At 43.9% G+C, this 72,089-nt stretch overlaps 1 long non-coding RNA gene across 1 annotated transcript; it reads left to right on the top strand.

Moving 5' to 3' along the window:
• Positions 1–32,438: 32,438 nt before the first annotated feature.
• Positions 32,439–56,256, top strand: LOC121009266. The gene is made up of 3 exons (XR_005780727.1): positions 32,439–32,449; positions 33,099–33,103; positions 56,124–56,256. It is a non-coding gene; the product is annotated as an uncharacterized LOC121009266 (long non-coding RNA).
• Positions 56,257–72,089: the final 15,833 nt, after the last annotated feature.

The raw sequence follows: 72,089 nt of genomic DNA, 5'->3' as shown, positions 1-72,089 counted from the left end.
TTCCACAGGAACCCACTCACCCATACAGGGTGGGAGATGAGGTAGTGATCAAAACACTGAAGAAAGGAAAATCCCAAGGTGACTTCGTATATGGCCCACCCACTACCGTGGTCTCAGTAACCAGAACAGCTGCGCTGACTGAACAGTCTCCAACTTGTATCCACGCCACCCGAGTGAAGCTTGTGAGAGCAAGAGAGGAGGCAGGAACGGAGGCAGACAGCCTTGGCCTTGAAGAAGGACGAGAGGTACTAACGGGGGCAGACAGCCCTGACCTCCACCATGATGAGCTCCTCACTCTTTTCTGGGAGATGGTTGAATGTACTGACTAAAATTGCTTCAATAATCTTGTTGATTTTACCAATTAGTAGTATGGGAGAAGTAGCCGCAACTAGTAAAGGCGACGTCATCACCTTTTGGTATAATTTATCTAACACTCACGTAGCTACCTACACCTTTTGTCTTTGTGATATATTGAAAACATGTTCATATTATAACTACTGTTCCAACGACTATGTAGAAGGACAGGCCTATATATGCGTAACAGACTCATACTGGGGATCAGTGGGATAGAATACAGGGACTGAATGGGGATACAAGCCAGAAAGCGCCCTCAAAAGGAGGGATAAAAATTCTAAGTCCCTTTTGACTAGAATGACACTCCTTGAGAGAGGGACGTGTTATGTGGACACCTCCTCATTGAATTATTGCAAAAAAAAGGTCAGCGGAAATGAAAATTGTATTGACAATAGAAAATCCTGGTAAATATGATGAAGGAGATTACATACTAGGATGGTACTTCCATAAAATGTGGGGAGCTGCGACTTCCCGGGTAACACAAATGTTCAGACTTAGAGATATGTATAAGTCTAAGGAATACCAACCCATCACAGGTGTCCCCAAAAACCCACTAGCCCCACATATAGTTTCTCTAAAAAAAACTAAGGGCCATATCTGATCCCACATATGAGGATACTTTAGCCATGGAGATGGGTTTTTCTGATGCCAATTTGTGGCTGGAGTGGATGAAGTATAGTGCAGCCTCTATGAATAAAAGTAACTGTTACATATGCGGTGCTGCCAAGCCACACCTAGGTACCGTACCCCTAGTGTTACCAGAAAGTGTTGAAGAATGTTTTTTTGACTCTTTTTGTTAATATGTCTTATAACCACAGTGCATGTACAGAATGGAAATCAAAATACCCTCTGTTGTTAAAAAATCCTCGCCCAGGGGCAGGTATCCAGGTATATCCAGGTAACTACACATGTTACAAAGGGAGTACACATGGGAAGAATGTACAGAATTTCACCAAAGGTTATTGTCACAAATACAGCAATCTGAACATATCCCTCACTCAGAACCAAGTATACTCCATAGGAGATGTGTACTGGATCTGTGGAGATGTAAAAATAAGATCCAGACTGGAAGGTGCCTGGAAAGGTGAATGTGCGCTTGCCAAAGCTATAATGAACATGCACATTTTTACTGAATCAGATATTACAGACAAAGGGGTGCTAAAGATAAACAAAAGAAGCAGCCCCCTTTCAAGCTTTGATCCCCATGTGTATATAGATGCAATAGGTGTTCCAAGAGGGGTCCCAGATGAGTTCAAAGATGGAGATCAAGTAGCTGCCGGATTTGAATCAATATTTCCCATCATTACTGTGAATAAAAATGTGGATTGGATAAATTACATATACTACAATCAGCAAAGGTTTGTAAACTATACCAGAGATGCATTACAAGGGGTAGCAGAAGAACTACAAGCAGACTCAATCATGACATTCCAGAATCGAATGGTGTTGGATATGATTCTTGCAGAGAAGGGCGGAGTGTGCCGAGTATTGACTGATCCAACCTCCTGTTGCACATACATACCAAATAATACTGGCCCCACTGGTAAGGTCACAATAGCTATGAAAAAAGCTTGAAGATCTGTCAATAGAACTGAAAAAGAACTCGGGTATAAATAATCCATGGGATCAATACTTTGGGTGGTTCACAATTTGGAAACAAGGTCTCATGCAACTAGGGATTGTCATACTAATAGTAATTGTAGTAATAGGTGTAGTAGCATTATGTGTTATTCCTTGTGTGAGACGAATGCTAGAAAAAGGTCTCTCTAATATGTCATTATATCAGACTACTCTACCCCAGGAGGATCGAAGCCCAGATGGGTATAAGAATTACCTAATATCATATAGAGAGAAAAGGGACAAGAAAGAAAAGAACCATGTAGTGTGATACACTAAAGGTTCTTAAGAGGGGATTTGAAAGGAATCCATGTTTTTATATGTTAAAACTAAATCTGCTTTCTGTTAAAGTTTCATTTCTTTGTTAGAAACTAACTCTGATTGCTGTTAAGAAATACGTTTCTTTTCTCTGTAACCCTAAATTTTATCTCTTTGGCACTACTCCCGGACAACATTCCTAATATGGAAGTTCCGTTTTTGTTTCTCTTTTGACTGTCTGTAGAATAGAACGTGTTAATATGATAGGTTGAACAAACAACTTACGTTGATATGCTAATAAAGGGGGTAAAACCCCCTCTATATAACCTGTATGCAGTAAAAATAAACTTCAGAGCGTTCATTCAGTACACCATTGTTGTGTCTGTTATTCCCTACTGAGTGAAGCTCTCTCCTGACGTCAGAACAAGACTCAAACCAAGCCGATACTAGAAGTTTGGTACCAGAGGGACGTTAGATTTCCTATCAACTGTCAGAACCAAGAAAGAAGCAAATGCAGAGCAATATACCAAGCAGAGTCAAAACCAGGAGGTAACATCAGAATCAACAGTCGGAGGCAGATTCACTAACCGGCAAAGGTCAGAAGTCCAGGAATTCACATGAAACACAAACTAACTTGGTGAGACAATAAGACCAAATCACATGCAACCATTGCCAGCAGTTGCCTGTTTAAATATCCCGCCTTCAGGAACCACATGATGCCAGTGCCAATCTTGATTGGACCGCCATCCTTGCTATCTGATAGGCCGACCAGCAACCCTGTCAGCAGGGATGGTTGCTACAGATACCAGTGGCACAGTGACAGCATGGCCAGACTAGTCGCAGGAGCATGGGCAGATAAGTAAATTGCAATATCTAATAATAAGGGATGTTAGGGGTGTTTATTATCTATCTACTTCAAATTGACTTCTGCAACGATTATGCCTCATTGATTGATTGGACCGCCCCACACATCTGTTTTGGTCATTTATTTCAATCAATGATTGTGAGCCAAAACCAGGAGTGGAGCTACACAGACATAATGTATAAAGTAAAGATCTGCACTGTTCTTTGTTTAGAGGCACACCTGGTTTTGGTTTAAAAATCACTGATGGAAATCACTGACCAAAACACTCACCTCTTTTAATGTCAGAGGATGCAACTCTCCTACTAAGAGAAGCCACATCTTCATACTGATGAAGGAGAGAATAGATATAATTATGCTACCAGAGACCCACTTTAGAACGTGCCAAGTACCAAAACTCACAAATCCATCCTATAACAGTTGGTTCCATGTCTGCAACACAGGCTCAACTTCAACGGGAGTCAGTATTGGCTTCTCTAGACACACAGGGGGTCATTTATTAAGCTGACATACACCAATATTAGGCATATTTCAGACGCAGATTGTGGCACAACAGCTAGTTGCTCTACAATTTGTGACTTCTCCGTGCTCACGCCAGGTCTAAAATTGTGGGTGTGGTGTGGTCTGGCAGGCCCGTTTCATTAACCATAAGGTCTAAATGTTGGCCGGCGCCTCTTCATAACTCCGGCGGATCCACCACCAGCTTAGGGCTTTATTAAGACCGGATTTTAAAACACAAGTCTTAATAAACATGCCCCACATTCTTCTCACATATCTCTCATACTGCAGATCCTAGGGGGAGATACCTCTCTATTTATAAACTTTCTAAATAGGATTGAACATGCCAGCTTGATGAAACTTTGTTAGACTCCAAAGGCACCACTGAGTCTCTAGTAAGATTAAGACTAGAGATTTTTAAAAAAATTCGATTCGCCTAATCTTTCGGGAACAATTTGGTTCGATCCGAATACAGTATATTCGCTTCAAATTACGTTAAAACACAGCTATTTCCTGGCTTCTGAGAACCTTTATAGTGCTGTAGAACACTGTGTTTTGTAGAAACACACATAGGGAGTCTGCTTTAGTAGTGAAATAATACTGTGAGTCCGTATGACATGCAGATGACAGGCGTCGCTCTAAAAATCACTGCACACTTCACTTATTAGGGCAGTCACGGGGCCAAAACTGACCAAATAACTCAAGTATGAACTCAGCCTTACAGGTCGATGTTAGCGTCAAGAAGAAGTGCACTCCTTTTACACTGATGCCAGCTGATTCCATATAGATGTTATAGATGTCTACAGAACCTGTTCTATTAAACGGGTATATAAGTAGAGCCCCCGCCCCCCGCCCCGGACAGAGTGGAGAGGATGTCAGCAGTAAGTTTGTGTTGACATCACCGATTAATTTGCCCTTCCTCTGATCCGTCAGAAAAATAACCCACAAAAAAAGGATCCTGTCTGTGGAGCATACGCTTTCACTTGGTCAGCATTTGCTCAAATAATCCATCAATATTGCTAATGCCAGAAAAAACAGGAGTGGATGTAAAAGAGAGATGACACGTGAATGGAATATTTGCACATCTTCTGTGCTTTGTACCCACTCCTGCTTTTGGCTACCAAATCATAAGCCAATTCTGATAGGACCATACAGGCCTTACAGCTGCTACATAGGCAGGATCCTTTGTGCGTCTCATTTTTCCTTTCTTCTGACAGATCAGAAGAAAGGTCAAATAAATCATGTCAGCCAGGCCGAAAGCCAAAATAGTGGCCCAGTCATGAAGTGGGGAGGGTGGGAACAGCATGAGAAGCTCCAGAGTGGACCTATGACATATTGATGAAAGGGAAGCAGCATCAGGATACCACAGAGTGGCAAGGTGACATAGTGTGGAGATGGCAGCATCAGCAGCATCAGGGTACCACATAATGGCAAGGTGACAAAGTGTGGAGATGGCAGCAGCAGCAGCATCAAGATACCACAGAGTGGCAAGGTAACACAGTGTGAATATGGCAGCAGCAGGAGGATACCACAGAGTGGCAAGGTGACATAGTGTGGAGATGGCAGCAGCATCAGGAGACCACAGAGTGGCAAGGCGACATAGTGTGAAGATGGCAGCAGCAGCAGCATAAAGATACCACAGAGTGGCAAGGTAACACAGTGTGAATATGGCAGCAGCAGGAGGATACCACAGAGTGGCAAGGTGACATAGTGTGAATATGGCAGCAGCAGGAGGATACCACAGAGTGGCAAGGTGACATAGTGTGGAGACGGCAGCAGCAGGAGGATACCACAAAGTGGTACGGTGACATAGTGTGAAGATGGCAGCAACAGCAGGAGAAGACCACAGAGTGGCAAGGTGACAGTGTGAAGATGGCAGTAGCAGCAGCAGCATCAGGATACCACAGAGTGGCAAGGTGACATAGTGTGGAGATTGCAGCAGCAGCAGCAGCAGGAGGATACCACAGAGTGGCAAAGTGACATAGTATGGAGATAGCGGCAGCAGCAGCATCGGGATAACACAGAGTGGTAAGGTGACATAGTGTGGATATTGCAGCAGGAGGATACCACACAGTGGCAAGGTGACATAGTGTGGAGATGGCAGCAGCAGCAGGAGGATACCCCAGAGTGGCAAGGTGACATAGTGTGGAGATGGCGGCAGCATTAGGAAACCACAGAGTGGCAAGGTGACATAGTGTGGAGATGGCAGCAGCATCAGGAGACCACAGAGTGGCAAGGCGATATAGTGTGGAGATGGCAGCAGCATCAAGATACCACAGAGTGGCAAGGTAACACAGTGTGAATATGGCAGCAGCAGGATACCACAGAGTGGCAAGGTGGCATAGTGTGAATATGGCATCAGCAGGAGGATACCACAGAGTGGCAAGGTGACAGTGTGGAGATGGCAGCAGGAGGATACTACAGAGTGGCAATGTGACAAATTGTGGAGATGGCAGTAGCAGCAGCAGTATCAGGATACCACAGAGTGGCAAGGTGACATTGTGGTATCCTCCTGCTGCCATATTCACACTATGTCACCTTGCCACTCTGTGGTATCCTGCTGCTGCTACTGCCATCTCCACACTTTCTCACCTTGCCACTCTGTAGTATCCTCCTGCTGCCATCTCCACACTGTCACCTTGCCACTCTGTGGTATCCTCCTGCTGCTGCCATATTCACACTATGCCACCTTGCCACTCTGTGGTATCCTGCTGCTGCCATATTCACACTATGTTACCTTGCCACTGTGTGGTATCTTGATGCTGCTGCTGCCATCTCCACACTATATCGCCTTGCTACTCTGTGGTCTCCTGATGCTGCTGCCATCTCCACACTATGTCACCTTGACACTCTGTGGTTTCCTAATGCTGCCGCCATCTCCACACTATGTCACCTTGCCACTCTGTGGTATCCTGCTGCTGCCATCTCCAAACTATGTCACCTTGCCACTCTGTGGTCTCCTGATGCTGCTGCCATCTCAACACTATGTCACCTTGCCACTCTGTGGTATCCTGATGCTGCTGCTGCTACTGCCATCTCCACACTTTGTCACCTTGCCACTCTGTGGTTATCCTCATGCTGCCATCTTCACACTGTCACCTTGCCACTCTGTGGTATCCTCCTGCTGGTACTGCCATCTCCACACTTTGTCACCTTGCCACTCTGTGGTGTCCTCCTGCTGCTGCTGCTGCCATATTCATACTGTGTTGCCTTGCCACTATGTGGTATCTTGATGCTGCTGCCATCTCCACACTATGTCGCCTTGCCACTCTGTGGTATCCTAATGCTGCTGCTGCCGCCATCTCTACACTATGTCACCTTACTACTCTGTGGTATCCTCCTGCTGCCATATTCACACTGAGTAGTAAGGTGACATAGTGTGAATATGGCAGCAGCAGGAGGATACCACAAAGTGGCTAGGTGACATAGTGTGGAGATTTCAGCAGCAGCAGGATCAGGATACCACTGAGTGTCAAGGTGACATAATGTGGAGATGGCAGCAGCAGGAGGATACCACAGAGTGGCATGGTGACATAGTATGGAGATAGTGGCAGCAGCAGCATCAGGATAACACAGAGTGGTAAGGAGACATAGTGTGGATATTGCAGCAGGAGGATACCACAGAGTGGTAAGGTGACATAGTGTGGATATGGCAGTAGCAGCAGCAGTATCAGGATACCACAGAATGTCAAGGTGATATAGTGTGGAGATGGCAGCAGCAGCAGGAGGATACCACAGAGTGGCAAGGTGACATAGTGTGGAGATGGCGGCAGCAGCAGCATTAGGATACCACAGAGTCGCAAGGTGACATAGTGTGGAGATGGCATCAGCATCAGGAGACCACAGAGTGGCAAGGCGACATAGTGTGGAGATGGCAGCAGCATCAAGATACCACATAGTGGCAAGGTAACACAGTATGAATATGGCAGCAGCAGCAGGAGGACACCACAGAGTGGCAAGGTGACATAGTGTGAATATGGCAGCAGCACGAGAATACCACAGAGTGGCAAGGTGACAGTGTGGAGATGGCAGCAGGAGGATACCACAGAGTGGCAAGGTGACAAAGTGTGGAGATGGCAGTACCAGCAGGAGGATACCACAGAGTGGCAAGGTGACATAGTGTGGAGATGGCGGCAGCAGCAGCATTAGGATACCACAGAGTCGCAAGGTGACATAGTGTGGAGATGGCAACAGCATCAGGAGACCACAGAGTGGCAAGGCGACATAGTGTGGAGATGGCAGCAGCATCAAGATACCACATAGTGGCAAGGTAACACAGTATGAATATGGCAGCAGCAGCAGCAGGAAGACACCACAGAGTGGCAAGGTGACAAAGTGTGGAGATGGCAGTACCAGCAGGAGGATACCACAGAGTGGCAAGGTGACAGTGTGAAGATGGCAGCATGAGGATAACCACAGAGTGGCAAGGTGACAAAGTGTGGAGATGGCAGTAGCAGCAGCAGCATCAGGATACCACAAAGTGGCAAGGTGACATAGTGTTGAGATGGCAGCAGCATCAGGAGACCACAGAGTGGCAAGGTGAGATAGTGTGGAGGTGGCAGCAGCAGGATACCACAGAGTAGCAAGGTGACATAGTGTGAATATGGCAGCAGAAGGAGGATACCACAGAGTGGCAAGGTGACATAGTATGGAAATGGCAGCAGCAGGAGGAGATCACAGAGTGGCAAGATGACATAGTGTGGAGATGGCAGCAGGAGGATACCACAGAGTGGCAAGGTGACATAGTGTGGAGATGGCAGTAGCAGCAGCAGTATCAGGATACCACAGAATGTCAAGGTGATATAGTGTGGAGATGGCAGCAGCAGCAGGAGGATACCACAGAGTGGCAAGGTGACATAGTGTGGAGATGGCGGCAGCAGCAGCATTAGGATACCACAGAGTCGCAAGGTGACATAGTGTGGAGATGGCAGCAGCATCAGGAGACCACAGAGTGGCAAGGCGACATAGTGTGGAGATGGCAGCAGCATCAAGATACCACATAGTGGCAAGGTAACACAGTATGAATATGGCAGCAGCAGCAGGAGGACACCACAGAGTGGCAAGGTGACATAGTGTGAATATGGCAGCAGCACGAGAATACCACAGAGTGGCAAGGTGACAGTGTGGAGATGGCAGCAGGAGGATACCACAGAGTGGCAAGGTGACAAAGTGTGGAGATGGCAGTACCAGCAGGAGGATACCACAGAGTGGCAAGGTGACATAGTGTGGAGATGGCGGCAGCAGCAGCATTAGGATACCACAGAGTCGCAAGGTGACATAGTGTGGAGATGGCAGCAGCATCAGGAGACCACAGAGTGGCAAGGCGACATAGTGTGGAGATGGCAGCAGCATCAAGATACCACATAGTGGCAAGGTAACACAGTATGAATATGGCAGCAGCAGCAGCAGGAAGACACCACAGAGTGGCAAGGTGACAAAGTGTGGAGATGGCAGTACCAGCAGGAGGATACCACAGAGTGGCAAGGTGACAGTGTGAAGATGGCAGCATGAGGATAACCACAGAGTGGCAAGGTGACAAAGTGTGGAGATGGCAGTACCAGCAGGAGGATACCACAGAGTGGCAAGGTGACATAGTGTTGAGATGGCAGCAGCATCAGGAGACCACAGAGTGGCAAGGTGACATAGTGTGGAGGTGGCAGCAGCAGGATACCACAGAGTAGCAAGGTGACATAGTGTGAATATGGCAGCAGAAGGAGGATACCACAGAGTGGCAAGGTGACATAGTATGGAAATGGCAGCAGCAGGAGGAGATCACAGAGTGGCAAGATGACATAGTGTGGAGATGGCAGCAGCAGGAGGGTACCACAGAGTGGCAAGGTGACAAGTGTAGAGATGGCAGTAGCAGCAGCAGCAGCATCAGGAAACCACAGAGTGGCAAGGTGACATAGTGTGGAGAAGGCAGCAGCAGGAGGATACCACAGAGTGGCAAGGTGACATAGTGTGGAGATGGCAGCTGCCTCAGGAGACCACAAAGTGACCCGGTGACAAAGTGGGCCAGTGGGTGGCAATACCAGTACCCACTGATGAAGGTAGCTGAAAGAAGGAGCACTTCATAGAATCATAGAATGTGTCGGCAGATAAGAACCATTTGGCCCATCTAGTCCCTTGGCATCAGATGTGTGGCATCAGGCAGGTGGCAGCAACAGAGTAGTAGCTGAGGCAGGTAGTCAGAAGAAACCGGTCTCTTGTATCAAAGTGTTGGTTTGTCACCATGGATGATCTAGTCTGATGCATCAGGAATTGGTGGTTTGAAATCCTGACTGATTCACACCTGATTCATCTTGACAAAGGTCAGTCTCTCCACATTTTGGGTGGACAGGTGAGTTCTCCTTGGGGGGCAACTATGGCCCCCGCCACACTAAACACCCGCTCTGATGCGACACTACTGGCTGGGCTGGACAGCTTTTCCAGGGAAAATTCTGCTAGTTGCAGCCACAAATACAGTTTAGCTGCCCAGTAGTCCAGCAGATCTTTAATGTGTGTTGGCAGGGTGCTGTCCAAGTATGCCACTACCTGCTGGTTCAGGTCCTGCTCCAGGTCTCCCTGCTGCTGGTGAGTAGTTTCTTCACTATGTGGGTGAAGAAAGCTACTCATCTGCGACTGTAGACTCAGGCTGCTGCTGATGGAGCTGGTACTGTGCTTTGTGGTGTGGCTGAAGCTTTGCTTTGTGGTGTGGCTGAAGTGCATGCAAATTTTTCTGGCAATTTTTAGGCTCTTGCAGATGGGTGGAAGACTTCAGGAACCGCTTGACAACGTGTGCCATGCAGGGCGCATGGCTCAGCCCTCCTTGACGCAGTGCCAACACAACGTTCTTCCCGTTGTCGGTCACCAGGGTTCTAACTTTGAGTTGTCGGGGAAAAAGCGAGGATTCGATTTCTTGTCGAATGACACGGAGCAGTTCCTCCCCTGTGTGACTTTGTTTGCCCAGGAAAATAAGGTGCAGAATAGCATGACACCACTGTGCCCAGCACATGTGGTATGCTGGAGGGGCACTGTGACTTGTCCCTGCAGACGAGGCACTGTGACTTGTCCCTGCAGACGAGGCTGAGGACCTGGTGGAGGAAGAAGAGGCAGAGGCGGACTTTGTTGCAGGACCAACGGCGTAACAACATGGAGGCGGAAGCAGCGTGACCTGGCCAAGTTGAGGTGTGGCTGTGCAGGAACCACATTCACCCAGTGGGCCATAAAGGACAGGTACTGTGCCTGACCGTAGTTACAGCTCCACACGTCAGCGCTGCCATGCACTTTGGCAGACACCGACAGGGTCAAGGACTGGCCCACCCTCTGTTCTACATATTTGTGCAGGGCTGTTACTGCCTTTTTCGCAAAGAAATGACGGCTTGGGACTCTCCACCTCAGCTCGGCACAAGCCGAGCAGTTCTCTGAAAGGAGTCCACTACTTGGAAAGGGGGGGCTGCAGCACCAGCAACTTGGACAGGAGCACATTCAGCTTCTGCGCCGTTGTATGTGTGCACGCATACTGCTGTCTGTTGGCAATCGCTTCGGTGATCGATTGCTGATGGAATGACTGATGAGGAGCATCTGGACCAGCAGAAGAAGGGAATGACAGACAGCTCCCTTCAGCTGAGGTGGTGGAGCCTTGACTGGCTGAAACCTGGTGCGTACCACTGGGTGATGCAGTGGTAGCTGAGGCAGGTTGGACCACCACATCGGAGCCACAGTTCTCCCAGGCCACTGCATGGTGACGCTTCATATTATGACGCAGGGCTACTTCAACTACTGCCCACATATTCTACATATAGCCACGTTCACCTCCTCTGGCAGCTTAATAAAAAAAAGGAGTAGGTAATTTCCCCCCCCCAATAGTCCGTACTGACTGACTGCTACCGCCGCTGCCTCCATGAACACCTGCACCACTACTTCCCGGGCAGGTAGGCTGCTGCGAAGAAGGTGGTCTACCATGGGCACGTTTGGTCCTAACCTCCCACTGCTGCCACCCTGCTGACTCCCAGCCATGCTGCCACCTTGCTGGCTCTGCCGCTGCCTCTGGAGAAAACTGCCACCCTCTTTTCCTGATGATGATGAAGCCCCTTCTGCACCCGGCTCCCAAGTGCAATTGGCTTCATCATCATTGAGTAGTGTCTGCATGTCACTTATGTCCTCCTCAACAGTCTCTGGGTCAGGAGCCTGACCGCTTGCAACACCACCTCCCACGCCACTCTCCTCATCACTACTTGCCCACCTAGTGAAGGTAGCGGCGGATGTCTCCTTCAGATCTTGGCTGGGCAGTAGCTGCTGACTGTCCTCAAGTAGCTCATCCTCGCTGTATAGTGGAGCTGAGCTCATAGCATACATAATTTCTGGCTGAGGGAACAGAAAAGGACAGAGGCAGGTTGAGGACAGGTGAGGGCACAGGGGCCATGCCAACTAAGTATTGTGCCTGACGAACCCACCGACTATTGGCTGTGTCAGAACTATTGGGTATAAATAAAGTCCATAAGTATAAGGCCTATATAAGATGTATTAGACATGTGCTGAGTCTTGATGATTTTCAGTGTATAGAAAGACTAATCTTTCTTTGGGGTTTTTATATTAAGCGATGTATGAGTAGATTGATTTTTATATCATCAATTTAAATACGTGTGCTGTATATATAAGAGTGTGATCCTTATAGATATATTCAGTTTTAAGGTTAGAAATGAGGTACAGATTGCTCTGTCATTTTTTAGAATTTCTCTCAGTATAAAACACAAATTAATGATTTCTTTCCTGAAGGTTTCTTGAATGGAGAAATGTGGACACAGGTGATCATAAACAAACCCTGTCTTTTCCCAAGACAATGACTTGAGTATGGTCATGTGTATCTTGATTTAATTAGGTTTGGTCAAAAGATTAAGGGATATGCGAGGTATTTGACCAGATACAAAAGTCATTGTCTATTCAAGATCTCCTCAAGGTTTTGTCTGAAACCTTAGTTAAAATGTATCGCTAGTAAATGAATAAGAGAATATATAGAAAATATAAATGGGTGCCTCGATTTTTGTATGGAATACTAGTGCCATCTAGTGTTAGGGTAACATAAAGATCTAGGGCAGTGATGGCTAACCTTGGCACTCCAGCTGTGGTAAAACTACAACTCCCAAGATGCCCCGCTTGCTTGGCTGCTCTCAGAACTCTATAGAAATAAATGGAGCATGCTGGGAGTCGTAGTTTCACCACAGCTGGAGTGCCAAGGTTAGCCATCACTGATCTAGGGTGTATTTTCCCTAGAGGGAGGTTCTATTAATTATAAGTGAGGTCACTAGTTAATGATAAAACTTGGCCAAGCCCTTTCTAAGATAGGATAAAAAGATGGTCTGGGCTGACAGAAAGGATCTATCTATCTCTGGAGCTCTCTCTCTAACTATCATCAAGGAACGATCATCAGGAAACCATCAAAAGGAAAAAGACCAGATCCAGCCCTGACCACCTTTTCAGTCATTGGAGGCAGCCATCTTAGAACCATTGAAATTGATTTCTGCTAGCTGACATTTTGGTATAGTATAACCTTACCTATATTTCATAGGATAATTAAGTAATATAATACATATCTATATATATATATATATATATATATATATATTCAATTAACCACACCTTGTATCTGTTTTGGAATAAGATTGGGGTGTACCTGCAGCATCATCCTGAAAATTAATCCAATACAGGGAGATTAAAAATATACTGGTGAAAACACTGTATTATCTCCAAGGAATTGAATTCAGTTCTAGACCGGTACGGTTGATTATATATATATAAATATCTGTATAGATAAAAGATAAACCAAATTTGGGTTTAATCGGACATTTGTCGGCTGAGAGAAATCAAGTATTAAATTAATTTAAAATATAATTGAGGGGTATTATTATAAGAAGGCAAAATTGTGTAGATATATATTCTCAATTATTTTTGACTTTCTCACTATTTTGCATATCATTGATTGAATTTCAATTGTCACCAATTTTATTATATATTATTTTGTACTAAAAAATTGTATTAATAAATTACATATATATTTTGTCTGTAACTGGGTTTTGTCTTTAATTCAACGCAGATCACGAGCTTGTTTTAGCTTGATATTTATGATAATAAATTAGAATCTCCTTCATTATAGATTTTAATTTATTCACATAAATAATATAGACTGTCAATCGGAGACAGCATAAATATTCCGACATAATCTGGAGGTCCGCACCGAGATCTGCTTGTAATAGAAACAAAATTTTGGGGTGCAAAATATATATTTGAAAAAGTTATTGTGGTACTTGTAGTGCAACAAGTAAAAATATGTCTGAGAACAAAAGTGAGGCTGCTGCTGCAGTAGTAAAGACTGATATGCATGATAGAAATACTCAAGAATTAATTGAATATATTGTGATGTGTCATATGCATGACAGGTTGGATATTAAGAGAAAGTTAAAGGATTGGAGGGTTGAATTGGAAAAGAGAGCTGTAGAATATGCAGATGATGTCTGGTCTGATAAATCCCGGTTTGCTGATTATCTCTGTCACATTTCCCAGGCTAAACATAAGAAAGATAAGGATTCATTAATCCTTCAATCTTGGCCTGAATTTGTATATTTAGTTGTTGAAATAGCAAAACAATTAGAAAAAGCAAAATGTAAAAATGTTGAACAGGCATATGAAATTGATAAATTTCAAAAAGACCTATCTGAAATGGAAATTAAGGTGGCCACGGTTTCTGGTGAATTAGCACAATGGTCTGCTAAATTATCAGAATGTAATGACAGAGACAATCAACAGCAAGAGATAATAAGAACTCTGGAATGGAAATTAAGTCAAGCTACTAATGAACTGTCTAAATGTCAATTGTCTATGATGGATATAGATGAGGAATGTAAAAAGTTGTATCAAGACAATAGAAATTTACAAACAGAGTTAGATAACAGGGATCTTGACCCTTTACCATTCAGACAGCCTAAGGATTCTAATAGACTGAAGGTAAAATTTTCCAGGGGGGAATCAGATGCAGAAAGTAAATATGACAACCCCTTTAATGGAGAAGAGCTAATTTCTCTGGGAGAACATTCTCTTCCTAAATTAAAACCAATTTCACCTCCTAGGTCCTCTAAAAATTTAGTACAGAGATCTTCTCAACCCATGATAGACACTACTAAAGTGATCAAGTTTCTCAAGGAAACTGTGGGTCAATTTGCTAAAAAGGATCACCCTCCATAATAAGTCATTTGGAAATATATGAGGAGGCCATGAAAACTTTACATTTAGAACAGGACATACAGAAACTTGAATTTATTACCTGGGTATTCGAACCAAAACACTGGTATTTCTTTAATTCCCTTAGAGATTTGGGTAGGGATTCTTGGTCAGATGTGGTCGCAGAAATAAAAACTGAATTTGGTCCCTATAAGTCCGCTACTGCTGCAAGGAGGGCCTTATTTACCCTGAAATGTAGACCTAATCAAAGTCCCAGGGAACTTTTGTCAGTCCTCAAAAATGCCTATAGTTTGTCCGAAAAAGATCCCAATTTTGAAGGTAGTGACTTTATCCAGTTATTTTATGAAGCTTTGCCCAATAAAATAAAATTTATTTTGGCCAGGGATTACCATCCTAGAAAAACTCTGGATTGGTTACACACCGAGAGTACAACTCTGTGGGCTGCAATACAAAATTGTGATGAGTCTCCTGATAGAAAATTCAAAAGAGCGAGTGAGGAAATAGCAGAAACTCACATAAAAAGAGATCAGGGAAGATTTGAGAGCCCTAAAAGGAGTTATGCTGAAGTGTTGAAAACTCCTAGACCTTCCCAGCCAAATAAAATTCAGCATAGGCCAGATGGGAATCAGGGTCCAAATGTTGCTGAAAAGAACCCAAACCACCAGAAGGAGTTTAGAAATAGACGGTTCCCTCCTTTTCAACGATATCAAAATAATTATTATAGGGGATATCAGCGTAGGCCAGAAAGGGCTCAAAGTGGTTCTGAGTCAGACGGTTCTGGGAGGTCACAATCATATCGGTCCCAGAATCAATCTCCCAAAGATTATGGGAGAAAGAGAAGTAACCTATATGATCGAATCGATCAAATCCAAAATCAGTTTGGTATGTTGATGCAGCGGATGGAGGAATTATCTAAAACCATCAATGCTAACCCTAAAAATCCTTTTTTAGGGGTAACCCCTCCTGTAGAGAGTCCTCCCCAAATATAAAGGGAGAGAAGCAGATAAGTATGTCAAATGTTGCAGAGGTTGTTGACTTAAATGTATGTCAAATGGAGCAATCTAATAAAATTGTCTTTCCCCATAAAAGGAATTTAACCCTTACAAAGCCACATGGCAAGGGGGAGGGGAAACCTGTTTGTTCTGTCTTACAGCACACAAAGTCTTCAGCTGTAGAGTTGAGCGAACACCTGGATGTTCGGGTTCGAGAAGTTCGGCCGAACTTCCCGTAAATGTTCGGGTTCGGGATCCGAACCCGAACCGGACTTCGTCCCGAACCCGAACCCCATTTAAGTCAATGGGGACCCGAACTTTTGGGCACTAAAAAGGCTGTAAAACAGCCCAGGAAAGAGCTAGAGGGCTGCAAAAGGCAGCAACATGTAGGTAAATCCCCTGCAAACAAATGTGGATAGGGAAATGAATTAAAATAAAAATAAAAAAAATAAAAATGAACCAATATCATTTGGACAGAGGTCCCATAGCAGAGAATCTGGCTTCACGTCAGCAGAGAATCAGTCTCTTCATGCCATAGCAAAGAATCTGGCTTCATGTCAGCACAGAATCAGTCTCTTCATGCCATAGCAGAGAATCTGGCTTCATGTCAGCACAGAATCAGTCTTCATCTCATAGCAGAGAATCAGGCTTCACGTCACCCACCACTGGAACAGGCCACTGTCACACATTTAGGCCCCGGCACCCAGACAGAGGAGAGCGGTCCCGTAACAGAGAATCTGGCCTTATGTTAGCGCAGATCTGTCTTCATGTCATAGCAGAGAATCAGGCTTCACGTCGCCCACCACTGGAACAGGCCACTGTCACACATTTAGGCCCCGGCACCCAGACAGAGGAGAGCGGTCCCGTAACAGAGAATCTGGCCTTATGTCAGCGCAGAATCTGTCTTCATGTCATAGCAGAGAATCAGGCTTCATGTCACCCACCACTGGAACAGGCCACTGTCACACATTTAGGCCCCGGCACCCAGACAGAGGAGAGCTGTCCCGTAACAGAGAATCTGGCCTTATGTCAGCGCAGAATCTGTCTTCATGTCATAGCAGAGAATCAGGCTTCACGTCACCCACCACTGGAACAGGCCACTGTCACACATTTAGGCCCCAGAACCCAGACAGAGGAGAGCGGTCCCGTAACAGAGAATCTGGCCTTATGTCAGCGCAGAATCTGTCTTCATGTCATAGCAGAGAATCAGGCTTCACGTCACCCACCACTGGAACAGGCCACTGTCACACATTTAGGCCCAAGCACCCAGACAGAGGAGAGCGGTCCCGTAACAGAGAATCTGGCCTTATGTCAGCGCAGAATCTGTCTTCATGTCATAGCAGAGAATCAGGCTTCACGTCACCCACCACTGGAACAGGCCACTGTCACACATTTAGGCCCAAGCACCCAGACAGAGGAGAGCGGTCCCGTAACAGAGAATCTGGCCTTATGTCAGCGCAGAATCTGTCTTCATGTCATAGCAGAGAATCAGGCTTCACGTCACCCACCACTGGAACAGGCCACTGTCACACATTTAGGCCCAAGCACCCAGACAGAGGAGAGCGGTCCCGTAACAGAGAATCTGGCCTTATGTCAGCGCAGAATCTGTCTTCATGTCATAGCAGAGAATCAGGCTTCACGTCACCCACCACTGGAACAGGCCACTGTCACACATTTAGGCCCAGGCACCCAGGCAGAGGAGAGAGGTCCCGTAACAGAGAATCTGGCCTTATGTCAGCGCAGAATCTGTCTTCATGTCATAGCAGAGAATCAGGCTTCACGTCACCCACCACTGGAACAGGCCACTGTCACACATTTAGGCCCCGGCACCCAGACAGAGGAGAGCGGTCCCGTAACAGAGAATCTGGCCTTATGTCAGCGCAGAATCTGTCTTCATGTCATAGCAGAGAATCAGGCTTCACGTCACCCACCACTGGAACAGGCCACTGTCACACATTTAGGCCCAGGCACCCAGGCAGAGGAGAGAGGTCCCGTAACAGAGAATCTGGCCTTATGTCAGCGCAGAATCTGTCTTCATGTCATAGCAGAGAATCAGGCTTCACGTCACCCACCACTGGAACAGGCCACTGTCACACATTTAGGCCCCGGCACCCAGACAGAGGAGAGCGGTCCCGTAACAGAGAATCTGGCCTTATGTCAGCGCAGAATCTGTCTTCATGTCATAGCAGAGAATCAGGCTTCACGTCACCCACCACTGGAACAGGCCACTGTCACACATTTAGGCCCCGGCACCCAGACAGAGGAGAGCGGTCCCGTAACAGAGAATCTGGCCTTATGTCAGCGCAGAATCTGTCTTCATGTCATAGCAGAGAATCAGGCTTCAAGTCACCCACCACTGGAACAGGCCACTGTCACACATTTAGGCCCTGGCACCCAGACAGAGGAGAGCGGTCCCGTAACAGAGAATCTGGCCTTATGTCAGCGCAGAATCTGTCTTCATGTCATAGCAGAGAATAAGGCTTCACGTCACCCACCACTGGAACAGGCCACTGTCACACATTTAGGCCCAGGCACCCAGGCAGAGGAGAGAGGTCCCGTAACAGAGAATCTGGCCTTATGTCAGCGCAGAATCTGTATTCATGTCATAGCAGAGAATCAGGCTTCACGTCACCCACCACTGGAACAGGCCACTGTCACACATTTAGGCCCCGGCACCCAGACAGAGGAGAGGTTCATTCAACTTTGGGTTGCCCCGCAATATAATGGTAAAATGAAATTAAAAATAGTATTGAATGAGGAAGTGCCCTGGAGTAGAATAATATATTGTTAAGGGGAGGTAGTTAATATCTAATCTGCACAAGGGATGGACAGATCCTGTGGGATCCATGCCTGGTTCATTTTTATGAACGTCAGCTTGTCCACATTGGCTGTAGACAGGCGGCTGCGTTTGTCTGTAATGACGCCCCCTGCCGTGCTGAATACACGTTCAGACAAAACGCTGGTCGCCGGGCAGGCCAGCACCTCCAAGGCATAAAAGGCTAGCTCTGGCCACGTGGACAATTTGGAGACCCAGAAGTTGAATGGGGCCGAACCATCAGTCAGTACGTGGAGGGGTGTGCACAGGTACTGTTCCACCATGTTAGTGAAATGTTGCCTCCTGCTAACATGTTCCGTATCAGGTGGTGGTGCACTTAGCTGTGGCGTGTTGACAAAACTTTTCCACATCTCTGCCATGCTAACCCTGCCCTCAGAGGAGCTGGGCGTGACACAGCTGCGTTGGCGACCTCTTGCTCCTCCTCTGCCTTCGCCTTGGGCTTCCACTGGTTCCCCTGTGACATTTGGGAATGCTCTCAGTAGCGCGTCTACCAACGTGCGCTTGTACTCGCGCATCTTCCTATCACGCTCCAGTGTAGGAAGTAAGGTGGGCACATTGTCTTTGTACCGGGGATCCAGCAGGGTTGCAACCCAGTAGTCCGCACACGTTAAAATGTGGGCAACTCTGCTGTCGTTGCGCAGGCACTGCAGCATGTAGTCGCTCATGTGTGCCAGGCTGCCCAGAGGTAAGGACAAGCTGTCCTCTGTGGGAGGCGTATCGTCATCGTCCTGTGTTTCCCCCCAGCCACGCACCAGTGATGGGCCCGAGCTGCTTTGGGTGCCACCCCGCTGTGAACATGCTTCATCCTCATCCTCCTCCACCTCCTCCTCATCCTCGTCCTCCTCGTCCTCCAGTAGTGGGCCCTGTCTGGCCAAATTTGTACCTGGCCTCTGGTGTTGCAAAAAACCTCCCTCTGAGTCACTTCGAAGAGACTGGCCTGAAAGTGCTAAAAATGACCCCTCTTCCTCCTTTTCCTCCTGGGCCACCTCCTCTTCCATCATCGCCCTAAGTGTTTTCTCAAGGAGTCATAGAAGTGGTATTGTAACGCTGATAACGGCATCATCGCCACTGGCCATGTTGGTGGAGTACTCGAAACAGCGCAACAGGGCACACAGGTCTCGCATGGAGGCCCAGTCATTGGTGGTGAAGTGGGTCTGATCCACAGTGCGACTGACCCGTGCGTGCTGCAGCTGAAACTCCACTATGGCCTGCTGCTGCTCGCACAGTCTGTCCAGCATATGCAAGGTAGAGTTCCACCTGGTGGGCACGTCGCATATGAGGCGGTGAGCGGGAAGGCCGAAGTTACGCTGTAGCGCAGACAGGCGAGCAGCGGCAGGGTGTGAACGCCGGAAGCGCGAACAGACGGCCCGCACTTTATGCAGCAGCTCTGACATGTCGGGGTAGTTGCGAATAAACTTCTGCACCACCAAATTCAGCACATGCGCAAGGCAAGGGATGTGCGTCAAATCGGCTAGTCCCAGAGCTGCAACGAGATTTCGCCCATTATCGCACACCACCAGGCCGGGCTTGAGGCTCACCGGCAGCAACCACTCGTCGGTCTGTTGTTCTATACCCCGCCACAACTCCTGTGCGGTGTGGGGCCTGTCCCCCAAACATATGAGTTTCAGAATGGCCTGCTGACGTTTACCCCGGGCTGTGCTGAAGTTGGTGGTGAAGGTGTGTGGCTGACTGGATGAGCAGGTGGAATAAGAGGAGGAGGAAGCTGAGTAGGAGGAGGAGGCTACAGGAGGCAAAGAATGTTGCCCTGCGATCCTTGGCGGCGGAAGGACGTGCGCCAAACAGCTCTCCGCCTGGGGCCCAGCCGCCACTACATTTACCCAGTGTGCAGTTAGGGAGATATAGCGTCCCTGGCCGTGCTTACTGGTCCACGTATCTGTGGTTAGGTGGACCTTGCCACAGATGGCGTTGCGCAGTGCACACTTGATTTTATCGGACACTTGTTTGTGCAGGGAAGGCACGGCTCTCTTGGAGAAGTAGTGGCGGCTGGGAACAACATACTGTGGGACAGCAAGTGACATGAGCTGTTTGAAGCTGTGTGTGTCCACCAGCCTAAATGACAGCATTTCATAGGCCAGTAGTTTAGAAATGCTGGCATTCAGGGCCAGGGATCGAGGGTGGCTAGGTGGGAATTTACGCTTTCTCTCAAATGTTTGTGAGATGGAGAGCTGAACGCTGCCGTGTGACATGGTTGAGATGCTTGGTGACGCAGGTGGTGGTGTTGGTGGTACATCCCATGTTTGCTGGGCTGCAGGTGCCAACGTTCCTCCAGAGGCGGAGGAAGAGGCCGAGGCGGCGGCAGCAGCAGAAGAGGCCGAGGCGGCAGCAGCAGAAGAGGTAGCAGGGGGAGCCTGAGTGACTTCCTTGTTTTTAAGGTGTTTACTCCACTGCAGTTCATGCTTTGCATGCAGGTGCCTGGTCATGCAGGTTGTGCTAAGGTTCAGAACGTTAATGCCTCGCTTCAGGCTCTGATGGCACAGCGTGCAAACCACTCGGGTATTGTCGTCAGCACATTGTTTGAAGAAGTGCCATGCCAGGGAACTCCTTGAAGCTGCCTTTGGGGTGCTCGGTCCCAGATGGCGGCGGTCAGTAGCAGGCGGAGTCTCTTGGCGGCGGGTGTTCTGATTTTGCCCACTGCTCCCTCTTTTGCTACGCTGTTGGCTCGGTCTCACCACTGCCTCTTCCTCCGAACTGTGAAAGTCAGTGGCACGACCTTCATTCCATGTGGGGTCTAGGACCTCATCGTCCCCTGCATCGTCTTCCACCTAGTCTTGATCCCTGACCTCCTGTTCAGTCTGCACACTGCAGAAAGACGCAGCAGTTGGCACCTGTGTTTCGTCATCATCAGAGACGTGCTGAGGTGGTATTCCCATGTCCTCATCATCAGGAAAAATAAGTGGTTGTGCGTTAGTGCATTCTATCTCTTCCACCCCTGGGGAAGGGCTAGGTGGATGCCCTTGGGAAACCCTGGCAGCAGAGTCTTCAAACAGCATAAGAGACTGCTGCATAACTTGAGGCTCAGACAGTTTCCCTGATATGCATGGGGGTGATGTGACAGACCGATGGGCTTGGTTTTCATGCGCCATCTATGCGCTTTCTGCAGAAGACTGGGTGGGAGATAATGTGAACGTGCTGGATCCACTGTCGGCCATCCAATTGACTAATGCCTGTACCTGCTCAGGCCTTACCATCCTTAGAACGGCATTGGGCCCCACCAAATATCGCTGTAAATTCTGCTGGCTACTGGGACCTGAGGTAGTTGGTTCACTAGGACGTGTGGCTGTGGCAGAACGGCCACGTCCTCTCCCAGCACCAGAGGGTCCACTAACACCACCACGACCATGTCCACGTCCGCGTCCCTTATTAGATGTTTTCCTCATTGTTCCCGTTCACAACAATTTTGAGAATGGCAAATTTGGGAATGCTTTTTCAACCCAGAACAAAAAGTCTGCTTTTACGGTCACTACAAATAACTTGACCAACTAAAACAGTGCAGATTTGGTTGAATAGAGATGTGAGACCTGTTTTTTTTTTGCGCTGTGTGACAGGTATAGGTTTAATCACAGAATGACACTTCTATCAGCACGCTAGCGTGTGTCTTAGGTTTTTCTGAATGACACTATCAATACCTTCAATGTAAGATTTTCTTTTTGGGATAGATTTCAAGTAGGCCTCAAATACCAGAAACTAGTTATTTTGAGAATGGGAAATTTGGGAATGCTTTTTCAACCCAGAACAAAAAGGTCTGCTTTTACGGTCACTACAAATAACTTGACCAGCAAAAACAGTGCAGATTTGGTTGAATAGAGATGTGAGACCTGTTTTTTTTTGCGCTGTGTGACAGGTATAGGTTTAATCACAGAATGACACTTCTATCAGCACGCTAGCGTGTGTCTTAGGTTTTTCTGAATGACACTATCAATACCTTCAATGTAAGATTTTCTTTTTGGGATAGATTTCAAGTAGGCCTCAAATACCAGAAACTAGTTATTTTGAGAATGGGAAATTTGGGAATGCTTTTTCAACCCAGAACAAAAAGTCTGCTTTTACGGTCTTTACAAATAACTTGACCAGCAAAAACAGTGCAGATTTGGTTGAATAGAGATGTGAGACCTGTTTTTTTTTGCGCTGTGTGACAGGTATAGGTTTAATCACAGAATGACACTTCTATCAGCACGCTAGCGTGTGTCTTAGGTTTTTCTGAATGACACTATCAATATCTTCAATGTAAGATTTTCTTTTTGGGATAGATTTCAAGTAGGCCTCAAATACCAGAAACTAGTTATTTTGAGAATGGGAAATTTGGGAATGCTTTTTCAACCCAGAACAAAAAGGTCTGCTTTTACGGTCACTACAAATAACTTGACCAGCAAAAACAGTGCAGATTTGGTTGAATAGAGATGTGAGACCTGTTTTTTTTTGCGCTGTGTGACAGGTATAGGTTTAATCACAGAATGACACTTCTATCAGCACGCTAGCGTGTGTCTTAGGTTTTTCTGAATGACACTATCAATACCTTCAATGTAAGATTTTCTTTTTGGGATAGATTTCAAGTAGGCCTCAAATACCAGAAACTAGTTATTTTGAGAATGGGAAATTTGGGAATGCTTTTTCAACCCAGAACAAAAAGTCTGCTTTTACGGTCACTACAAATAACTTGACCAGCAAAAACAGTGCAGATTTGGTTGAATAGAGATGTGAGACCTGTTTTTTTTTGCGCTGTGTGACAGGTATAGGTTTAATCACAGAATGACACTTCTATCAGCACGCTAGCGTGTGTCTTAGGTTTTTCTGAATGACACTATCAATACCTTCAATGTAAGATTTTCTTTCTGGGATAGATTTCAAGTAGGCCTCAAATACCAGAAACTAGTTATTTTGAGAATGGGAAATTTGGGAATGCTTTTTCAACCCAGAACAAAAAGTCTGCTTTTACGGTCACTACAAATAACTTGACCAGCAAAAACAGTGCAGATTTGGTTGAATAGAGATGTGAGACCTGTTTTTTTTTGCGCTGTGTGACAGGTATAGGTTTAATCACAGAATGACACTTCTATCAGCACGCTAGCGTGTGTCTTAGGTTTTTCTGAATGACACTATCAATACCTTCAATGTAAGATTTTCTTTCTGGGATAGATTTCAAGTAGGCCTCAAATACCAGAAACTAGTTATTTTGAGAATGGGAAATTTGGGAATGCTTTTTCAACCCAGAACAAAAAGTCTGCTTTTACGGTCACTACAAATAACTTGACCAGCAAAAACAGTGCAGATTTGGTTGAATAGAGATGTGAGACCTGTTTTTTTTTGCGCTGTGTGACAGGTATAGGTTTAATCACAGAATGACACTTCTATCAGCACGCTAGCGTGTGGCTTAGGTTTTTCTGAATGACACTATCAATACCTTCAATGTAAGATTTTCTTTTTGGGATAGATTTCAAGTAGGCCTCAAATACCAGAAACTAGTTATTTTGAGAATGGGAAATTTGGGAATGCTTTTTCAACCCAGAAAAAAAAGTGTGCTTTTACGGTCAATACAAATAACTTGACCAGCTAAAACAGTACAGATTTGGTTGAATAGAAATGTCAGGTCTATTTTTTAGGCGCTGGGTGACAGGCTCAACTTGCCCCTGATGTAATATATGGCCAAAAAATAATCAGACTGTTGATTGTTAAATGCACTTGGGTGACACAGGCTCAGCCTGCACCAGATGTAGTATATGGCCAAAAAATAATCAGACTGTTGATGGTTAAATGCACTTGGGTGACACAGGCTCAGCCTGCAGCTGATGTAGGATATAGCACAAAATAACCACACTATCGATGGTTAAATACACTTGGGTGACACAGGCTCAGCCTGCAGCTGATGTAGTATATGGCCAAAAAATAATCAGACTGTTGATGGTTAAATGCACTTGGGTGACACAGGCTCAGCCTGCAGCTGATGTAGTATATGGCCAAAAAATAACCAGACTGTTGATGGTTAAATGCACTTCGGTGACACAGGCTCAGCCTGCAGCTGATGTAGGATATAGCACAAAATAACCACACTATCGATGGTTAAATACACTTGGTGATAGCTCGTGCTGGCGCACCACAAGTCACAAAATGGCCGCCGATCACCCCAGAAAAAAAGTGATCTAAAAACGCTCTGGGCAGCCTCAAAAAAGTGAGCAAGTCAATAATAGCACTTCAATGATCCACAGCTGCAGATCGATCACAGAATGAAGTCTTTTGGAGGAGTTAATCTGCCTAATCTCGCCCTAACGTCGCAGCTGCAACCTCTCCCTATACTGATCATAGCAGAGTGACGTGCGGCGCTATGTGACTCCAGCTTAAATAGAGGCTGGGTCACATGGTGCACTGGCCAATCACAGCCATGCCAATAGTAGGCATGGCTGTGATGGCCTCTTGGGCCAAGTAGTATGACGCTTGTTGATTGGCTGCTTTGCAGCCTTTCAAAAAGCGCCAAGAAAGCGCCGAACACCGAACCCGAACCCGGACTTTTACGAAAATGTTCGGGTTCAGGTCCGTGTCACGGACACCCCAAAATTCGGTACGAACCCGAACTATACAGTTCGGGTTCGCTCATCCCTATTCAGCTGCACAGATGAAGGTATACGATTCTGCTAATAAAGGGAAGGAGGTGGAGTCGAGGACAAGTATAATTGCCAAGCAGGAAAACAATTTCAATAATCATTCCAAATATCTTTGTTCCATACAGGAAATAGAAAATAGATATTATGTGAAAGTTGAATTATTTGATAATTTCTCACCAAAAATAGCCTTGATAGATACAGGTAGCCAAGCAACTTTATTATCTTTAAAGTACTTTCAACAATTGCAGGATGTATCTTCTAATAGGTATAAGTTAAAAAGTTTTAATGCTAACCTGGTAAGTGTCTCAGGCAACGCCCTCAAGGTTTTAGGTAAAGCTTGGCTGGATTTTAAAGTAGGAAACAAAGTAATTAGCCATCCTACATTGATTGTGGATATGCCCATTGATAGATTAATTATTGGCATCGATTTCCTGAAAAGATTAAGCCCAGTTATTGATTTTACAAACGGAAAATGCAAATGTGATCGCACACTACATCCAGCACTCTGCCCTCCATGCTGGATTAGACATTGGTTTATATTTTGGCCAAAGCATAGTAAGCCACTCACCGCGTCAAGGTTGTCTCATGAGTGGTCCCTAACTCTTGTTCCTACCTGTTCATGGGCCATGACAGCCACATAAAATCCAGGGGATGCAGGTCAGCATGCAAGCCAAGTACACTTTGCTTGTAACCCCGTCCGGTGCCATTACGGCTTTCATCGGATCCAGGGATGCAAGTACCAACATGCATGCTGAACCCACCATATACTTCTCCTGGAGCCAGATGGCTAATGGTAGGTTCTATACAAGCAGACTCAGTTTTATACTGACTTTAAAACCAGCCTCAAGGACAGATTAACTGGTCAGGTGTGCAATGACTCCAAGGAGATCGCCACGCCTCCAATATATACTACAAAGAAAAAAATATAAGGGGTTGGGTCAGCACAACCTGCCTGTAGGTGCAGAACACTATGGCGAAATACATATACAAACGGAAAATGCAAATGTGATCGCACACTACATCCAGCACTCTGCCCTCCATGCTGGATGAGACATTGGTTTATATTTTGGCCAAAGCATAGTAAGCCACTCACCGCGTCAAGGTTGTCTCATGAGTGGTCCCTAACTCTTGTTCCTACCTGTTCATGGGCCATGACAGCCACATAAAATCCAGGGGATGCAGGTCAGCATGCATGCCAAGTACACTTTGCTTGTAACCCCGTCCGGTGCCATTACGGCTTTCATCGGATCCAGGGATGCAAGTACCAACATGCATGCTGAACCCACCATATACTTCTCCTGGAGCCAGATGGCTAATGGTAGGTTCTATACAAGCAGACTCAGTTTTATACTGACTTTAAAACCAGCCTCAAGGACAGCTTAACTGGTCAGGTGTGCAATGACTCCAAGGAGATCGCCACGCCTCCAATATATACTACAAAGAAAAAAATATAAGGGGTTGGGTCAGCACAACCTGCCTGTAGGTGCAGAACACTATGGCGAAATACATATACAAACGGAAAATGCAAATGTGATCGCACACTACATCCAGCACTCTGCCCTCCATGCTGGATGAGACATTGGTTTATATTTTGGCCAAAGCATAGTAAGCCACTCACCGCGTCAAGGTTGTCTCATGAGTGGTCCCTAACTCTTGTTCCTACCTGTTCATGGGCCATGACAGCCACATAAAATCCAGGGGTTACAAGCAAAGTGTACTTGGCTTGCATGCTGACCTGCATCCCCTGGAAAAAAAGAGTTAGGGACCACTCATGAGACAACCTTGACGCGGTGAGTGGCTTACTATGCTTTGGCCAAAATATAAACCAATGTCTCATCCAGCATGGAGGGCAGAGTGCTGGATGTAGTGTGCGATCACATTTGCATTTTCCGTTTGTATATGTATTTCGCCATAGTGTTCTGCACCTACAGGCAGGTTGTGCTGACCCAACCCCTTATATTTTTTTCTTTGTAGTATATATTGGAGGCGTGGCGATCTCCTTGGAGTCATTGCACACCTGACCAGTTAATCTGTCCTTGAGGCTGGTTTTAAAGTCAGTATAAAACTGAGTCTGCTTGTATAGAACCTACCATTAGCCATCTGGCTCCAGGAGAAGTATATGGTGGGTTCAGCATGCATGTTGGTACTTGCATCCCTGGATCCGATGAAAGCCGTAATGGCACCGGACGGGGTTACAAGCAAAGTGTACTTGGCTTGCATCCTGACCTGCATCCCCTGGATTTTATGTGGCTGTCATGGCCCATGAACAGGTAGGAACAAGAGTTAGGGACCACTCATGAGACAACCTTGACGCGGTGAGTGGCTTACTATGCTTTGGCCAAAATATAAACCAATGTCTCATCCAGCATGGAGGGCAGAGTGCTGGATGTAGTGTGCGATCACATTTGCATTTTCCGTTTGTATATGTATTTCGCCATAGTGTTCTGCACCTACAGGCAGGTTGTGCTGACCCAACCCCTTATATTTTTTTCTTTGTAGTATATATTGGAGGCGTGGCGATCTCCTTGGAGTCATTGCACACCTGACCAGTTAATCTGTCCTTGAGGCTGGTTTTAAAGTCAGTATAAAACTGAGTCTGCTTGTATAGAACCTACCATTAGCCATCTGGCTCCAGGAGAAGTATATGGTGGGTTCAGCATGCATGTTGGTACTTGCATCCCTGGATCCGATGAAAGCCGTAATGGCACCGGACGGGGTTACAAGCAAAGTGTACTTGGCTTGCATCCTGACCTGCATCCCCTGGATTTTATGTGGCTGTCATGGCCCATGAACAGGTAGGAACAAGAGTTAGGGACCACTCATGAGACAACCTTGACGAGGTGAGTGGCTTAATATGCTTTGGGCCAAAATATAAACCAATGTCTCATCCAGCATGGAGGGCAGAGTGCTGGATGTAGTGTGCGATCACATTTGCATTTTCCGTTTGTATATGTATTTCGCCATAGTGTTCTGCACCTACAGGCAGGTTGTGCTGACCCAACCCCTTATATTTTTTTCTTTGTAGTATATATTGGAGGCGTGGCGATCTCCTTGGAGTCATTGCACACCTGACCAGTTAATCTGTCCTTGAGGCTGGTTTTAAAGTCAGTATAAAACTGAGTCTGCTTGTATAGAACCTACCATTAGCCATCTGGCTCCAGGAGAAGTATATGGTGGGTTCAGCATGCATGTTGGTACTTGCATCCCTGGATCCGATGAAAGCCGTAATGGCACCGGACGGGGTTACAAGCAAAGTGTACTTGGCTTGCATGCTGACCTGCATCCCCTGGATTTTATGTGGCTGTCATGGCCCATGAACAGGTAGGAACAAGAGTTAGGGACCACTCATGAGACAACCTTGACGCGGTGAGTGGCTTACTATGCTTTGGCCAAAATATAAACCAATGTCTCATCCAGCATGGAGGGCAGAGTGCTGGATGTAGTGTGCGATCACATTTGCATTTTCCGTTTGTATATGTATTTCGCCATAGTGTTCTGCACCTACAGGCAGGTTGTGCTGACCCAACCCCTTATATTTTTTTCTTTGTAGTATATATTGGAGGCGTGGCGATCTCCTTGGAGTCATTGCACACCTGACCAGTTAATCTGTCCTTGAGGCTGGTTTTAAAGTCAGTATAAAACTGAGTCTGCTTGTATAGAACCTACCATTAGCCATCTGGCTCCAGGAGAAGTATATGGTGGGTTCAGCATGCATGTTGGTACTTGCATCCCTGGATCCGATGAAAGCCGTAATGGCACCGGACGGGGTTACAAGCAAAGTGTACTTGGCTTGCATGCTGACCTGCATCCCCTGGATTTTATGTGGCTGTCATGGCCCATGAACAGGTAGGAACAAGAGTTAGGGACCACTCATGAGACAACCTTGACGCGGTGAGTGGCTTACTATGCTTTGGCCAAAATATAAACCAATGTCTCATCCAGCATGGAGGGCAGAGTGCTGGATATAGTGTGCGATCACATTTGCATTTTCCGTTTGTATATGTATTTCGCCATAGTGTTCTGCACCTACAGGCAGGTTGTGCTGACCCAACCCCTTATATTTTTTTCTTTGTAGTATATATTGGAGGCGTGGCGATCTCCTTGGAGTCATTGCACACCTGACCAGTTAATCTGTCCTTGAGGCTGGTTTTAAAGTCAGTATAAAACTGAGTCTGCTTGTATAGAACCTACCATTAGCCATCTGGCTCCAGGAGAAGTATATGGTGGGTTCAGCATGCATGTTGGTACTTGCATCCCTGGATCCGATGAAAGCCGTAATGGCACCGGACGGGGTTACAAGCAAAGTGTACTTGGCTTGCATGCTGACCTGCATCCCCTGGATTTTATGTGGCTGTCATGGCCCATGAACAGGTAGGAACAAGAGTTAGGGACCACTCATGAGACAACCTTGACGCGGTGAGTGGCTTACTATGCTTTGGCCAAAATATAAACCAATGTCTCATCCAGCATGGAGGGCAGAGTGCTAGATGTAGTGTGCGATCACATTTGCATTTTCCGTTTGTATATGTATTTCGCCATAGTGTTCTGCACCTACAGGCAGGTTGTGCTGACCCAACCCCTTATATTTTTTTCTTTGCAGTTATTGATTTTGTTAATAAGGTGATATGGTCTCAAGTGAGGATGCCCATTAATTATGAACAATCACAATCCTATCACAATAGGCGTAACTGCCATGTGATAGAGGAAAGGCCGGATTCCATTGACTTACATTTCCGAAATAGCCAAGTCCCTGATGTCTCTTTCCTGCAAACCACTCCAAATTCCACTATAGGTGAACAGGAAGATAACACCATATGTGTGTCTCCTGAACGAGTAAAAGATGTCTGTTTGGAAGGGGATGTTCTTACAATCCACCTACACCCAGAAACTACTGACCCTACTGAGTTTAATGGTCACGAACAATTCCTAGTGGGAATGGAAAAGGTGGATGATGAGATGTTCTTCCCAGTACAGGTGAATGACTTAGGAAGAACTAAGAGGGCTAAATTAGATTTGCGCCATGAAAATAGTTCAATTAGTAGGGATCTACTAAATCAAGTGGCCCATTCTAAAGTGATTCGATATCCAAATCCACAGGATAATTGGATACATGACTTGGATAATGATTCTGATAATCATAATATAATTGCAAAATGTATATTAACCATTTCTATTGCAGGAAAATCAGCTACTCATTTATTCCTGGTGATTGATGAACCCAGATATCCCATGTACATTGGCAACGATATTTTACATCGTTTTGCCATCCATGTGGATATAGTGAATTCCACATTGTGGACAAGATTAAAAGGGAATCCTGATGGTTTTATGGATGAACATGAAGCACCCAAGTCATCCCAGATACTGCCTTATGCAGTCAGTGTATTAGTACCACGAGATATAATAATCCCTCCAGGTACTAATAATTTCCTGTTACCCATTCAGGTGTCAAAAGGCCAAAAATTAAAGAATTGTGATGCATTGATATGCCTATCAAACGGAATGCAACAATAAGGTATTTCAGTAAATCATACCCCTATGGTGAATTTACAGACATTTAAAACCCAAATAATTGTGAATAATGGTATGCCAAATGAAGTCCATTTGTCTAAAGACACTATCATTGGTATGGCATTAGATTCAGATTATTATACGTTTGGGTTTCAGAATGTAATTATTGGCCTAATACCTGAATCGTATCTAACAGAAGAACAATTGGTTCAACAAACATTTTATTCTTCTCCTGAAGTATTGTTCACCATTAGTTCAGTATATCCTTTTAATCTTGAAGAAGGTACCTGAAAGGTAGAGGAATCTTCCCTTACCTTTGATCATACAATCAATGAGCAGGAAGCCCAGGAATATCATGAGTTTGCTGAAAAAGCAGGTAAGTCCAATCATGACCTCACTGACAGGTTGGAGGAAACCTATGAAATAGGTCAACCAGAAGTTTTCCCAGGGTTTATGGAAATGGTCCAGCAACAAATCTCATTAGCTGATGGATGCTCCAATGACCCCGAGCGACAACAACTAAAGGAAGTTTTCTTAGAATTCAAGGATATCTTTGCTAAGGATTCCTTTGATTGTGGTCTGACTGACATACACATTGCCAGGATTCAGACTGATCCTGAGTCACCTCCCGTTTATATCAAGCAATATCGGCTTCCACTAGCTTGTTACGACTCGCTAGCGGAAATAATTCGAAATCTCAAAGAGAGAGGTATTAGAAGACCAGTGCACAGTTCTTATAATAATCCTATTCTTGGAATTCTTAAACCGAATGGTCAATGGCGTTTATGTGCTGACCTTCGTCAGCTAAATAAACGTGTATATATGTCCGGCTGGCCCATGCCATATATAGACCAATGCTTGGTACAAATGCAAGGCGCTAGGATCTTTACCACCTTAGATTGCGCTCAGGGATATTGGACCATCAAAGTGAGTCCTGAAGACCAATACAAATTGGCCTTTACTTTTGGTAAAGAACAGTTTGCCTGGACTAGACTACCGTTTGGGTACATAAATTCAGGTCATGAATTTGCAGTGTTTTTACATAAGGCTATGCCTGATGCCACAGAAAGAGGAAACTTAACTTATGAAGATGACATTTTGATGAAAAGTACTTCATTTGACCAGCATATCCAAGAAATTAGACATGTACTGAATCAACCCCTACAATATCTACAGAGTGATAAAATTAGGGATGGTAACTTGTCTAACAGCAGGATCACTGCTTGGACCTTGTCTTTACAAGGATGGCCGTTGGAGGTTCGGTACAAGCAAAATAAAAAGTGTCCAGTAGCCCAAGGACTTGCTGAACTGCATAATTGCGTCGCTCATTCTCATATAGAAGAGCTGATAGATGATTTTCTAGAGGAACAAAAATCTTCCCCTTACAAAGTGTATGACGAAGACTATTGCTCTCTACTCCCCTGTGCGTACATAGAAGGTTGTGCTTACCACACCACTATAGAGGACGAAAGAAAACTAGTGGCAGGAATTGGCATTACTTGGATAGATGAGTGCCCGAATATTTCAATAGGTTACAGTATTGGTGCTAAGAGTAGCCAGGTAGCCGAATTAGCAGCTGTCTACCAAACTGTTATAATTGCTATAGAGCACAATATAAAGGAATTCGTCATAGTTACTGATTCAAATTATGTGCGGAACAGTTTTGTAGAATATATGCCCACATGGAAGAGGAGTCACATGTTACGGTCCAATAACAAACCAGTGAAACACGCCAAGTTGTTTTGTACCATAGATGAGCTGGTTCGACATAATGATCTAACCATTTATTGGAAAAAGACTAAGGGTCATTCCAAAACCCAAAATAAAGATAAAGAGGGTAATGACCTAGCTGATAAACTAGCCAAACAAGGAGCCATAAATGGGGATCATGTGAATATAGATCATTTACTAGAGATGATTCCCGTTGACGCTATCACTAGACAACAGGCTAAGGCCCAAACTGAAAAATGGGTAGTTCAATGGAGCCAAGAATCTTCTAGTGAGGATCTGATCAAAAGCCAGAAGGAAGATCTTATATTAGGATTCTTCTATAAGCATATTGAGGATCCTAATAATAATCCCATATCGGAGGATAATTATACCCAAAAAGAAGACCTCCGATTACTTATGAAATCCAAATCCCAATTTAGTATTCAGGATGGATTATTAATGAGAACCTCTAAAAATGGTATTCAGCAGTGGGTAGTTCCTACTACATTTAGAGGTTTAATGTTACAGCATGCCCATGATGCCCCTACAGCTGGTCATCGTGGAGAGAAGATTACATATGAGTCACTACGTGATTATGATTTGGATAGAACCGGCACTCAAAACAATTGGAGTATACGTGGAAGTGAATTAAAATTATTTATTAAACAATAAGCGTTAAATAAGCTATATTCTGTGTACATCAGAGTAAAATTCATAAAAATGACATAAAAAACATAAAACATATATGTATACCAAATGGATATATATCACTAATATAGAAAAATCTCAAATGCTGGGCACAGCAGGCTGCATCCGTGTCCCTCCCGATTGGGTAAGGCTATTAGATCGCAGGTGTCTATGCCAAAGCAGAGTGTTTGAGATATATACAGTGGTATATTTGCATAGAATGCTGTGTTTAAGAGGATTCAATGACGGGTACCCCACATAATCCTAATTGCATTAATTGCTCCAACGTATAGGATAGGGGATCAAGGATAGTCAAATGTAGTCTATATTTTGAACCATGAATAAATTGTCCAGCACCTGTGACGGTCTCAGATTCAAAGTCACTTGTCCAGCACGTCTGTGATCACAGTACCTATGCCGTCTCTCATGCAGAAAATCGGTGTAGTTCCACTGAACTCTAGTGTTACTCACTGTGTCTCCGTGTAGGCTCACTCGATTGGATCTGCGGAGGAATTTCTACCGTGGCGTCCCACGCTTCAGCTTTTTCTCCGCTGTGTTTGTGTTGGATCCGGTTGGTAATAGGATCCCGTCTCTACTCTCGCGAGAGACCTATGTTAGACCCGTGTTGGCTGTTTCAGCTATTGCACTTCGGTGAGTCTTACAACACTTGCAGATCTTCTATAGGTGGATATATTCTCTCCGTCCTTTTAGTACATGGCCATGTACTGCTGAGATGATTCTTTCACAGGTAATACGCCCATGGGCGTATTACCTGTGAAAGAATCATCTCAGCAGTACATGGCCATGTACTAAAAGGACGGAGAGAATATATCCACCTATAGAAGATCTGCAAGTGTTGTAAGACTCACCGAAGTGCAATAGCTGAAACAGCCAACACGGGTCTAACATAGGTCTCTCGCGAGAGTAGAGACGGGATCCTATTACCAACCGGATCCAACACAAACACAGCGGAGAAAAAGCTGAAGCGTGGGACGCCACGGTAGAAATTCCTCCGCAGATCCAATCGAGTGAGCCTACACGGAGACACAGTGAGTAACACTAGAGTTCAGTGGAACTACACCGATTTTCTGCATGAGAGACGGCATAGGTACTGTGATCACAGACGTGCTGGACAAGTGACTTTGAATCTGAGACCGTCACAGGTGCTGGACAATTTATTCATGGTTCAAAATATAGACTACATTTGACTATCCTTGATCCCCTATCCTATACGTTGGAGCAATTAATGCAATTAGGATTATGTGGGGTACCCGTCATTGAATCCTCTTAAACACAGCATTCTATGCAAATATACCACTGTATATATCTCAAACACTCTGCTTTGGCATAGACACCTGCGATCTAATAGCCTTACCCAATCGGGAGGGACACGGATGCAGCCTGCTGTGCCCAGCATTTGAGATTTTTCTATATTAGTGATATATATCCATTTGGTATACATATATGTTTTATGTTTTTTATGTCATTTTTATGAATTTTACTCTGATGTACACAGAATATAGCTTATTTAACGCTTATTGTTTAATAAATAATTTTAATTCACTTCCACGTATACTCCAATTGTTTTGAGTGCCGGTTCTATCCAAATCTATATCTATTTACCAGAACCAAGGGGTGTTTTTTGAACCTGTGCACCTGTCGTGACAAATCAGAGTGAGCCACCTACTTAGTACCCTCTGTATATCACTACGTGATTATGCCTACTGGCCTCATATGGTAAAGGATGTACAGAGTTATTGTCAAGGTTGTTTGGTATGTGCGCAATTTCAACCTCAAGGTCCTAAACATCATGCTCCACTTCAGAAGAAAGGTTTTTCATTACCCTGGTCTGTTATCCAAATCGATTTTATTGGTCCTGTTACCCGGTCATCCCGAGGGAATAAATACATGTTAACCGTCACTTGTGTGTTTACAAAATGGGTAGAGTGTCTACCGGCCCGTAATAACACAGCCGAGACCTGCGCATTTTTGTTGATTAACCATGTATTTTCCAGATTTGGGTTACCATTAAGGATTGATTCAGACCGTGGATCACACTTTGTAAGTGAGGTAATGGCGAAAATGTGGAAGATGTTGGGTGTGAAGAGAAAATTACACATTGCTTATCGTCCAGCATCTAGCAGATCTGTTGAGCGCTATAACCAGTCTATTGTCAACATCCTTAAGAAATATGTTAAGGAGTCGGGTAAAGACTGGTATATAAGGTTACCATTAGTACTCATGGCCATTAGAGCTACTCCAAGCAGGGCTACCCAGATGTCACCTTTTGAGCTGATGACGGGGAGAATGGTACTTCCTCAACATCTGTTGTATCGCACATCAGATCATAACCTGATCAATGCAGCCACGACACATCAGTATGTGGAGGACCTTCGTAAGTATCTTCAACACGCGTTTGCTTTCGCGCAGAAGAATCTTGAGAAAGCCGCAGTAAGTAACAAAACTTATTATGACTTGAAAACTACCAAAAAGGAATATGAGGTAGGAGATAGAGTGTATCTCTATAACTTTGCCCGGGATCGGGTAAAAGAAAGAAAATTTCTCCCATCATGGAAAGGTCCGTATGATGTAATTGATAAAATATCACCTGTAGTTTATAAGGTGAAAATTAATACCAAAGATAGTTTCATCGAGAAATGGGTCCATGTAAATCAATTACGAGTATGTCATCCGAGATCACAACTGAGAATCATAGAAGATGACGCTGAATAAGAGAATGAATAAGGATTGCGTTAATCTGATTTCTCTCAGTTCACAGATGTTCCGATTCTGGTGTTTCCTTGCAAAGCATTTTTACATAGCAACGCTAGGGAAACTGTATATCTCGAAAGATTAAAGAATATGTATTCATACTTTCATTTTCTTTTATAGAAAAAGGACGGGCGGAACCAGACGTGATTCCTGGCGATGATGTTGACAACAAAGTTACAGATATCGTGCGGATGGTGTTGATTTGAGAGGTCCAATTGAAGACAGAACTAATCATCAACCCGAATCTACAGCCATGTTTCAGATGTCCCAGGATTGTGAATGATGGCAAAGAAGATTTTACCTCAAGAATCTTTGCGAAATTGGATCCCAGGACATTCATTGGATGAAGATACCGGATATCACCATTTTAGCTTGGGAAAGGAACCAAATTGGTACATTATGCATGGGAACAAAGTCACAGCAATAATGGCATGATTGGTGCCAAGTTTTGCATATTCTTACATGCTAAAACCATTGGACACAGGATCTCTGTGACAATATACTTTTCCGGGATTGACTTTATAATGCGACGGATAAAATATTGATGGACATGAAAATTCTTCTGACCTTCTCCCAGTTAGGTCTTAAGGGGATCCTTGACTAACGTGGGAAGAAGGGGGGGGGGGGATTTGTCAGAACTATTGGGTATAAATAAAGTCCATAAGTATAAGGCCTATATAAGATGTATTAGACATGTGCCGAGTCTTGATGATTTTCAGTGTATAGAAAGACTCTAATCTTTCTTTGGGGTTTTTATATTAAGCGATGTATGAGTAGATTGATTTTTATATCATCAATTTAAATACGTGTGCTGTATATATGAGTGTGATCCTTATAGATATATTCAGTTTTAAGGTTAGAAATGAGGTACAGATTGCTCTGTCATTTTTTAGAATTTCTCTCAGTATAAAACACAAATTAATGATTTCTTTCCTGAAGGTTTCTTGAATGGAGAAATGTGGACACAGGTGATCATAAACAAACCCTGTCTTTTCCCAAGACAATGACTTGAGTATGGTCATGTGTATCTTGATTTAATTAGGTCTGGTCAAAAGATTAAGGGATATGCGAGGTGTTTGACCAGATACAAAAGTCATTGTCTATTCAAGATCTCCTCAAGGTTTTGTCTGAAACCTTAGTTAAAATGTATCGCTAGTAAATGAATAAGAGAATATATAGAAAATATAAATGGGTGCCTCGATTTTTGTATGGAATACTAGTGCCATCTAGTGTTAGGGTAACATAAAGATCTAGGGTGTATTTTCCCTAGAGGGAGGTTCTATTAATTATAAGTGAGGTCACTAGTTAATGATAAAACTTGGCCAAGCCCTTTCTAAGATAGGACAAAAAGATGGTCTGGGCTGACAGAAAGGATCTATCTATCTCTGGAGCTCTCTCTCTCTAACTATCATCAAGGAACGATCATCAGGAAACCATCAAAAGGAAAAAGACCAGATCCAGCCCTGACCACCTTTTCAGTCATTGGAGGCAGCCATCTTAGAACCATTGAAACTGATTTCTGCTAGCTGACATTTTGGTATAGTATAACCTTACCTATATTTCATAGGATAATTAAGTAATATATATATAGATTCAATTAACCACACCTTGTGTATAGTATCTGTTTTGGAATAAGATTGGGGTGTACCTGCAGCATCATCCTGAAAATTAATCCAATACAGGGAGATTAAAAATATACTGGTGAAAACACGGTATTATCTCCAAGGAATTGAATTCAGTTCTAGACCGGTACGGTTGATTATATATATATAAATATCTGTATAGATAAAAGATAAACCAAATTTGGGTTTAATCGGACATTTGTCGGCTGAGAGAAATCAAGTATTAAATTAATTTAAAATATAATTGAGGGGTATTATTATAAGAAGGCAAAATTGTGTAGATATATATTCTCAATTATTTTTGACTTTCTCACTATTTTGCATATCATTGATTGAATTTCAATTGTCACCAATTTTATTATATATTATTTTGTACTAAAAAATTGTATTAATAAATTACATATATATTTTGTCTGTAACTGGGTTTTGTCTTCAATTCAACGCAGATCACGAGCTTGTTTTAGCTTGATATTTATGATAATAAATTAGAATCTCCTTCATTATAGATTTTAATTTATTCACATAAATAATATAGACTGTCAATCGGAGACAGCATAAATATTCCGACAGCTGGAGGTGTCTGATGTCATTTGAGATGAAGTGGATGACTGAATTAACCAATCAAGAACTGCTGGGTACCTGGTCAAGACACGCCCGCAGAATGACACCAGGAGCTCAGGCCTCTCGCTGCAACTCCTGCTGCCACGCCCTCCTACTCAGCTGCGAACTGTGCCTGCGCCAGAAACATTTAGGCATTTTCCCCTCCTCTGTGCATGGCCTGGCACTTCTCTGCCTGACATACTTTTCATTGAGGAAAATAAACTGTCAGATGAAATGCAGAATAAAAAAGTAAATTCCCCATTAAAAGTGCTTTGTCTGACCCAGGAAGAAGTACAACAGCGACTTAAACAGATTAAAATAGACAAATCGCAAGGGCCAGATCGCATACACCCCCGTATCCTAAGATAATTAAGTGATGTCACAGCCAGACCCTTATTTATGATATTTACAGACTCTATACTGACAGGGAGTGTTCCACAGGATTGGCACAAAGCAAATGTGGTGCCAATATTCAAGAAGGGTCCAAAAACAGACCCCGGAAACTATAGGCCGGTAAGTTTAACATCTGTTGGGGGTAAACTGTTTGAAGGTTTTCTAAGAGATGCTATCTTGGAGGATCTCAATGAAAACAAGCAAATAACATCATATCAGCATGGCTTCGTGAGGGATCGGTCATGTCAAACTAATTTAATTAGTTTCTATGAGGAGGTAAGTTCTAGACTTGACAGCCGTGAATCAATGGATGTCGTATATCTGGACTTCTCCAAAGCATTTGACACTGTACCACATAAAAGGTTAGTATATAAAATTAGAATGCTCGGACTGGGAGAAAACATCTGTAAGTGGGTAAGTAACTGGCTCAATAATAGAAAACAGAGGGTGGTTATTAATTATACACACTCAGATTGGGTCACTGTCACTAGCGGAGTACCTCAGGGGTCAGTATTGGGCCCTATTCTCTTCAATATATTTATTAAGGATCTTGTAGAAGGCTTGCACAGTAAAATATCAATTTTTGCAGATGACACTAAACTGTGTAAAGTAATTAACACTGAAGAGGACAGTATACTTGGGCAGAGAAGTGGCAGATGAGGTTTAACACTGACAAATGTAAGGTTATGCACATGGGAAGGAATAATGCAAATCACCCGTACATACTAAATGGTAAAACACTGGGTAAAACTGACATGGAAAAGGACCTAAGAATTTTAATAAACAGCAAACTAAGCAGTAAAAAACAGTGTCAGGCAGCTGCTGCCAAGGCCAATAAGATAATGGGTTGCATCAAAAGGGGGATAGATGCCCGTGATGAGAACATAGTCCTACCACTTTACAAATCACTAGTCAGACCACACATGGAGTACTGTGCATAGTTCTGGGCTTCTGTGAACAAGGCAGACATTGCAGAGCTGGAGAGGGTTCAGAGGAGGGCAACTAAAGTAATAACTGGAATGGGGCAACTACAATACCCTGAAAGATTATCAAAATTAGGGTTATTCACTTTAGAAAAAAGACGACTGATGGGAGATCTAATAACTATGTATAAATATATCAGGGGACAGTACAGAGATCTCTCCCATCATCTATTTATCCCCAGGACTATGACTGTGACGAGAAGACACCCTCTGCTTCTGGAGGAAAGAAGGTTTGTACACAATACTGTACCCGCTATGCCCCCAATACTATACTGCAGAAGCAGTACCCCTGGGAATACTACTACCACACAGATAGTGCCCCCTTAAACAATTATTGGCACACAGTGCTCTAAAAAATAACTGCGCCCAGACACTAATAGTATAAAGATAATGTCCCCCAAAAATAATTGTGCTAAGCTGATACTGTGCCAGGGGTCCCCCCAAATTAACAGTGCTCCCCAAAATCCCACCAATAGAAATAATTCTCTGCCAGAGCACAGTAGTAATAATGCCCCTATAGTGCCAATACTAGTAATCATGTTCCTCATAGCCCCCCAGTAGTAGTAAAGCGCCCCATAATACCCCTAGTAGTAATAATTATCCCTATAATATGACAGTATATGAAATACCCAGCTTAGTGCCCGCAGTTAAGCTAATGTCCCCATAATGTATGCCAGTATAAAATACCCCTGTATAGTGCCCCAGTAAATGCCCTCATAGTGCTCCTCTCCCCCTTCCCCATAGTGTCCCCCATAATATGCCAGTAAAAAAATGCCCCTTCTTAGTGCCCCCAGCAGATGCCCCTATAGTGCTCCTCTCCCCCACAATGTGCCAGTAAAAAATGCCCCTTCTTTGTGCCACCATATGCCCCAATAGTGCTCCACTCCCCCATAGTGCCCCCAAATAATGCCCCATAGTGCCGCTCTCCCCTATAGTGCCTCCCATAATGTGCCAGTAAAAAATACCCCCTTAGTGCCACCAAATGCCATAGTGCTCCCCATAATGTGCCAATAAAAAAGACCCCTTTAGAGCCCCCACTTCCCCATAGTGCCCCCCAAATAATGCCCTATAGTGACACCAGATGCCCCATAGTGCCACTCTCCCCTATAGTGCCCCCCATAATGTGCCAATAATTACTAAAAGCCCCTTTAGAGCCCCCAGATACCCCCATAGTGCTCCTATCGACCATGGTGCCCCCCATAATGTGCCGGTAAGAGATGCCCCCATAGTGCCAGCTCCTCCCATAGTGTCAGCCCACCCCCATAGTGTCAGCTTCCCCAATAGTGCCAGCCCTTCCATAGTGCCAGCTCCCCCCATAGTGCCAGCTCCCCCCCATAGTGCCAGCTCCCCCCCATAGTGCCAGCTTCCCCCATAGTGCCAGTTCTCCCCCCATAGTGCCAGCTCCCCCATAGTGCCAGCCCCCCTATTGTGGCAGTCCCCCCATTGTGGCTGTCCCCCCATAGTGCAAGCCCCCCCCATAGTGCCAGCTCCCCCCCATACTGCCAGCCCCCCTCCATAGTGCCAGCCCCCCCATAGTGCCAGCCCCCTCCCCATAGTGCCAGCCCCCCTCCATAGTGCCAGCCCACCTAATAGTGCCAGCTCCCCCATAGTGCCAGTTCTCCCCCCCATAGTGCCAGTTCCCCCCCCATAGTGCCAGCTCCCCCATAGTGCCAGCCACCCCTATTGTGGCAGTCCCCCCATAGTGCAAGCCCCCCCATAGTGCCAGCTCCCCCCCTTACCATAGTGCCAGCCCCCCAATAGTGTCAGCTCCCCCATAGTGCCAGTTCTCCCCCCCCCCCATAGTGCCAGCTCCCCATAGTGCCAGTTCTCCCCCCCATAGTGCCAGCTCCCCCATAGTGCCAGCCCTCCGATTGTGGCAGTCCCCCCATAGTGCAAGCCCCCCCCATAGTGCCAGCTCCCCCCCATAGCCATAGTGACAGCTCCACCCCATAGTGACAGCCCCCCCAATAGTGCCAGCTCCCCCCATAGTGCCAGTTCTCCCCCCCATAGCGCCAGCCCCCCTATTGTGGCAAGCCCCCCCATAGTGCCAGCCCCCCCAATAGTGCCAGCTCCCCCATAGTGCCAGTTCTCCCCCCCCCATAGTGCCAGTTCCCCCATAGTGCCAGCCCCCACTATTGTGGCAGTCCCCCCACAGTGTTCTAAGGAAGAGAATTGCCTCTGCCAGATCCTCTTTCATAGAGGCTCTTAAATCAGACTTTATTATTTTTAGAGCTGAAAATAATCTTTCAACACTGACTTGGGTGGGTGGCATTGCAGTAACAATTCTGGCCACATCACTAATGATCTCTGGATAAACAAGGATGGCTTCTTCTGCAGTAAGTTTTGATAAGCGATTATACTTTTCAACTTCTTTTAGTACTTTAAAAAACATATTTACTTAATCAGTTATCAGTGAGAGGCTAGGTTAACCATGGGCGTTGCGTTCCCTGTAACAGCGGAACACAACACAATTGCCGCTCCTTAACTGTGCGTTGCGTGACATATAGTGAAGCATATGAAAAGCATGCATTTGCCTTTATTTTTACAGTAGAGAAGTAATTAAATTATAACTTTTTGTGAATTGGGACATTTAAACTTGCCTTTTTTTAATTTTTATTCCAATTAAAATTTAGTAGGAATCGGAGTTGGAGTCGGTTCATTTTTGCCGACTCTGACTCCAGGTACCCAAAATTGCCTCCGACTCCTCGACTCCAACTCCAACTCCACAGCCCTGAATCTAGGCTACGTTTACTTTTTCTTACTGCACAGTTGGTGTTTGCTTAATGTGCTCAACTGCTCAATAAAACACGCGAACAGTACAACTTGTGTCTTAGATAATCAGATTGCATTTGAATAGTAATCAAGGCAGTTTCCATATTTTTCCTTGCAACTGTAGATACAGATGTCAAGTGGATATCACAAACTATGCTATCGACTTTTTGCAGTGAACGCCAATATGAAGCGAAATCGACCCAGCAGATTCCAACAAAGAAGAATGAAGAAGGCAAGAGAAAAGGTGGCTCAGGCAATGTCTGGAGCAATTTTGAAGTGTGTGATGCCTTCAACATCAAGTGCAATAGAAGAAAGTCCTTCAGATATTCACCCTGGTAAATCTGAAGGGGAAATACAAGAAGAACCTTCACAAGAGGATTCAAATCAGAGAGAGCAAAAATTGGAGGATGACAATCCATCTACTGAAAGCACTGAAAATGCAGAAGACCACACCAACAGGAGGAAAACTTTGATAAGGAAGAGGAGATGGATAGACTTTCAGTTTATTTGGATGTTGCTGATTGGCCAATCCCGGTTCCAGAAAACTTGAGGGTTGATCTAATTAAGAGGGGAAGTGAACCTTTCCAAAACACTAAAGGTCCTTTCAGTTTAGTTCAAAGAAAAGGAGAGCAATTCAAAGGGAAAAATCGACAGCTGACTAAAGCATGGTTCTATAAGATTTTGCCAAATGGATATAAAGTTTTAAGAACATGGATGGTTTACTCGCCATCCAAAGAAAGTTTGTTTTGTTTTGCTGCAGGCTGTTTGACTGTTTGCTGTTTGCTGCAGGCTGTTTGACAACTACTGGAACATCCGGCTTTGTAACCGGGTTTCAAGCATGGTGGAAGTTAAATCCAAAGGTGTCTAAGCATGAGGCTTCAGAGAATCATCTCACATGCCTGGAGAAATGGAAGACCCTGGGAGCAGGATTGAAGCTTCAAAGAACAATTGATCAAGTCCATCAGGCAGCAGTGGAGAAAGAGAGAAAAAAATGGAGAGATGTTTTATACCTCCTCTTAGACGTAACCTTGTTTCTTGCTCAACAGAATCTTCCTTTTCGTGGTCACAAAGAGGACATAACATTAAAGATGGCCCGAATAGTTTGCCGGCGAATAGTTCCGGGCGAACATAGCTTGTTCACGTTCGCCGCGGCAGGCAAACATATGCGATGTTCGGTCCGCCCCCTATACATCATCATTGAGTAAACTTTGACCCTGTACCTCACAGTCAGCAGACACATTCCAGACAATCAGCAGCAGACCCTCCCTCCCAGACCCTCCCACCTCCTGGACAGCATCCATTTTAGATTCATTCGGAATCTGCATTCTCAGTGAGAGGAGGGACAGTGCTGCTGCTGCTGCTGATTCAATAGGGAAAGCGTTAGCTAGGGCATTGTTCTGTGTCCACAGACTCATCTGCTGTAAGGACAGCGTCCTGACAGCATCCCAAAAAGCCCTTTTCAGGGCTGGTACATCAGTCTGCTTTTTTCTTTTTTTTTTATATATACATATATTGCAGTTGCCTGCCCGTGTGTGAGAGGAGGGACAGTGCTGCTTGCTGCTGCTGATTCAATAGGGAAAGCGTTAGCTAGGGCAGTGTTCTGTGTCCACAGACTCATCTGCTGTAAGGACAGCATCCTGACAGCATCCCATAAAGCCCTTTTCAGGGCTGGTACATCAGTCTGCTTTTTTTATATTATTTTATATATACATATATTGCAGTTGCCTGCCCGTGTGTGAGAGGCTGCAGGCTCAGTCACAGACAGTACTGTGTGCACACCATTCATACAGGGTGTGACAGAAAATACCTCGCAGATAAAAAAAATTATAAAAAAAATATTTTTCTGTGATCTAATCCCATTTGCAAGCCTGTGTGTGTCAGGCCCACACAGACTGTATTGTGGCCACTGGCTAGTGGCTAGACCTCCACTTATACCGTTACAGGGTGTCATTTACTCACAAATACCTCGCAGATAAATAAAAATTCTATTTAATATTTTTTTGTGATATAATCACAGTTGCAAGCCTGTGTGTGTCAGGCCCACACAGACTGTATTGTGTCCACTGGCTAGTGGCTAGACTTCCACTTATACTGTTACAGGGTGTCATTCACAAATACCTCGCAGATAAATAAAAATTCTATTTAATATTTTTCTGTGATCTAATCACATTTGCAAGCCCGTGTGTGTCAGGCCCACACAGACTGTATTGTGTCCACTGGCTAGTGGCTAGACCTCCACTTATACTGTTACAGGGAGTCACTCACTCACAAATACCTCGCAGATAAATAAAAATTCTATTTAATATTTTTCTGTGATCTAATCACAGTTGCAAGCCCATGTGTGTCAGGCCCACACAGACTGTATTGTGGCCACTGGCTAGTGGCTAGACCTCCACTTATACTGTTACAGGGAGTCACTCACTCACAAATACCTTGCAGATAAAAAAAAATTATATTTAAGATTTTTCTGTGATCTAATCCCATTTGCAAGCCCGTGTGTGTCAGGCCCACACAGACTGTATTGTGTCCACTGGCTAGTGGCTAGACTTTCACTTATACTGTTACAGGGTGTCATTCACTCACCAATACCTCGCAGATAAATAAAAATTCTATTTAATATTTTTCTGTGATGAAATCACAGTTGTAAGCCCGTGTGTGTCAGGCCCACACAGACTGTACTGTGCCCACTGCCCACCACTTATGTAGGGTGGCACAGTACCTTGCACGCATAGTAACACTTATCTAATAAAAAATGACAGGCAGAGGCAGGCCACGCCGCAGGGGCCGTCGTGTTCGTGGTGCTGTGATTTCCACTGGCCCTGGAATAATGCCCAGTGTTCAGAGGCCACGCACCCTGAACCCAAAAAATTCAGAGAAAATAGTTGACTGGCTAAGGCTACTTTCACACTAGCGTTCGGGTGTCCGCTCGTGCGCACCGTTTGAAGGGGCTCACGAGCGGCCCCGAACGCATCCGTCTGGCAGCAATGCATTCTCAATGGAGGCGGGTCCACTGAGAATGCATCCGCCTGCCAGCGTTCAGCCTTCGCTCTGCTCAGTGAGCGGACACCTGAACGCTGCTTGCAGCGTTCGGGTGTCCGCCTGGCCGTGCGGAGGCGAGCGGATCCGTCCACACTTACAATGTAAGTCAATGGGGACGGATCCGCTTGAAGATGACACTATATGGCTCAATCTTCAAGCGGATCCGTTCCCCATTGACTTTCAATGTAAAGTCTGAACGGATCCGCTCAGACAACTTTCACACTTAGAAAATTTTCTAAGTTTTAATGCAGACGCATCCGTTCTGAACGGATGCGAACGTCTGCATTATCGGAGCGGATCCGTCTGATGAAACATCAGACGGATCCGCTCCGAACGCTAGTGTGAAAGTAACCTCACACATGACACCCAATCTTCAACAGCTTCCGCTAAGAACCTTGACACACCCTCCTCCTCCAGCTCAGCTTTGGTCACCTGCTCTCAAGTTACCACTCTCCCGCCCGCCGCCACCACAACCACTGCCACCACAGCCACCACAGCCGCTTCACTTGATCCCTCAGAGGAGTTATTTACACATCATTTAAATGAAATTAGTGATGTGCAACCATTATTGCCAGAGGATGGAGATAACAGGGATATGTCTTAGTCAGGCAGCATTACACACATGGACGTACAGTGTGATGATGATGATGATGTTGTACCCGCTGCTGCTTCCTTTGCTGAGGTGTCAGATACAAGTGAAGTGGTTGATGATGACGATGTGTCCGTGGATGCCACGTGGGTGCCTGCTCGAAGAGAAGAAGAAGAGGGGGAAAGTTCAGAAGGGGAGACAGAGAAAAGGAGGAGACGAGTTGGAAGCAGGGGGAGGTCATCGCAAGGAGCTAGTGGCACAGTCAGACAGCATGCATCGGCACCCGGGGTCAGCCAGACAGCACGCCAATCAACACATGCTGCTGCCACCACCAGAATGCCATCATTGCAAAGCTCAGCAGTGTGGCATTTTTTTTGTGTGTCTGCCTCTGACAACAGCGATGCCATTTGCAACCTGTGCAAAAGAAACTGAGTCGTGGGAAATCCAACACCCACCTAGGTACAACTGCTTTGCGAAGGCACATGATCGCACATCACAAACGCCTATGGGATCAACACATGATGACGAGTAGAAGCAGCACACAAGCTCAAAGCCACCATCCTCCTCCTGGTCCAGCATCTTCAGCCACGTCAACCACTGCTGTCCTCCTTGCCCCCTCTCAACCACCCGCCACTCCGCCTCTCACCTTCAGCAGTTCCATCTCATCTGCCCACAGTCAGGTGTCTGTAAAGGAAATGTTTGAGTGTAGGAAGCCAATGTCCCTGAGTCACCCCCTTGCCCGGTGTCTGACAGCTGGCTTGACTGAACTCTTAGCCCGCCAGCTTTTACCATACCAGCTGGTGGAGTCTGAGGCCTTCAAAAAATTTCTCGCTATTGGGACACCACAGTGGAAGGTACCCGGACGAATATTTTTTTCAAAAAAGGCAATTCCAAACCTCTAACTCAGTGATTGAAAAGGAAGTCATGGCATCTCTGGTATACAGTGTTAGGGCAAGGGTCCATCTGACCACTGATACCTGGTCTTCAAAGCACGGTCAGGGCAGGTTTATCACCTACACTGCGCATTGGGTCAACCTGCTGACGGCTGACAAGCATGGAATGCGTGTCTCTGCAGCGGAGTTGGTGACACCGCCACGACTTGCAGGCAGGCCTACTGCCACCTCCTCTACTCCTCCTACTCCATCCTCTTCCATAACCTCCTCGGCTGAGTCCTCTTCTGCTGCGGCATCTGGCTGCACATCAACTGAATCCCCCCAGCTCCCCAGGGGCTATTTTACATCCCGGATACGACAGTGTCACGCTGTCTTGGGGTTGACTTGCCTGAAAGCAGAGAGCCACACTGGACCAGCACAGCTGTCCGCCCTGAACGTACAGGTGGATCAGTGGCTGACCCCGCACCAACTGGAGATCGGCAAAGTGGTGTGTGACAATGGAAGCAATTTGTTGGCGGCATTGAATTTGGGCAAGTTGTCACATGTGCCGTGCATGGAACATGTGTTGAATCTCATCGTACAACGCTTTGTGTCTAAAGTACCCAGGCTTACAGGACGTCCTCAAGCAGGCCAGGAAGGTGTGTGGCCATTTCAGGCGTTCCTACACGGCCATGGCGCACTTTTCAGACATTCAGCGCCGAAACAACTTGCCAGTGAGGCGCTTGATTTGCGACAGCCCGACACGTTGCAATTCAACACTCCTAATGTTCGACCGCCTGCTCCAACAAGAAAAAGCCGTCAACGAGTATTTGTATGACCGGGGTGCTAGGACAGCCTCTGCGGAGCTGGGAATTTTTTTGCCACATTACTGGACGCTCATGCTCAATGCCTGTAGGCTCATGCATCCTTTTGAGGAGGTGACAAACCTTGTCAGTCGCACCGAAGGCACCATCAGCGACCTCATCCCATTTGTTTTCTTCCTGGAGCGTGCCCTGCGAAGAGTGCTGGATCAGGCTGTAGATGAGCGTGAAGAGGAAGAGTTGTGGTCACCATCACAACCAGAAACAGCCTTGTCATCATCGCTTGCTGGACCTGCGGCAACGCTGGAAGAGGAGTGTGAGGAAGAGGAGTCAGAGGAGGCTTTGAGGAGGAGGAAGACCAACCACAGCAGGCATCCCAGGGTGCTCGTTGTTGTCACCTATCTGGGACACGTGGTGTTGTACGTGGCTGGGGTGAAGAACAGACCGTCAATGACATAAGTGAGGACGAGGAACCGGAAATGAGTAGTTTAGCATCCAACCTTGTGCAAATGGGGTCTTTCATGCTGTCATGTCTGTTGAGGGACCCTCGTATAAAAAGGATGAAGGAGAACGACCTGTACTGGGTGGCCACGCTACTAGACCCCCGGTATAAGCAGAAAGTGGTGGAAATGTTACCAACTTACCGAAAGTCATAAAGGATGCAGCAGTTCAAAACAAAACTAAAAAATATGCTTTACACAGCTTATAAGGGGGATGTCACAGCACAACGGGAATCTAACAGGAGAAGAGGTGGAAGTAATCCTCCTTCTACCACGACCACACCGGCAAGGACAGGACGCTTTACAGATGTGTTGTTGATGGAGGACATGCAGAGCTTTTTCAGTCCTACACATCGCCACAGCCCTTCGGGATCCAGCCTTAGAGAATGACTCGATCGACAGGTAGCAGACTACCTCGCCTTAACTGCAGATATCGACACTCTGAGGAGCGATGAACCCCTTGACTACTGGGTGTGCAAGCTTGACCTGTGGCCTGAGCTATCCCAGTTTGCGATAAAACTTCTGGCCTGTCCCGTCTCAAGTGTCCTGTCAGAAAGGACCTTCAGTGCAGCAGGAGGCATTGTCACTGACAAAAGAAGTCGCCTCGGTCAAAAAAGTGTTGATTACCTTACCTTCATTAAGATGAATGAGGCATGGATCCTGAAGGGACTGACAGTGGGGGATACGTTTGACTAACAAAGGGCCTGATGACATGCCTTGGCCTCAAAATGGTCCCCACGCTGCTGTATTTAATGTCTGCATACCGGATGACTTTCGTGAATTCTCCGCCACCAACTAGGGTTCAAGCCGCAATGTTTTAGTCACCTTTCTGCCTTGAAAACATAAATTTTTCCAGCCGCTGCTACAACAGCGGCTGCAACAATAACATTATTTTTCAGGCATGTGTACATGCCTAATTTTTCAGGCCTCTGGTGCTGCACTGTGGCTGCAAAAATAAAACAAAAAAAAAATGCACATACAAGTGTCAATTCCCCTTCGTGATTGTTACCTTGTTGTGGTGAAGGGGCTTGCGTATCACAATGAAGCGATCATCACCTCTATGAGTGTGTTGGCAATGTTGCCACACCCCAGATGATAAGGCTGTTGCTTCATTATGATCAGACCAAAACCGATTGGCTGGATAATTTTTCATAGAAAAACCTTACATTTTTTTATTTTTTTTTTTAAGTTGTATGGGTGGGTTTTTAATACATAAAATAAAAAAATCATAATAAAGTCTCTTAATAGTTTATTAGAAATAATGCAGACAATTTAAAAAATCCCCATCAATTCCAATACAAAGCAAGTACAAAGCTCAGAACTAAATTATTCCAGGATGTCGTAATGGTTCGTTAATTCGACAATGGTTAATCAATTCGACATACGTCCCCGGATAGAGGACGTAACAGGGATTAAACTGATAGGAATAGTACTAGTTAAGACACCACTCATATAGGGTGTCACAGCACATTGCTCCGTGCACGCGTAGTGCTCCAACTTGGGAGTAAGAGGACCGACCAAGCTGCTTTTTCCATCTCCCGGTTCCTAAAATCAATTCATTTTGGTGTATCAGAGTTTGGTCTGTCACTGTGAAGGCATTCGAAGGTACCCGGCCTAAAATTTTTTTCACAAAAGGCAATCCCACCCTGATATGGGACGTAACAGGGATTAAACTGATGAGAATAGTACTACAGAAAATAGCACTCATATCGGGTGTGACAGTAAATTGCACGGCGCAAACGCAGTGACCGTGGCGTGGATTCAAACAAAGGGGAGGGAGTCAGCATTTTTTTAACCATCTCCCCGTTCGAAAAATCTATTTAATAAATTGACCCCAGATTGGGGACGTAACAGGGATTAAACTGATGAGAAGAGAGAACTACAGAAAATACCACTCATATCGGGTGGGGCAGTAAATTGCACGGTACAGACGCAATGACCGTGGATTCAAACAAAGGGGAGGGAGCCAGCGTTTTTTTAACCATCTCCCCGTTCGAAAAATCTATTCAATTCACCTTTCGGGGACCCTTGGTGTTGTACGTGGCTGGGTGGAGGAAGAAACCTTCAATGACATCAACGGGACATGGCTAGCTTGGTATCCAACCTTGAACAAATGGGGAGTTTGCGGTTGGGCAAATGGACTGTTTGCGGTTGTTTGCGGTGCATTAAAAGGGGAGTTTGGTCTGTCAATGTCTGTGAAGTGGGCGTAACCCTTACACTACCTGATCGATACAACATCATACCTGATCGTATACACACACTGGATGTTTTAAACCACGTTGTTCAAAAAAAATTGGATTGTTAGGTGATTTATGCCCTTTATGGATTAAAATCCAACTCTGCGTCAACTACGTAATTTTCCATGGGAGTTTTGCCATGGATCCCCCTCCGGCATGCCACAGTCCAGGTGTTAGTCCCCTTGAAACAACTTTTCCATCACTACTGTGGCTAGAAAGAGTCCCTGTGGGTTTTAAATTTCGCCTGCCTATTGAAGTCTATGGCGGTTCGCCTGTTCGCGAGCATTTGCAGAAATTCGCGTTCGGCGTTCGCGAACGGAAAATTTTATGTTCGCAACATCACTACATAACATCAGCAAACAAAGGAAATTTCATGGAATTAGTGGAGCTGCTTTCAAATTATGATCCACTTTTAAAAGAACATTTTGTTAGCATTTGTTAGCATTTTGTTATCTGGGACAAGAGTGAATTCCTATTTATCTTCAAAGATTCAAAATGAATTCATTTGCCTTTTAGGGAACCATGTCAAAGAAAAAATAGTGGCTGATATCAGGAAAGCAAAGTATTTTGGGATTCTTTTTGACAGCACTCCTGACATGTCCCATATTGATCAGATGTGTAAAGTAATCCGATATGTCCATATTGAAGGCAACAAAGTTGAAGAGAATCATTCTTAAGATTCTTGCCTATTGCTGGAAAGACTGCTGCTGCACTCACAGAGAATATCCTGCAACATCTGGAGAGCGATGGATTGGACATAAACCTGTGCCGTGGGCAAGGGTATGATAATGCTGCAACAATGGCTGGAATTTATGGTGGTGTTCAGTCAAAGATCTGAGAGATTAATCCAAAGGCTTTGTTTGTGCCTTGTGCAAATCATTCTCTGAACCTTTGTGGAGTGCACTCGTTTGGAAGCACTTCTTCATGTGTGACTTTTTTTGGAACCTTGGAGAGAATCTATTCCTTCTTTTCAGTCTCACCTCATCGATGGGAAATACTGATAGAGAATGTAGGAGTTACAGTCAAAAGACTTTCCCAGACTTTCCCAGCCCATTATCAGGCTGTGAAACCAGTGAAAGCAAATTTTGAAAAGTTGGCCTCAACACTTGAAGCACTGTGTGATCCCAAAGAAAATTTGGAGACAAGAGGATCATCCCAGATTTTGCTGTCTGCTGTATGTGACTTTTCGTTTTTGAGCTACCTTTCTTTCTGATGTGAAGTTCTGGAAGAAATTAATCTTACACAAAAGTACTTGCAAACAATTGGAATCAGCCTGGATATGTGCATTGTGAAGCTCCAGGCTTTAAAATATTTTCTTCAAGATCACAGAAATGAAATTGTGGAGAGGGCCATTCATTATGCAACTGTTACGTGTGAGAAAATGGAAATTTCTATGGAGAGAAGAGGGAGGGTAAGAAAAAGAATGCCAGGAGAAATTGCAAAGGATGCAGTTCTTACATTGCCAGAGGAGGTGAAAAGAGCTATGATGGAATGTCTTGATCGCTTTAGTCAAGAGTTGGAGATTCGCTCTAAAGCAATGGATGAAATTGCATCAATCTTTGCTGTTATTCAGCCAAACACATTGCTTGTTGCATCCGAAGAAGAAGTTAAGAAATATATTCCAAAACGGACTCAGATTTTTGGTGAATTCTGTGATGAAGATATCAGTGTGGAAATTGGACGACTGCAGAGGCATTTGGAGGCTGCCAAAATCAGCATTGAAGAGGCAAAGAAATGGACAGGATTGCAATTTCTGGAGTTTATTGTGAAATGGGATTTTTGTGAATCTCTACCAAACTTGTCACTGTGCTTTAAATTATTTTTGACTGTCTGTGTATCTATTGCTTCATGTGAAAGAAGTTTTTCCAAATTCAAATTGATAAAGAATTACTTACACTCAACTATGAGCCAGACAAGATTGACAAATCTGGCTTTACTTTCAATTGAACATGAATATGCAAAAAAGGTGAATTTTGATGAGGTCATTGATCGTTTTGCAGAAATTAAGGCACGACATGTTAAGACTGGATTTTGCGTTTTTTCTTCTTTATAAAATGCACTTAGAGAGGACCTGTGTTGCCTGAAAGCAACATGTTATAGAGCAGGAGAAGCTGAGTAGATTGATATATAGTTGAGTTGCAAAAGATTCAGTGAAACCTGTGTTTTATACAGTTATATTTTGGCAGCCCTGTGAAGATCTACCAGTACAGGGAGGAGGTGATTGATAGCACTGTGTGTATTAGTGGGCATAGAGAGATAGCTGTCAGTCACTGGTAACTCCTCTCCTCCTCCATGTACTGATAGCCGTTCACAGAGGTGGAAAAAAAAGTAAATAAATAAATAAATTACAAGCTTTACTAAATATTTTCCAAGAAAATTATATATCAATTAGCTTGGCTTCTCTTAATGAGGTGCTTTCCGACTACATTGCATTTTTTGGTGGCAGGTCCTCTTTAAAGGGAACCTGTTGAAAATGGTGTTTGAGCTGCAGGCAGCATGTTATAGATAGAGCAGGAGGAGCTGAGCAGATTGATATATCGTTTTGGGCGAAAAGACTCAGTAAAACTTCTTACATATCAGTGATTTACAGCCTGTCCTCTGACTGTATACAGAGAGCTGTCAATCACTGATAGGACCGCCTCCTGGAATTCAAAGCCCAGAATTAGCAGGAATTTAAATGTATAAATTACAAGTTGCATGTACCTTACATTGTATTTTCATGGTGACAGAGTCCCTTTAAATTTTCATTTACCAGCAATTTTCTGTTTACTAGCGATCAAAAATATTTCAGTATTTCAGTACTCAGTATTTTAAAAGTTTCTTATGGTTTCGGCTGGAGAAAGTACCCGCCCCAGGTGCCAAATACCCTAGGCACGCCACTGGTTTTACCACATCTACACAGATTGAAAAACACTATTTGAATAGAAACGGAAAATACAAATGTGATAGCACTCTACATCCAGCATTCTGCCCTGGATGTAAAGTGCTATCACATTTGTATTTTCCGTTTGTATATGTATTTCGCCATAGTGATGTGCACCTACATACAGGTTGTGCTGACTCAATCCCCCACTATTTGAATAGAGTTGAGCGGACACCTGGATGTTCGGGTTCGACCGAACTTCACAAAAAAGTTTGAGTTCGGGACCCGAACTTGACCCAGAACCCCATTAAAGTCAATGGGGACCCGAACTTTTGAGCAATAAAATGGCTGTAAAAATGTCATGGAAAAGGGCTAGAGGGCTGCAAATGGCATCAAAATGTGGTTAAGAGCATGGCAAGTGCTCTGCAAACAAATGTGGATAGGGAAATGACTTTAAATAACATAAAATGTGTAAAAATAATAAATGTGGCGGTGTAGGTGGAAGCGGCGGTGGAGGAGGAGGAGGTAGCCAACATTGCTTTTTGGTTTTAAATTTATTAACATTTTTTTAAATTAGGGTACACCCCAAAACATTGGGAAATATAACCTGTGATAACCCCTCCAGTCGTGCTAAACACACATTCAGACAATACACTGGCTGCAGGGCAGGCCAGTACCTCCAAGGCGTAAAGGGCAAGCTCAGGCCATGTGCCCAATTTGGAGACCCAGGAGTTGCAGGGACAAACCCATCAGTCAGTTCGTGTAGGCGTGTACACACACTCTGCCCCACCATGTCACACGTCCCCGTGATGTTCACGATCCAAATGGATATCTGCTCTCCATGTTCTTTTCTGTGCCTGAAGACAGTGGGGTTGCGTGGAGACGCTAAAAAGGACCACAGAGAGGCGCCAAGATCCCTAGTATTTAGGGTTATGATGTATATAACCGAAGAAAATAGAAACTTAAGTTGTTAGATACACATAAATGGGGTGGCGATATTTTCACACTCACCGATTATTATGATTCTCACGGTCAATTCGTGTATGGTATGCAATTTAGCAGATATGGTATTAGGTAAATGTAAAATATTATGCAAATATAAAATCAAGATATAAAATCAAATCAAAATTTCAGTGACTCACTTCACCCAGGAGGGTAATGTGGGATAAAGCACAAGACACCCACATCACACCTCCTGCGCCTGGATCGCCAGTAGAGTCTCACGGATGAACAATGATCACTCAGGAATTCTTGTTCATTCTTTAAGTTCTTTTATTCCAAAGCCAGGGTGGGGGAGTGAGCAGCTCGACGCGTTTCGGGGCCTCTTAATGGGTCCCCTTCATCAGGAGCATGTACAATCATAATACAGTGTAATGGGGTTTAAATAACAAGTGAAAACACAAAAAAGACCGCCAAAAATGGCTTACAATTCCATCACTTCCGGTACTGCATGCGTTCCAGGGTGGAACGCACCGGAAGTGACGTCATATTTGTCTCTAAAATATCGGCTATACTAACAGTAAGTATTAAGCATTTTAAAAAAGCATCATAGTGCAAGGGTATGGTGAGGTACTGTAAGGTAGGTTGGGGGCACGTACTGACTGTTCCAGGCTTGTTAGGGAAGGATCGTGTCCCTCTCTCTGTTGCGCCCACAGTGGAGCGCATCCTGCACTTCCGGTGCGTTCCACCGTGGAGCGCACCCGAAACCGGAAGTGCCTCTCTAGACGGGGGTAGCTATTCTGCTAGCCGAAGAACATAGAGAATAAGAAAAAGGGGGATGGAGTGCCTAGATCGTAGGCTTACTCTAATGTGGGATCTGGATATTATGGAAAGATATAAAAATATATGTCTAAAAATTTATTACAACGGTATATTTAAACTAAAGGTGAAAAAAAAAGGGGTCACATGACCGGCTCCCTAATCACATGATCGGAGGTTACATTTCTGCAGTCTTAATGTTATTAACAGAATAGGATATATATGTTTCTGTATATTATTCTGTTGGAGTGGCTAGTGGTAGTGAGATTAATAGAAGTGGGGGAGTGTTAAAAGGGAACTGATGTTGACAAGATAATAAAAGAGAATAATATTAGTAATACTCATATTTGACAGCATTGATTAAAGTACCATATAATATATATTAATAATAATTTAGTAAAGGAGAAAATAATAATGCATAATAAATAAGAAAAATATTGATAATCAGTTAATAGTATTGAATGGAGTAAAATTGGATAAGAAATGTATAGATAGTAAAAGGTAAATTAATAAAAAATTACGATAATAATATATAAATATATAATAAATATACTATAATATGATAAAAATGCATGAATAAATATATATAAGAGATTTCCATATATATGTATAGTAGAAAAAATTGTTCCCTGAAGGGTAGATGCTACGTGGCAAAATATAAAGTATGGCAACGGTACATTTTTAGTAATTAGAATATTCTAAGCTTTCATTTAGGCCGAAAGGGGATAGGGTATTTAGTGTAAAGATCCAATACATCTCCTTTCGGCATAGCTGTTGATATGATGAAGTAATGGTTTCTAACGGAGTAACTGTGAGGCCAGTTATGGAACCCTCATGTCGTTCAGAAAAATGGCGTGATACGCTGTGTGTCGGGACTTTTCGTTTAATATTCGATCTGTGTTCACACATTCTTTCCCTAAGTGTTTGGGTAGTTCTACCGACATATTTTTTTTTTTTTGAACAATAGTTTTTATTAACATTTTCAAAAGTAGGTTACAAATGAATGAGTTCAATCACATGTAGAAGTTATAGTAAAAGGATAATTAAGGCACTTGTGGCAGCTGTTAATGAGGTAGAAAATTACACTTCATATAACAATTAGCTTAAAACTATAAAAATAATAATAACAAAACAGGTACATGTATGCAGAAGGATATACTGACATAACAGACTTGAGCGCAAGTAATATTACAGTCTAATGGATGCATTGGGAGGTATGTTACATTTAGTGTCAGCTAGCCAAACTTCCCAGTTTTTTAGAAAGCTGGTCTTAGAGTTCCTAGCTGATGCCCAAAGACCCTCATATAAGCAATTATTATCAAGTGTTCTAAAGATTCTATTGATATTAGGTAGGGAGCCAGTTTTCCAACAAGCAGCAATTTTCAAACGGGTAACAAATATTAACCACCTCCGGACCGCCTAACGCAGATTCGCGTTCCGGAGGTGGCAGCCCTGCGCAGAGTCACGCATATATGCGTCATCTCGCGCGAGCCGAGACTTCCTGTGAACGCGCGCACACAGGCGCGCGCGCTCACAGGAACGGAAGGTAAGAGAGTTGATCTCCAGCCTGCCAGCGGCGATCGTTCGCTGGCAGGCTGGAGATGTGTTTTTTTTAACCCCTAACAGGTATATTAGACGCTGTTTTGATAACAGCGTCTAATATACCTGCTACCTGGTCCTCTGGTGGTCCCCTTTGTTTGGATCGACCACCAGAGGACACAGGTAGCTCAGTAAAGTCCCACCAAGCACCACTACACTACACTACACCCCCCCCCCCGTCACTTATTAACCCCTTATTAGCCCCTGATCACCCCTGATCACCCCATATAGACTCCCTGATCACCCCCCTGTCATTGATTACCCCCCTGTCATTGATCAACCCCCTGTAAAGCTCCATTCAGACGTCCGCATGATTTTTACGGATCCACTGATAGATGGATCGGATCCGCAAAACGCATCCGGACGTCTGAATAAAGCCTTACAGGGGCGTGATCAATGACTGTGGTTATCACCCCATATAGACTCCCTGATCACCCCCCTGTCATTGATTACACCCCTGTCATTGATTACCCCCCTGTAAAGCTCCATTCAGACGTCCGCATGAATTTTACGGATGCACTGATAGATGGATCGGATCCGCAAAACGCATCCGGACGTCTGAATGAAGCCTTACAGGGGCGTGATCAATGACTGTGGTGATCACCCCATATAGACTCCCTGATCACCCCCCTGTAAAGCTCCATTCAGATGTCCGCATGATTTTTACGGATGCACTGATAGATGGATCCGATCCGCAAAACGCATCCGGACGTCTGAATGAAGCCTTACAGGGGCATGATCAATGACTGTGGTGATCACCCCCCTGTCATTGATTACCCCCCTGTAAAGCTCCATTCAGATGTCCGCATGATTTTTACGGATGCACTGATAGATGGATCCGATCCGCAAAACGCATCCGGACGTCTGAATGAAGCCTTACAGGGGCGTGATCAATGACTGTGGTGATCACCCCATATAGACTCCCTGATCACCCCCCTGTAAAGCTCCATTCAGATGTCCGCATGATTTTTACGGATGCACTGATAGATGGATCCGATCCGCAAAACGCATCCGGACGTCTGAATGAAGCCTTACAGGGGCATGATCAATGACTGTGGTGATCACCCCCCTGTCATTGATTACCCCCCTGTAAAGCTCCATTCAGATGTCCGCATGATTTTTACGGATGCACTGATAGATGGATCGGATCCGCAAAACGCATACGGACGTCTGAATGAAGCCTTACAGGGGCGTGATCAATGACTGTGGTTATCACCCCATATAGACTCCCTGATCACCCCCCTGTCATTGATTACACCCCTGTCATTGATCAACCCCCTGTAAAGCTCCATTCAGATGTCCGCATGATTTTTACGGATGCACTGATAGATGGATCCGATCCGCAAAACGCATCCGGACGTCTGAATGAAGCCTTACAGGGGCATGATCAATGACTGTGGTGATCACCCCCCTGTCATTGATTACCCCCCTGTAAAGCTCCATTCAGATGTCCGCATGATTTTTACGGATGCACTGATAGATGGATCGGATCCGCAAAACGCATACGGACGTCTGAATGAAGCCTTACAGGGGCGTGATCAATGACTGTGGTTATCACCCCATATAGACTCCCTGATCACCCCCCTGTCATTGATTACACCCCTGTCATTGATCAACCCCCTGTAAAGCTCCATTCAGATGTCCGCATGATTTTTACGGATGCACTGATAGATGGATCGGATCCGCAAAACGCATACGGACGTCTGAATGAAGCCTTACACGGGCGTGATCAATGACTGTGGTTATCACCCCATATAGACTCTCTGATCACCCCCCTGTCATTGATCACCCCCCCTGTCATTGATCACCCCCCTGTCATTGATCACCCCCCTGTCATTGATCACCCTCTGTAAGGCTCCATTCAGACATTTTTTTGGCCCAAGTTAGCGGAATTATTTATTTTTTTTCTTACAAAGTCTCATATTCCACTAACTTGTGTCAAAAAATAAAATCTCACATGAACTCACCATACCCCTCACGGAATCCAAATGCGTAAAATTTTTTAGACATTTATATTCCAGACTTCTTCTCACGCTTTAGGGCCCCTAGAATGCCAGGGCAGTATAAATACCCCACATGTGACCCCATTTCGGAAAGAAGACACCCCCAGGTATTCCGTGAGGGGCATATTGAGTCCATGAAAGATTGAAATTTTTGTCCCAAGTTAGCGGAACGGGAGACTTTGTGAGAAAAAAATTAAAAATATCAATTTCCGCTAACTTGTGCCAAAAATTTTTTTTTTCTATGAACTCGCCATGCCCCTCATTGAATACCTTGGGGTGTCTTCTTTCCAAAATGGGGTCACATGTGGGGTATTTATACTGCCCTGGCATTCTAGGGGCCCTAAAGCGTGAGAAGAAGTCTGGAATATAAATGTCTAAAAATGCCCTCCTAAAAGGAATTTGGGCACCTTTGCGCATCTAGGCTGCAAAAAAGTGTCACACATCTGGTATCGCCGTACTCAGGAGAAGTTGGGGAATGTGTTTTGGGGTGTCATTTTACATATACCCATGCTGGGTGAGAGAAATATCTTGGTCAAATGCCAACTTTGTATAAAAAAATGGGAAAAGTTGTCTTTTGCCAAGATATTTCTCTCACCCAGCAAGGGTATATGTAAAATGACACCCCAAAACACATTCCCCAACTTCTCCTGAATACGGCGATACCACATGTGTGACACTTTTTTGCAGCCTAGGAGGGCAAAGGGGCCCATATTCCAAAGAGCACCTTTAGGATTTCACAGGTCATTTACCTACTTACCACACATTAGGGCCCCTGGAAAATGCCAGGGCAGTATAACTACCCCACAAGTGACCCCATTTTGGAAAGAAGACACCCCAAGGTATTCCGTGAGGGGCATGGCGAGTTCCTAGAATTTTTTATTTTTTGTCACAAGTTAGTGGAAAATGCTGATTTTTTTTTTTTTTTTTTTTTTTTCATACAAAGTCTCATATTCCACTAACTTGTGACAAAAAATAAAAACTTCCATGAACTCACTATGCCCATCAGCGAATACCTTGGGGTCTCTTCTTTCCAAAATGGGGTCACTTGTGGGGTAGTTATACTGCCCTGGCATTCTAGTGGCCCAAATGTGTGGTAAGGAGTTTGAAATCAAATTCTGTAATAAATGACCTGTGAAATCCGAAAGGTGCTCTTTGGAATATGGGCCCCTTTGCCCACCTAGGCTGCAAAAAAGTGTCACACATCTGGTATCTCCGTACTCAGGAGAAGGTGGGGAATGTGTTTTGGGGTGTCATTTTACATATACCCCTGCTGGGTGAGAGAAATATCTTGGCAAAAGACAACTTTTCCCATTTTTTTATACAAAGTTGGCATTTGACCAAGATATTTATCTCACCCAGCATGGGTATATGTAAAAAGACACCCCAAAACACATTCCCCAACTTCTACTGAATACGGAGATACCAGATGTGTGACACTTTTTTGCAGCCTAGGTGGGCAAAGGGGCCCATATTCCAAAGAGCACCTTTCGGATTTCACTCGTCATTTTTTACAGAATTTGATTTCAAACTCCTTACCACACATTTGGGCCCCTAGAATGCCAGGGCAGTATAACTACCCCACAAGTGACCCCATTTTGGAAAGAAGAGACCCCAAGGTATTCGCTGATGGGCATAGTGAGTTCATGGAAGTTTTTATTTTTTGTCACAAGTTAGTGGAATATGAGACTTTGTATGAAAAAAAAAAAAAATCATCATTTTCCACTAACTTGTGACAAAAAATAAAAAATTCTAGGAACTTGCCATGCCCCTCACGAAATACCTTGGGGTGTCTTCTTTCCAAAATGGGGTCACTTGTGGGGTAGTTATACTGCCCTGGCATTCTAGGGGCCCAAATGTGTGGTAAGGAGTTTGAAATCAAATTCTGTAATAAATGACCTGTGAAATCCGAAAGGTGCTCTTTGGAATATGGGCCCCTTTGCCCACCTAGGCTGCAAAAAAGTGTCACACATCTGGTATCTCCGTACTCAGGAGAAGGTGGGGAATGTGTTTTGGGGTGTCATTTTACATATACCCCTGCTGGGTGAGAGAAATATCTTGGCAAAAGACAACTTTTCCCATTTTTTTATCCAAAGTTGGCATTTGACCAAGATATTTATCTCACCCAGCATGGGTATATGTAAAAAGACACCCCAAAACACATTCCTCAACTTCTCCTGAGTACAGAGATACCAGATGTGTGACACTTTTTTGCAGCCTAGGTGGGCAAAGGGGCCCATATTCCAAAGAGCACCTTTCGGATTTCACTCGTCATTTTTTACAGAATTTGATTTCAAACTCCTTACCACACATTTGGGCCCCTAGAATGCCAGGGCAGTATAACTACCCCACAAGTGACCCCATTTTGGAAAGAAGAGACCCCAAGGTATTTCGTGATGGGCATAGTGAGTTCATGGAAGTTTTTATTTTTTGTCACAAGTTAGTGGAATATGAGACTTTGTAAGAAAAAAAAAAAAAAAAAAATCATCATTTTCCGCTAACTTGTGACAAAAAATAAAAAGTTCTATGAACTCACTATGCCCATCAGCGAATACCTTAGGGTGTGTACTTTCCGAAATGGGGTCATTTGTGGGGTGTTTGTACTGTCTGGGCATTGTAGAACCTCAGGAAACATGACAGGTGCTCAGAAAGTCAGAGCTGCTTCAAAAAGCGGAAATTCACATTTTTGTACCATAGTTTGTAAACGCTATAACTTTTACCCAAACCATTTTTTTTTTACCCAAACATTTTTTTTTTATCAAAGACATGTAGAACTATAAATTTAGAGCAAAATTTCTATATGGATCTCGTTTTTTTTGCAAAATTTTACAACTGAAAGTGAAAAATTTCATTTTTTTGCAAAAAAATCGTTAAATTTCGATTAATAACAAAAAAAGTAAAAATGTCAGCAGCAATGAAATACCACCAAATGAAAGCTCTATTAGTGAGAAGAAAAGGAGGTAAAATTCATTTGGGTGGTAAGTTGCATGACCGAGCAATAAACGGTGAAAGTAGTGTAGGTCAGAAGTGTAAAAAGTGGCCTGGTCTTTCAGGGTGTTTAAGCACTGGGGGCTGAGGTGGTTAAGTGACTGGCAATGGTCCTATAATGATAAGGAAGGTCTATAAGGCCTACCGATAATAATGCCATCTTAGGAGAGGGATCTATAGTATAGCATGCAAGAGTCGATATGTACTTAAAGATTGTTTTCCACAGACATTCTACTGTTGGACAGTTCCACCACATATGAAGATACGATCCACAAACGTGACCACACCTCCAACAAGCAGGGGAAACCTCTGGAAAAATTTTATTCAAATAGACAGGAGTTCTATACCATCTGTACAATATTTTTCTAGCTCCTTCTAAGTGATCAGAGCATTTAGAGAGTTTAGAAACTGAGGTAAAAGCTTCATTCCATTCTGAGTCTGAAAGAACTATACCCAGGTCTTCATTCCACATATCTAAAATATGCTGTAAGGGGTTTATATTTGATTCTTTCAATAGTTGATATCCTTTAGTAATACCTTTATCTAATCTATGTGACATATGAATCCACTCTGTCAAAGAGTGATTATTGGAAGTAAAATGAAAAATCCTTGGGGATTGTAGTAAATGTCTTATTCTTAGATACTTATAGAAATCTGCATTGGGAATGTTGAACTCTTTGTGTAAGTAAGCAAAGTCAACAAAAACATCATTTTTCTTTAGTTGATCAATATCAGTGATACCCAAGGAGATCCAATTATCAATCCTGAGGTCTGGTATTACCAATTCACAAATTTTTAGAGGGAGAGAAGATACTGAAGTGGTGACTAATTTTTCTGTTCTAGCAATGGAGTACCAAATGTTGTGTATTGCTTTTAGGGTTGAGAGTGGGGTAGTATTCTTGGAACCAAAGGCTGCTGTTGCAGAGAGACGCAAGCTTAAATCATAGGTGCCCATTATGTTTTTTTCAAGTAAAACCCATTTTTTTGAAATATCATTTTTGATCAGATATCTCATTTGATCAAGTATGGAGGATGCATAGTAATGTTTAATAGAGGGGACATTAAGGCCTCCTGTTCTAAGTGATTTGTTAAGGATAAGCCCTTTAACTCTAGGTTTAAATTTCCCCCAGATGTGTTTGTTGATTAAGGCCTGAAGTTTTGTGATATATCCTTTGGGAATAATAATTGGAATATTGCGGAACATATAAATAATTTTGGGTAGAATTACCATTTTTATTGCAGCAATTCTTCCTAACCATGAAAGTGAGTCCGTTCTTAGATTATTCAAGGAGTCGTTAATTTTATTGTATAAAGGCCAAAAATTGACTTTAAATAATTTGCTAGTAGGGAAGGCAAGCTGAATGCCTAAATATGTCAGTGATTCCTCAGCCCAGGGGTATTTATACAAGTTAGAGATTGAGCGTTTGGTGGATTGAGATAGCCCCATATCAAGAATTTGAGATTTATTGATATTAACTTTATAGAAGGAAGCTTTGCCAAAATTGGATATAATATCATTAATAGCACTTAAAGCAGTAGTTGGATTTGATGTCAATATTAGTACATCATCAGCAAAAAGTCCAATGCGGTGGTCTGTGTTACCCACTGTTATCCCATTAATGAGAGGGGAGGATCTGATATGTTCCGCAAAGGGTTCCATTGCCAGGGCAAATATCAAGGGTGACATAGGACATCCTTGTCTGGTTCCATTCTTTATATTGAATGGAGCAGACAAAAAACTAGATGAGTATATAGATGCGGTTGGGTTAGAATATAGTGACATTACTGCGGATAAGAATAAATCCCTAAATCCAAACTTTTCCAAAGTAGCCTGAATGTATTTCCAATGTATTCTATCAAACGCCTTCTCCGCATCCAAGGAAAGGAGCAAAGAAGGCGTTCGGGAGGAATATGCTACATCCAGAAGATCTATGAATCTCCTAGTACCATCTGAAGATTGTCTATTGGGAACAAACCCAATTTGATCATTGGCTATTAGGGAAGGCAGAATGCTAGATAGTCTCTTTGCCAAAATTTTTGCAAATATCTTTACATCAGAGTTTAATAGTGATATTGGTCTGAAGTTAGCCGGTTTATCTGCAGGCTTACCAGGTTTTGGAAGGGTTATTATCAATGCATTTAACATGTCTTTGGGGATTGAGTTCTGCTCTGCTATCAAATTGAAGGATCTGTTCAGGAAAGGGCTTAAGATGTGGGAGAAATTTTTATAGTATTCATTCGTGAGTCCATCAGGACCTGGGGACTTATTATTTTTGAGGGACTGGATTGCTTCAGTTATTTCTAGATGTGTAATTTTAGCGTTAAGGAATTGGTTTTGGGGTGAGGTTATGGACGGAAGAGAAATGCCCTTGAGAAAGTCATTAATATATTCAGGAGTTGGTTGGACTATGTCAGTTGTTTTTTCCAGATTGTATAGATTTTCATAGTATTTTGCAAATTCTTCTGCTATGTGTTTGGGGTTATACAATTTTTGATTCTGGCTGTCGTATAGAAAAGGGATTCTTGATTTGACTTCTCTTTTTTTAATTCTGTTAGCTAAGATTTTTGATGCTTTATTACCTTGAGAGTAATGGTCTGATTTTAGTTTTCGAAGGTGAAATTCATGTTTTTCATGAAGGTGGAGATATAAGTGATGTCTAGCTGTTTTTAGTTTGTTAATGACTTTTGGGTCCAGAGAGATCTTGGAGGAATCCTCCAGAACCTTAATGTCCGCTAATAATTTATCTAAAATTTCCCTTCTTTTTTTCTTTTGCATAGCTGCATGTTTTAGCAATACACCTCTTATAAATGCCTTGTGCGCACTCCATATTGTAATATCTGATACCAGATTATTGTCATTCGTCTTAAAATATTATTTTAATGAATTTTCTACATCTGTGCGTATAGAGGCATTTTGGAGTAAAGAATTGTTAAGTCTCCACGGGGAGTATATTCTATTGCTGTATGTGTCATCTAGTGTAAGGGAGATAAATGCATGATCAGACCACGTTATATTAGATATCGTTACCTCTATCACTTTTTGAAGAAGCCATTTATCTGAAAGAAAGAGGTCGATTCTAGAATAAGTGTTGTGTGGATGCGAAAAAAAAGTAAAATCTTTTTCATTGGCATGATGTACCCTCCATATATCTAGAAGTCCTTCCTGAAATAGAAAATCTCTAAGTTGTGAGTTTTTGGGAGACAGGTTAGGGGAGGGAAGCCTATCAATTGAGGAATCAGGGCACATGTTAAAATCACCGCAGATCAATAAGGATCCTTGCTTAGAATCCTGAGCTAATTTGATGGTGCGTTTGATAAAATGTATCTGATCAGCATTAGGGGCATACAGGTTAACTATTGTGTATCTGGTATTGTTTATGTCACATATTATGATAATATATCTACCCTCTTCATCTATTATTGTGTCATGACAATGGAAAGCAACAGAATTCTTGAAACCCAAAATCACACCTTTTCTTTTTTTTGAGGCTGGAGAAAAGAAAATATGCGGAAAGGAGGGATGAGAAAATCTGTATGAGTCTTCCTCATTAAGATGGGATTCCTGAATACAGATGATGTCAGCTCTCTGTTTCCTCACCTCATTCCAACATGTTGAACGCTTAAAGGGATTGTTAAGACCCTTAACATTTGCAGAAAATATTTTTATGCCTTTACTGGACATCTTGATCTTTAAGGTAGCATGCTTGAATTCCTGATCTAAATTGATTGACTAGTAGTATGTGAATAATATAGTAAAGTACCCAAATGTTACCGTATTTCGGTTGTGGAAATCGTAGCATTATACCTTTAGATTCAAATATTTGAGGATGTAGGTATAGACCCTTTTTATGTAACCTTGAAAAACAATAAGTTAAAACATAAATAATAAAGTAAACATTAAATAACAATAACATAGTAATGGTCTAACAATGACCACAAGTTGTGATGTATCTCACTTAGTATAGGAGACGTTAGATAAACAGTGGATTAGAGAATGTGAACACAGAGATGGAATATGTGTTCTGAGAGGTAGAGCAGCGGGTGTGGAGCCCCGCAAAAATAGTATAACATGAAAGTATACTTAATTTAATATAGATATTGTCCAGAATAGAAATCATGGAGGATTTCTTCCTACTTTAGACCATTCTGGAGTCAGGTTCAGGTGACTTCTATCCGAGGAAGGTCTGTAAGGTGAAGAGTTCATTGCTTTGTCTTTGTCTTTGGCGCCCTCTGGTGGCACGTTGATGTTCCATTTGGCAAAGGCATTTGACGCTTCCTGAGGAGAGACTAGTACAGTTGATGAGTTTTGATATCTTACGATCAGCTTAACTGGGAAGCCCCATTTATAAGGGATATTGTTATCCCTTAGTGCTTTGGTGTACATTTGAAATTCACGCCTTCTATTCAGCGTTGCTGGTGAGAGGTCGGTGAACAGAAGGACATTACAAAATCTTTCAGGAATGTCCGGCCTCTTTTTTTGGGCTTCTCTCATCAGGGAATCCTTTAGATGGTAGAAATGGATTCTAGCTAGTACATCTCTGGGAATAGAGGCTGGTAAAGCTTTGGGTTTAGGAACCCGGTGTACCCGGTCTATGATTAGCTCTGACCCTGGGGTGTCTGGTAAATATGACACTATAAGATCCGCAATAAAATCTTGTAACTGAGAGTCCAGAACACTTTCAGGGATGCTTCTGAATCTTATGTTGTTTCTTCTGGAGCGATCCTCCAGATCAGCAATTTTAAGTTTCATGGTGGCTATGTCATCTTCAACCGCATTATGATTATCTACTAGCGAGTTATGTGCTGTGACAAATTCCTCCATTTTTTCTTCCAAATGTGCTGTTCTTTCCCCTATAGCGACTATGTCTGCATGAATAACAGAGATTGTCTCTTTAAAGTCACCATGTATGGATCTTTTTAGATCTGCCAGCATGTCCTGCATTGTGGTAACTGTTAGCCCAGGATCTATGCCTGGTGAAGCAGGGTAAGTATTAAGGGGAGGGCTATATGGCTGTTGCTCACTCACCCTTTTTTGTTTTTTAGGTTCCTGTGGTGGTGGAGAATCGGATCCTGCTGAGGAGCTAGATCCAGAAGATCGCTGGACGGGTGCCGCTGCTGAGGATGGACAGGGCTCTCCCTCTGTGTGGCGGGAATCGGCCCCATCTTGTGAAGACCCAGGAGCTGGGTGAAAAAACGCCGTCATCTTCTGAGGCTGCGATCCCTTCTTCCGTCCCCTGGTCATCATCGGCAGGACTACTGTATCGAGGGCTGTCCTGGGGTAGGTAAGTATTAAATAAATATGCTGTAATTATGCCGCTTTGAGCCGTTATCGAGGCTCCACAGCCGGAGCTCCCACACTATGCGTCCTCTCCTCTCGGCATCCGGCCACGCCCCCTCTACCGACATATTTTAAACCGCAGGGACATCTAAGGAGATATATAACATTTCTTGTCCCGCAGTTTAGATCTTGTTTTATTGTCCAGGGGCCCAAGGGACCTCCTGTTTCGATGGCCCTAGTATCATGTGTGATCATCGCACAGCATTTGCATTTTTTGGTGCCACATTTAAAACAACCTTTTCTTATGAGCTGTGGGAAAATGGTTTTCGTGGGGGCTTGAAGTTTGGGACAGGACGGGGCGATGATGTTTTTGATGGTTTGTGCCCTTCTAAATGTTATGGACGGTAATTGGGGTAGTATATTTTTGAGGATAGGGTCTTTTAGCAGGATGTTCCAGTGCTTAATCACTACCTTTCTAATGTTCTGGTGGTCTCTATTATACCTGGTAATGAGGTTGTATTGGTATCCTTTTGGGTCAGTAGTTTTTGGGGGTGGTGGTTTCAATGCTTCTCTTTGGTCTATTTTTAGAACCCTCTGAGTGGATACTTTAATTAAACTTTTCGGGTCTCCCTTTTCCAAGAAGCGATCCTTTAGAATTCCCAGTTGAGTTTTGAGGGTCTTTTCATTGGAGCAATTTCTCTGGATTCTTTTCATTTGCCCGTACGGTATGTTTCTTTTCCATTTCGTGTAGTGGCAGCTGGAGTATTCTAGGTATCTGTTGGAATCCACTTTTTTAAAATGGGTACTAGTGGTAATCTTGTTTGTGATGATTTCGATATGTAGATCTAAAAACGTTGATTTTTTGGAGTCAAATTCATGTGTGAATTGAAGACCCCAGTCATTCTGGTTTAGCATTAGAAAAAAAAAGATGTGAGTTCTTCGATGCTGCCACCCCAGATGAAGATGATATCATCGATATATCGACGGTAGAGGTGTATATCTTTATGGTATTGGAGACCTAGAGACTCTTCGAAAAGACCTACGAACAAATTGGCATACGAGGGTGCAAATTTTGTACCCATAGCGGTACCCCTTGTTTGAATGTAAAAGGTGTCATTAAAAGTGAAGAAATTATGTTCTAAAATAAATTGTATTGAGTTTAAAATGAAATCTTTCTGGGGGGGGGGGGCATCTCATGATCCAGCTCAAGGAAATGTTTAATTGCGCGTATTCCTAAGTCATGTCGGATATTACTGTAAAGGGATGCTACGTCAAGTGTGACCCAAATGTAGTGGTCCTTCCAAACTATATTGTTGAGGGTGTTTATGAGGTCTGCGGAGTCTCTTAGATAGGAGGGGAGTTTTTGTGCGTATTTTTGTAGGAAAGTGTCGACATATGCTGAATGGTTGGATGTAAGGGAGTTTATACCAGAAATGATCGGTCTGCCCGGTGGGTTGGTGAGGGTTTTATGTATTTTGGGCAGGAAGTAAAAACGAGTGGTGGTGGGGTGATTTGGGGTGAGGAATATTTTTTCTTTTTTGGCTAAAATGTTTTGATTAAAACCAGAATCTACAAGTTCAAATAGTGCTTTCTTAAAAATGGCCGTTGGATCATCTACAAGGACTTTATAGTAGGTTCGATCAGACAAAATTATATTTGATTCCTGTATGTAATAATTGAGGTCCATGATTACGACCCCCCCTCCCTTATCAGTGTTTTTTATTACAATGTCCTTGTTTTTCTTAAGTTCTGTCAATGCTCTTTTTTCTCGGGTGCTGAGATTATTTGGGATGGTGGAGGTTCGGGATTCTTTTGGGGTTTTTAGGTCATTTAAAACTATATTGAGAAAACTCTCTAGATGCGGGCCTCTACTGTGTAGGGGATAGAAAGAAGATTTATTTTTTAGGCCTGATGGAATGAAGGTGTTTATTGGATCTTCGTTATGGGTAGATGGTGACGAGTCTTCTATAGTAGGGGGGGGCTGGGTGAGTGCACTGCTGTTATCGGTGATAGCTATTGGTGATGGGTTTTCCTTTATTCCGGAAATAATATCTTTGATGGCAAAATGTCTTTTAAGTGTTAGTTTACGGATCCACTGATTAATGTCGACGAATAATTCGAAGGGGTCAGAGTTGTTCGTGGGACAAAAGGAAAGTCCTTTACTGAGCACACTAAGTTCAACTGGTTTGAGTACATATTTTGATAGGTTGAATATTCCTCTGGTTACTTTTATTGTGTCGGTGAGTGGATTGCTGGGGAGGTCTTCTGTTGTCGTGGGAGCTGAGGTGTTTGGTCTGTTGTCATACTTAATAGTGGAATGGGCGGTTTCAGTTTTCTCTTTTTTGGGGTGTTTGGTTTTTCCCCCTCTGCATCCCCTGAGTCGTTTTTTACTCTTTTGCAGATGGTGGTATGGGACTGAAAAAATTGGTAATCTTGAGGTTTTTGGGATTGGGAGTGGGCGTGAGGGGTATAGGACCTGTTGGGGTGAAGAAAGGACTCAGGATTTGTAGGCTGGAGATTGTCTGTCTGACGGGAGGGGTCTGATTGTGGTCGTTCAATGAAGGTGAAATTCTCCCTAAAAAAGGACTTTCGGAGAGATTGGGGGGTAGGGCTAAAAAAATCTCGGATTGGGTGGTAGAAACTGAATGTGTGGATTGGGTGGTGGAAACTGAATGTGTGGAGATGTCGTTTATGTTAAGTACGGATCCCGTGGGGATGGACAATGAATGGGATTTGTTCGGGGAGGTAGGGGACTGGATTGGGCTGGGACTGGAGCATGTTGGTAAGGTATGGTTCTTGGGTGAGGGGGGGCTCATGTTGTGCAGGACAATGGGATGGGAGGGAGATGGACTGATGTACACTGGGGGGACAGAAGGGTTCCTTCCCTTACTGGTAGGGCAATCTGATTTTGGCTGGCAAGAGGTGTCATATGTCCGTGTAGAACCCCAGTTGACTTTTGGTGGTATTGCTATTTGGGGTGTTGGATTGTCTGAATTTCTGACGGATTGGGAATAGGATAGACGGGTGTTGTGGATTTTTCGTGCTCCATACGTGTTGCTGTTATAAAAAACCTTATTCTGTGAAGTGGATTGAGTTCTCATAGAAGTAGATCTATAGTGGGGGTCCAGGTGGGTGGGTCTGGTGTGGTTCTTTTTGGATAGGGTGGGTGCACTGTTATAGGGTAGGGAGGGAGGGTATTTTCTTTCCCAGGACCTGATCTTGTTTAGATAATAGTCCTTGATGTCTCTTAGGAGTTTGTTGCATTTTCTAAATGCCTCATTATATTCAAAGCGTCTGAGAGGATCCCAATGGAGGGATACCGCTATGGGTACAAAATTTGCAGCCTCGTATGCCAATTTTTTCATAGGCCTTTTCGAAGAGTCTCTAGGTCTCCAATACCATAAAGATATACACCTCTACCGTCGATATATCGATGATATCATCTTCATCTGGGGTGGCAGCATCTAAGAACTCACATCTTTTTTACTAATGCTAAACCAGAATGACTGGGGTCTTCAATTCACACATGAATTTGACTCCAAGAAATCAACGTTTTTAGATCTACATATCGAAATCATCACAAACAAGATTACCACTAGTACCCATTTTAAAAAAGTGGATTCCAACAGCTTCCTAGAATACTACAGCTGCCACTACACGAAATGGAAAAGAAACATACCGTACGGGCAAATGAAAAGAATCCGGAGAAATTGCTCCAATGAAAAGACCCTCAAAACTCAACTGGGAATTCTAAAGGATCGCTTCTTGGAAAAGGGATACCCGAAAAGTTTAATTAAAACATCCACTCAGAGGGTTCTAAAAATAGACCAAAGAGAAGCATTGAAACCACCACCCCCAAAAACTACTGACCCAAAAGGATACCAATACAACCTTATTACCAGGTATAATAGAGACCACCAGAACATTAGAAAGGTAGTGATTAAGCACTGGAACATCCTGCTAAAAGACCCTATCCTCAAAAATATACTACCCCAATTACCGTCCATACCATTTAGAAGGGCACAAACCATCAAAAACATCATCGCCCCGTCCTGTCCCAAACTTCAAGCCCCCACGAAAACCATTTTCCCACAGCTCATAAGAAAAGGTTGTTTTAAATGTGGCACCAAAAATGATGATTACACTTACCGGTAATCGGATTTTCCAGACCCCACGACAGCACCATAGAGAGAGGGATCCACCCCCAGGGACAGGAAACCTACAGAAATAAAAGGGTGGAGCCTCTCCTCCCATTCAGTGGATTACAGAGCAAGAGAGGGACTCCTACACCATTAATTATTCCGAGCTAAACAGCATATACAATCGCATAAAATTTTTTTTTTTTTTTTGCTACTCCATGTGAATACAGAAACCATCACCAAGGGAGGGAATTAGGAAGGGTGCTGTCGTGGGGTCTGGAAAATCCGATTACCGGTAAGTGTAATCATCATTTTTCCCCTCCCCCACGACAGCACCATAGAGAGAATTACAGAGGAAAAGAACCCTTCCTAGGGAGGGACCACCGCTTGCAAAACCTTTCTCCCGAAGGAAAGATCAGAGGAGGAGTGTAAATCCAAACGATAGTGACGGAAAAAAGTAGAAGGTGAAGACCACGTGGCTGCCTTACAAATCTGCTCAATAGAGGCCCCCGACCTTTCTGCCCAAGAAGTGGAAACTGAACGGGTAGAGTGAGCCTTCACCGAGACTGGAGGAGACAGGCCCTCCTCCAAGTAGGACTGTATAATGCCCAGTCTAAGCCACCTAGACAGGGTACTTTTGGTAGCCTTCTTCCCTTTATTCGATCCTGAGAAGAGAGCGAATAAAGCAGAAGACTTTCTCCATTCTTCCGTAATTTTTAGATACTGTAACAAGCATCTCCGTGCATCTAGTGCATGAAAAGCCACTTCCCCAGCATTTTTTGGATGATCACAAAAGGATGGAAGAATGATCTCTTGGGACCTATGGAATTTAGATGACACTTTGGGTAAAAAGGCCGGATCAGGTAGAATAATAACTCTATCATCGAGAATCGTAGTGAAAGGGGGATTGATGGAAATGGCCTGCAACTCACTTATCCTTCTAGCAGTAGTGAGGGCCACTAACAAAACCAGCTTGAAAGTGAGAAATTTAATGCATACCGAATCAATGGGTTCGAAGGGTGCTTTGGTTAAAGAATTAAGTACTATGTTAAGATCCCACAGGGGCACCCTAGGGGATAAGACTGGTGTCATCCTATCAACTGCCTTAAAG

This window comes from Bufo bufo, chromosome 8 (assembly GCF_905171765.1).
Source record: "Bufo bufo chromosome 8, aBufBuf1.1, whole genome shotgun sequence".
NCBI classification, from domain to species: Eukaryota; Metazoa; Chordata; class Amphibia; order Anura; family Bufonidae; genus Bufo; species Bufo bufo.
This window is presented reverse-complemented; position numbering and strand designations above follow the sequence as displayed.